This window comes from Bos javanicus, chromosome 17 (assembly GCF_032452875.1).
Source record: "Bos javanicus breed banteng chromosome 17, ARS-OSU_banteng_1.0, whole genome shotgun sequence".
Classification (NCBI taxonomy): domain Eukaryota; kingdom Metazoa; phylum Chordata; class Mammalia; order Artiodactyla; family Bovidae; genus Bos; species Bos javanicus.
This window is the reverse complement of record NC_083884.1, coordinates 69,947,399-70,007,910: the sequence shown is the minus strand read 5'-3', so window position 1 is coordinate 70,007,910 and position 60,512 is coordinate 69,947,399. Positions and strand designations below refer to the sequence as shown.

Below are 60,512 nucleotides of genomic sequence, written 5' to 3'. Positions count from 1 at the left end.
CCATCCCATATACGCACGTGGGACTGACCTTCTGAAAACAGAAGGGAATTGCTTGAGATTTACGTTGCAGGATGAATCAGACCCCGGTACTAAACCATCTCCCCAGGATCCCAAATCCTTTCCACAGCCAATGTCTGTTCACCCTGTCCCTGCCGGCTCCCTCTCCCCCACTGACCTCTCCCGGCTGCCTCATCCTCTGCTTGTGCTCCAAGCCTCCCTCAGTCCTGGATTTCCCCCTCTCATCCTAGGGTTCAATTATACAAAAAAAAAAAAAAAAAAGGTATTTATTAGCTGTTGGTTGTGCACCCCAGCATTGAGCTGGTCCTGAGCAGACAGCAGTCAGCTAGATGGCCCAGGCCCTGCTGGAGCTCAGGTCCAGAGAGCAGCCATGCACGTCAAGTATGATCAATCAGGGTGGGGATTTGTCAGCTCAAACCACCTGCCTCCCTCAGCCTCCCCAAGGGGACAAAGGCCCTTCCTTAGGTCTCTAACCAGGAGCCAGAAGCCAGATGTGGAAGGCAGAAATTGCAGCCAGGAGACTCTTGGAGACCTGTTTGTGCCAGGCTCCAAACCAAGTGCTTATATATCTTATCTGAATATGTACAGCATCCTACCTTTAGAGACCAAAGTTCAAAGAGGTTAAGTTACCTTCCCGAGGTCACACAGCTAAGAGTGCCAGGGTCAGAATTTGAAGCCAGGTAAGTCAGGCCGATCGATCACTCACCTCCCTGGGCTTGAGTCAGTCCTCCTCCTGGAGTGAGCTTCTGGTCCAAGCAGGGTAGGAAGGAGTGAGGGTGACCGACTGTTTCAGTTCCTGGGGCCGACCTGGTTTCAGCCCTGAAAGCTCCACACTGCAGCAAACACCTCAGTCCTGGGCAACCAGGACTTCCGGTAGGCAGGGACCAGTTTGACCCCACCAACCGCCTGGGGCTACTGCCTGCACCCTCATAGTGTTCCTTGTAGCAAGAGATTAGCACACCCTCAGAGTCTTTATTTTATTCATAAGGAGAGATATAAGCGAAAATAAATAAAACTGACAATAGCTAGGTGTATTTGCAGGAAATGCTGTAACTGACCCCACATTTATTAGAGAATTTTCCCTCCTTTTATTAATCAGAGAGAGATGTGATTGAGTGCAATATTATAACTTTCTGGCTCGTGGAACCCCGTAATTCTATTTCCCTGGAACCCTAAGGGCCTAGAAATGCCAATAATAATCTGATATATTATTTCATTGTTTATTATTATGAATATTGGCACTTTTAGGCCCTTTAGGGGATCCAAGGAGAACAAATCTGGCCGTTAGTAGATGCTAAGAACATAAATTACTTTATTAGCATTGATCATCTGCCTGGTTTGTTTTAAAATCAGTACAGTTCTTAACTCACGTTAACATAATTAACACTTTGATAATGAGTAGTTGCCAGATACTGAGCAACCACCCTGTGCCCAGCACTGTGCCCTGTGGGAACACGCACAATACCCTTTGCTGCCCCGAGAAGGTGATGGAGACACAGAGAAGCAGAGCCACCAGCCCAGGGTCACCCAGTCAGCCAACCATAGAGGCAGGACGCAAACCCAGGTCAGTCAGCTGCCAAGCTGGTGCTCGCAGCCCCCAGACCTTCAGCACCATTCCAGTTGGCCACCTCAGCCTCAGGACTGAAGGGCTTTTCCGTGGCCGGAAAAATAGGTCTCCAAGCGGCTCTGCAAGGGGGTCGCCTTCAGGAACCGGGCTGCTCTTGCTACACCTGGACAGCAGAGGGCGCCATGCTACCAAGTTCAGTCTCGGCGGGTTCTGCCGTTACTGGCCAGTGGGGGCGACCCGTAGGCCAGACCCGTGAAAGCCAAGCAGGGATCAAGGCTGCCCCCGGGGGAAATTCAGTGAAACTACTTGTTCCTCTCTGTCAGGGGTTGAACTGTATCCCCTGAAAAGACATGCTGGAGTCCTACCTCTCAGTTCCCTATGACTGGCATTTGGAAACAGGGTCTTTGTACATATAACAAGAAAGACGAGGTCCTCGGTGTGGACCCTAATCCAACATGGCTGGTGTCCTGATGAGACGTGGACGCGTCATGTGAACACACACGGACGCACAGGGACCGCGCCACGCGAAGACAGGCAGAGGCTGGCGTGACGCAGCTGCCAACCTAGGAACGCCAGGGGTGACGGCCACCTCCGGAAGCTAAGAGGCAATGAAGGATTCTCCCAGAGTTTCAGAGGGAACGTGGCACCGCGATTTCAGACTTCTAGCCTCCAGATCTGTGAAAGAATAAACTCCTGTTGTTTGAAGCCACCCAGTCTGTTGGGACTTTGTTAAGGCAGCCCCAGGACACGAACACACTCTCCCGGGTCAGGACTCTGCCCCTCACCTGGGTCCCTCCCTCAGGCTCGCCCCTAAGAGCCACCCTCCGCCTGTAGCCTGAGGCCATCCTCTGCTCCGAGCCCCTCCCCCACCACGGTCCCTGCATCCCCTTCACGAGAAACCAGGCAGCCGCAGGCCTCTGGGGCTTCGCACATGCTGTTCCTATGGTGTAAAGCCCCCTTCCCTTTGCAGGCCTCACACTGTTACGTGTTTTCAAAGCACGCTCTGCCTTCGGTCTCTGGGCACCCTTCTCTGACAACCCAGCCTCCAGGTTCAGGCTGGTTCAGGGCCTCCAGGCTGCACATCTCAGCTCGGCTAGCCCAGGGTCAGAGCCGTGGATCTGCCTGTCTGCCAGGCCCCTCCAGGCCAGGGCCTGGGTCTTATGGACACAGCCAGCCTCCGGTGGCCAGGCCAGGGCCTGACACACAGTCAGCTCTTAATAAATGTTGAAAGACAGAGGAAAGGGTCCAGTGATTAGGATTCCACACTTCCATGGCAGGGGGTGGGTGCAAATCTTGGGACTAAGATCCTGCAGGCTGCATGGTCGAGAAAAAGGAAAATAGGGAGGAAAATGGGAAGGAAGAGAAGAAAGGAGGTAGGGAGAAGGTGAAAAAGAGGGAGAGAAAATAGGGCAGCGGGAAGAGAAGGAGCTATTTCAGCCTTGAGGGCCTACTCCACACCTGTCCTAACTGACCTGGTCCTTATCCCTGCGGAGGCTAACACCTTAGCCAAGGTACAGGAGTGCAGGGCTGGTTTCCTTAGCAGAGAACTCACATGACCCTGGGGGGGCCCAGTCAGGGGGCAACTTGAGGCAGGGAGTCTGAAGAGGGGGTGCCCCTCGGCAGCCACAGGCACCAGAGACCCATATAAGAACCGAAAAGGGAGAGGCGGCCCCTTCCAGCTTCCCTTGCCATCACTTCTTTCAGATCAGATCACATCAGTCGCTCAGTCGTGTCTGAGTCTTTGCGACCCCGTGAATCGCAGCACGCCAGGCCTCCCTGTCCATCACCAACTCCCGGAGTTCACTCAGACTCATGTCCATCGAGTCAGTGATGCCATCCAGCCATCTCATCCTCTGTCGTCCCCTTGTCCTCCTGCCCCCAATCCCTCCCAGCACCAGAGTCTTTTCCAATGAGTCAACTCTTCGCATGAGGTGGCCAAAGTACTGGAGTTTCAGCTTTAGCATCATTCCTTCCAAAGAAATCCCAGGGCTGATCTCCTTTAGAATGGACTGGTTGGTTCTCCTTGCAGTCCAAGGGACTCTCAAGAGTCTTCTCCAACACCACAGGTCAAAAGCATCCATTCTTCGGCGCTCAGCCTTCTTCACAGTCCAACTCTCACATCCATGCATGACCACAGGAAAAACCATAGCCTTGACTAGACAAACCTTTGTTGGCAAAGTAATGTCTCTGCTTTTGAATATGCTATCTAGGTTGGTCATAAGTTTCCTTCCAAGGAATAAGCGTCTTTTAATTTCATGGCTGCAGTCACCATCTGCAGTGATTTTGGAGCCCAGAAAAATAAAGTCTGACACTGTTTCCACTGTTTCCCCATCTATTTCCCATGAAGTGATGGGACCGGATGCCATGATCTTTGTTTTCTGAATGTTGAGCTTTAAGCCAACTTTTTCACTCTCCACTTTCACCTTCATTAAGAGGCTTTTCAGTTCCTCTTCACTTTCTGCCATAAGGGTGGTGTCATCTGCATATCTGCGGTTATTGATATTTCTCCCGGCAATCTTGATTCCAGCTTGTGTTTCTTGCAGTCCAGCGTTTCTCATGATGTACTCTGCATATAGGTTAAATAAACAGGGTGACAATATACAGCCTTGACGTACTCCTTTTCCTATTTGGAACCAGTCTGTTGTGCCATGTCCAGTTCTAACTGTTGCTTCCTGACCTGCATACAAATTTCTCAGGAGGTAGGTCAGGTGGTCTGGTATTCCCATCTCTTTCAGAATTTTCCACAGTTTATTGTGATCCACACAGGTAAAGGCTTTGGCATAGTCAATAAAGCACAAATAGATGTTTTTCTGGAACTCTCTTGCTTTTTCCATGATCCAGCGGATGTTGGCAATTTGATCTCTGGTTCCTCTGCCTTTTCTAAAACCAGCTTGAACATCAGGAAGTTCACGGTTCACTTATTGCTGAAGCCTGGCTTGGAGAATTTTAAGCATTACTTTACTCGTGTGTGAGATGAGTGCAATTGTGGGGTAGTTTGAGCATTCTTTGGCATTGCCTTTCTTTGGGATTGGAATGAAAACTGACCTTTTCCAGTCTTGTGGCCACTGCTGAGTTTTCCATATTTGCTGGCATATTGAGTGCAGCACTTTCACAGCATCATCTTTCAGGATTTGGAATAGCTCAACTGGAATTCTATCACCTCCACTAGCTTTGTTCGTAGTGATGCTTTCTAAGGCCCACTTGACTTCACATTCCAGGATGTCTGGCTCTACGTGAGTAATCACACCACGGTGATTATCTGGGTCTGGTGATGATCTGGTGAAGATCTTTTTTGTACAGTTCTTCTGTGTATTCTTGCCATCTCTTCTTAATATCTTCTGCTTCTGTTAGGTCCATACCATTTCTGTCCCTTTATCAAGCCCATCTTTGCATGAAATGTTCCTTTGGTATCTCTGATTTTCTTGAAGAGATCTCTAGTCTTTCCCATTCTGTTGTTTTCCTCTATCTCTTTGCATTGATCGCTGAAGAAGGCTTTCTTATCTCTCCTTGCTATTCTTTGGACCTCTGCATTCAGATGTTTATATCTTTCCTTTTCGCCTTTGCTTTTCGCTTCTCTTCTTTTCACAGCTATTTGTAAGGCCTCCCCAGACAGCCATTTTGCTTTTTTGCATTTCTTTTCCATGGGGATGGTCTTGATCCCTGTCTCCTGTACAATGTCACGAACCTCAGTCCACAGCTCATCAGGCACTCTATCTATCAGATCTAGGCCCTTAAATCTATTTCTCACTTCCACTGTATACTCATAAGAGATTTGATTTAGGTCGTACCTGAATGGTTTAGTGGTTTTCCCCACTTTCTTCAATTTAAGTCTGAATTTGGCAAGAAGGAGTTCATGGTCTGAGCCACAGTCAGCTCCTGGTCTTGTTTTTGCTGAGTGGAGATAGAGCTTCTCCATCTTTGGCTGCAAAGAATATAATCAATCTGATTTCGGTGTTGACCATCTGGTGATGTCCATGTATAGAGTCTTCTCTTGTGTTGTTGGAAGAGGGTGTTAGTTATGACCAGTGCATTTTCTTGGCAAAACTCTCTTAGTCTTTGCCCTGCTTCATTCCGTATTCCAAGGCCAAATTTGCCTGTTCCTCCAGGTGTTTCTTGACTTCCTACGTTTGCATTCCAGTCCCCTATAATGAAAAAGACATCTTTTTTGGGTGTTAGTTCTAAAAGGTCATGTAGGTCTTCATAGAACCGTTCAACTTCAGCTTCTTCAGCATTACTCGTTGGGGCATAGACTTGGATTACTGTGATACTGAATGGTTTGCCTTGGAAACGAACAGAGATCATTCTGTCGTTTTTGAGATTGCATCCAAGTACTGCGTTTCAGATCCTTTTGTTGACCATGACGGCCACTCCATTTCTTCTGAGGGATTCCTGCCCGCAGTAGTAGATATAATGGTCATCTGAGTTAAATTCACCCATTCCAGTCCATTTCAGTTTGCTGATTCCTAGAATGTCGACATTCACTTTTGCCATCTCTTGTTTGACCACTTCCAATTTGCCCTGATTCATGGACCTGACATTCCAGGTTCCTATGCAATATTGCTGTTTACAGCATCGGACCTTGCTTCTATTACCAGTCACATCCACAGCTGGGTATTGTTTTTGCTTTGGCTCCGTCCCTTCATTCTTTCTGGAGTTATTTCTCCACTGATCTCCAGTAGCATATTGGGCACCTACTGACCTGGGGAGTTTCTCTTTCAGTATCCTATCATTTTGCCTTTTCATACTGTTCATGGGGCTCTCAAGGCAAGAATACTGAAGTGGTTTGCCATTCCCCTCTCCAGTGGACCACATTCTGTCAGTTCTCTCCACCATGACACGCCCACCTTGGGTCGCCCCACGGGCATGGCTTAGTTTCATTGAGTTAGACAAGGCCCTGGTCCTAGTGTGATTAGATTGACTAGTTTTCTGTGAGTATGGTTTCAGTGTGTCTGCCCTCTGATGCCCTCTTGCAACACCTACCATCTTACTTGGGTTTCTCTTACCTTGGGCGTGGGGTATCTCTTCACGGCTGCTCCAGCAAAGCGCAGCCAATGATCCTTACCTTGGACGAGGGGTATCTCCTCACCACCGCCCTTCCTGACCTTCAACGTAGGATAGCTCCTCTAGGCCTTTGGCAAGCTCTTATTGAGCACCTGCTGTGTACACTGTGGGAGTGCTTGTCTTAGACAAGTACCTAAGGCATCAGGTCCCGTGCACACACGAGCCCCCCGTGTCCTGGTTTTGGGCTCTGGCTTTCTTGTCCGGAGCTGGGGCAGCTGACTAGCCAGGAGTCCGCTGTCACCCCTCACCCGAGGCCAGGTGTGACCCAGCTCCAGGCGACACATCCACCTGCTGGATCTGGGCCTGGGAAGTTCTCTCCTCTCCCCTGAAGCCTCGTGCCCTCAAGGCTGTGATGAGTCACGGGCAGTTGCTCCAGACACATGGGGCGGCCACTGGAGCCTGGGACACACAGTGAGGTTCCAGGCCTCTGTCGGGGGTGAGTGGTGGCCTTCCTGGCTCAAGGAGGCTCCTGCTGGGAACACAGGAGCTGGGGGTGGGGACCCAGAGGCAGGGTGGAGAGCAGCCCCTGGGTGTGTAACGACAGGCGGTGTCACCTTTCAACATGCTGTGGGGCAAGTTTCGCTGCCCTTGTTTCACAGAGGAGGATGTGAATCCAGGCCAGTCAAGGGTCAGTGCCCTAGGCACCTGGCAAGGAATGACCTCGGCCAGGAAGAGAGGACAGGCCTGGCAGGAAGGGGTGGGGCCAGCAGCTCAGTAGAAGACAGGAGAGCCTGCAGGGAGACACACAGTGGGGCCTGCACTCAGGACCAGGGAGCCGGACCCCACACCGCCGTGGGCAGCATGAGTGGGCAGGCGGGTGACCTGAGCCCCTCGCAGGAGAGGGCGCTGGCCCAGGTGAGTGTGGCAGGGGGTGGGGGAGGGGAGAGTCCTACACGGGCCTCAGTTTCTCCTAATGCCCCAGGGGCCCCTGATTCCCTCTGAGCTCTGTACCCCCAGGTCTCTTCCCAACTCTGAGGGTCTTGGAGACCAGTGTCTACACCAGCGCTATCCGATAGAAACATAACGTGAACCACAACTGCAGGCCATCTTTGTCACTTCAAAGTGTCTAACAGCCACATTACAAAAGGGAAAAGAAACAAGTGACATCAATTTTGATAATATATTTTGCTCATTTACTTTTGGCCGGATCGTAGGGTCTTAGTTGCCGGACCAGGAACTGGGCCTTGGCGGTGAAAGCCATGTCCCAACCACTGCACTGCAGGGGAATTCCCTGTAATATATTTAACCCGATAGAGCCAAGTTGTTATCGTTGCAACAACGATATGTAATCAATATGTAATCAATTGCCACAACCTGTAATCAGTATAAAAAGGGTCGCTGAGATGTTTTTGGTACTGTCTTCAGAATCCTGCGTGTATCTCAGACTCACGGCAGATCTTGATTTAGACTGGCCATGTCTCAGACATTAGTGGCCACTCTATAGGGCCCCACAGGTGAGCGCTGCTGGGGTGGCAGGTCCCAGCCTTAGCTATGATTTGGGGGACGCAGGAGCGGGCACGCGTCCTTTCTAGCTCGTTGGGGTCTTTCCCTCGGGCTTGAACACGGCAAGTGAGGGCTCCAGGCACAGTCGCTCACCTCAGTAGCATGGAGGGAGGCCCTGAATCCTGCTGTTGAAGAATTCTACATCTGAAAGAGGGCAGATTCCAGCTAGGCTGGGAGAATACGTCCTCTTACAAGACAACTGGGGTCAAGGATTAGGTCCAGGGGCCTCTCTGGCCGTCCTGTGGTTGGGACTCGTCGCTTTCACTGCCAAGGGCCCCGGTTAGATCCCTGGTCCAGGAACGAGGGTCCCACAAGCCCCGTGGCTCAGCCAAAACAAACAAACAGAATTAGGTCCAGATCTTGGCAGAGCAGGTCACGTGAGCCTCAGATTCCTCCCTTGGGCGGGGGGATGGGTGTACTAGCGGTATGATTAGCTCAGGGCCAAACACTCTCTTGTGCTTCTTTCCTTCTTTAAATATATGTTAAACAAAATTCTTTCTTTGGCTGCACGGGTTCTTAGTTGTGGCATGCTCGGTCTTTGTTGCAGCCTGTGAGATCTCCTTCTCTGACCAGGGATCAAACCCAGGTCCCCTGCGCTGGGAGCTTGGAGTCTTAGCCACTGGACCACGAGGGAAACCCGTTCCTTGTGTTTCTGAGGACAGAGGTTATCAGCTCATTTGGGGCTGGGGGGCCCAGAGCTAGTTCTTTGACCCTCCTATTTGGAGTCGAAGGAGACTGAAATGCAGGAAGAGGAGAATGACTCAGGCCAGACGGCACTGGGACTGCTGAGTCCTGGTCCAGATCCATGAGTCCCCAGAGCTGGCTCAGAGTCAGTGACATTCACACAGAAGTGGCACCCTCAGCCCCTGGAGAGGGCTGGGGCCCAGCTAAACTGCCCCATCGCCTCCGGGGGCCTGTCTGCAGAGGGTCTTCTCAGGCTGGGTGGAGTCACCCCTCATTCAGGCCTGGATGATGGGGTGTGGATCAAACACACCATTTGCCTCTTGCTGTGTGACGCTGGGCAAATTACTCCACCTCTCTGGGCCTAGATTCCATGTCACCTACCCTCCCACCTGAATTGACCTGGGGGCTCCCTGAGGGTGGAGAGCTAGGCCCTTAGGAGGACCCACCCTGCCCCCTTGGGTGTCAGGGAAGAGTCAGCCCTATAAATCTCATTTATTCCACATTTCAGGGACTTCCCTGGCAGGTGCAGAGGTTGGGACTCTGCAATCTCACTACTGAGGGCCTGGGCTCAATCCCTGGTTGGGAACTACAATCTCATGAGCCTCATGGTGCAGCCAAAATAAAAAAGGAAAAGAAAAAAAAAATCTGCATCTCATCTTCTCTTTGGGCAACTGGTTCATCATCATTGTCCCATTTCCCAAAGGAAGGAAGGGAACTGTCGTGACTTGGCCCAGGCCTCGGCTCCCCCAGCACAGGTGGGCCCCCTTTACTCAGACACCCCGTTTCCCGCGGGCTCTGCAGGCCTGTGGCACCGGCCTGTCCCCTGCGGCCGTGGGGTACCGTGCGGCCCTGCCCACCCGGGTCTCTCCCCGCTCTGCCCTCAGTTCCGGGAGAACGTGCAGGATATCCTGGCCGTCCTGCCCAGCACCGACGACTACTTCCTGCTCCGCTGGCTCCGAGGTGAGCATGGACAGTAACATGAGATGAAAGTCAAGGGCATACGAGGTCTCTCGTGTTGTGTCACAAGTTGCTGCAAATCACAGGCACTGGAAGCAACCGCAAATATGTATTATCTGTGTACACAGTTTCTGTGTACAATTTTAGTTTCTAACTGAGTAAGTATCAACAGGTATAACCTAAAAAACAAAACTTCATTGGCATCCTCAATGATGTGTGAGAGTGGAAGAGGCTCTTGATTTACATAATTCCTGGCTCTGTGATTCCACCAGATGCAGAGGGTCTGATCTCTTCAGGGTTTTAGAGCATTAGGGAAAGATCCCTGGGCACAACATGGTCCCCAGGGCCCTGACGGTGGCCATGGATGTGGCAGGGACTCCACGTGCTATTTCTCTGGACCTTCTCTTCCTAGCTTCCTCTTGGGTAGTGCCTTCTTTCTCTACTGCCACCACCAAGGCCCACCCAGGGGCACACCCACTGCTATCAGCCCAGGGAATCAGGGAGGCAGGAGGTAAGGGGGCCGGGGGGCCCTCCCAGCCCCCGGGTAGCCACAGCCCGACCCTTCCAAGGCAGCTCCCAGCACTGGGCACCCAGAGCCTTCTTCCCTGAGCTCTTTGACTCTTCCAAGCACCTCTGAGTGGACAGTACCCCAGAGGCCAATAACCCACCGAGGGGCACAAGCTAGGATCACTGCCCCCAGGAGTCCACAACCACCACCCTATCTCCTCCTTGCAGCTCGGAGCTTTGACCTGAAGAAATCAGAGGCCATGCTGCAGAAGGTGAGGGCAACACCTGCCCGGCCCCGTTTCCTGCCCTTTGTGGCAGCTTAGCTCCCGGGCCAGGGATTGAACGCGGGCCTTCAGCCATGAAAGCCTGGACTCCTAACCACTGGACTGCCAGGAATTCCCTGTCTTTTCTTCTTTCCATCCTTCTTCCTTCCTTCTTTCTTTCCCTCTTCCCTTCCTTCCTTACTTTCTTGCAACGCCCATTTATTGCACCTCAAAGTGGAGCCTCGCTGCTTCTCGCACTGGGGAGAGTGCAGTGGTGGAAAGAGAGAGGAAAGAAACCAGATCAATAAATAGACAAGGCAATTTCTGAGAGTGGAAATTGCAGCCAAGACAGTAAGGCAGAAAGAAGTGAGGGAGGGCAGGAAGGCCTTCCTTGCCGAAGGGCGATGTGTTGGCCTCGGCACGAATGCCCAAAAGGAGGCAGCCGTGTGATGACTGGAGACAGGGCAGAGCCGTGCAAAGGCCCTGAGGTGCGGGCAAGCTGGAGTAACCCAGGCGCACAGGAGGTTGTGCCCTAGAGAGAAAGGGGAGAGATGCAGCTGAGTGGGTGGCCCAGGCCCATCCCCGGGGACCCAGCAGGCCACCTAGGGAGTCTAGGCTTTTGACTAAGGGTGACTGGCAGCTGGGGTTAGGGTTAGTCTGACCCTGCTTGTGGGGCTCCCTGGAAAGCCACGTGGAGACAGGAGCCTGGGGACCAGGAGGGATGACTCAGGGAGAGGCAGCTACGGATGCGGGCTTCACGTGGTCCTTTCTGAGTGTTTCTGTCCTCATCTGTGTCAGACCCCATCTCCTCCGTCCCCCTTGCATCCCCACCCTCAGTTCTGGGTCCATGGAGCCTGGGATGCCCTGGCGGGCCCTCAGTGGTTGCCGGCAGCGGGGCCTGGCCTGGCATCCCTGGGTCCCCGCAGACCCTTTGGCTCAGGAGGGGTCTTCAGCTGCGCCCCACCCTCCCTTGTCTCTAGCACATGAAGTTCCGGAAGCAACAAGATCTGGACAACATCCTCGCGTGGCAGCCCTCAGAGGTGAGCCCCCAGCGCCCTGCCCGCCCCAGACCCCGGCTCTCCATCAAACCGGCCCCCACCGCCCAGCCCTGCTCTCTTGTGCATCCATCCAGGTGGTCAGGCTGTACGAGCCCAGTGGCTTCTGCGGCCATGACAGGGAGGGTAGCCCCGTCTGGTACCACATCATCAGGGGCCTGGATCTCAAGGGCCTCCTCCTCTCCGTCTCCAAACAAGAGCTGCTCAGATTCAACTTCTGGAGCCTGGAGCTGCTCCTGCGAGACTGTGAGCAGCAGAGCCAGAAGGTGGGGGTCCCAGGGCCCCCCATCCCCCTGGGCCGCCGAAATCTGGCCCCCTCCAAGACAGCCCCCAGCACTGGGCACCTGCCTCCCTGAGCTCCTCGGCTCCTCCCAGCACCTCCGAGTAGACACGGTTCGGGTGACCTGCCTTCCCAGGGGCAGACGATGGGAGGGTGCCCCTCGGGACGGCCCAGTCTCCCCGCACTTGGCTTCCCGGCATGAAACCTCCACGCCAGGATGAGCCAGGCCCAGCCCTACTTCCTGTGGGCTGTGGGGGGCACAGACCCTCCTGGGGTCTCACCTCTCAGCATTCCTTTGCAGTTGGGGAAGAAAGTGGAGAAAATCTCGACTGTTTTTGATTTCGAGGGGCTGAGCCTGAGACATCTGTGGAAGCCAGGAGTGGAGCTCGTCCAGGAGGTGAGGGAGCCCTACCCAGGGGGCTGGGTGTCCCCTCGCCTGGGTCTCTGCCCCTCGCTTGCTGGTGTGGGCTGTGTGTGGGGAGGTTCTCTGACTCCACCCACAGTTTTGCGGCTCTTTTTTTTTCTTTTTTAAATATTTATGTATTTATTTATTTTGGCTGTCAGATCTTTGTGGAGCACAGACTTCTCTCTGGTTGAGGCTTGTGGGATCTTAGTTCCTTGACCAGGGATCCAACCCACGCTCCCTCCAGTGGAGGGTGGATTCCTGACCCACTGGACCATCACGGAAGACCCTGCAGGGATCCTTTCAAACCCGAAGTCTCTTAGGGCTGTGCCAAGCCACAGCCATCACCTCAGCATCACCACCGCACGTCCGGGAGGTCACAACAGCAGGGCTTGGTCCCCAGGCTGGTCAGGGTCCCCGTGGGTATCCCTTCCCCTCTTATACTCCCTCCCCGCTCACCCTCTCTTACCTGGGAGGGGGCTGGGAGCAAGTCATCTTCAGGGGTCCTGAGGAAGGAAGGGAGACCCTGATAAGGTCTGCCTCCGCCGGGGCAGCCAGCCTGCCTTTTCTTTCTGCTCAATCCAGGATAGCAGAGAACCTAAAAATTTTAACATTTCAAGAACCACCACGAGCGACTTCCCGGGCGGTCCAGTGGTTAAGGTTCCACGCTTCCAGTGCAAGGAGCACAGGTTCAATCCCTGGTTGGGAAACTAATCCCATAAACTGTGCGCCGAGGTCCAGAAAAAAAAAGAACCACCATGAAAACATAATAAATTGAGAACACCAGACTCAAAAGGCCACGTATATTCCCTTGATGTGAAATATCCAGATTAGGTAAATCCATAAGAGACAGAAAGCACGCTGGTAGTCAACCAGGGCTGCAGGGAGTGGGGAAGGGTGACTGCTATGGTTCGGGGTTCCTTCCGGCGTGGTGAGAATATTCTGCAACTAGACGGTGCTGATGGTTACACAACCTGGTGAGTACACTGAGCCACTGAACTCTACACTGTGAAAGGGTGACATTTATGGGATGTAAATTACATTCCAATTACAAAAAAAATAGCCGTGCCTTGCCACTTTGAATGTTTCTTATCCTGGAAGCATTTTGTTCCCAAAGCCACATAGAGGGGATCCTTCCAGGGACCTGACTGAGGGGGATTTTTTTGGTCTGCAGGAGGTGGGGTCATCCCCTGGAAATCTGTCAAGAATTTGCACTCATGGCTTCAGGGGGACCCAACAAACCGGACAGGGGGAGTTCCTCTTGTCTGGGAGGCTTTTGGGGTGTCTGGAGAGGCCTCAGGGGCCTTAAGGGGGCGGCATTTAGGCACCTGCATCTTGTGCATTGACCTGAGTTTGACCCTACAGTTTTTCTCAGCACTTGAGGCAAACTACCCTGAGATTTTGAAGAATTTAATTGTTGTGAAAGGTGAGTGAAGCAGTTCCGCATATGCATAAGTGGGGCTGGGGGCCGGTGCAGGGGACAGGGAGGCAACGAGGCAGGGAAAGGAGACCCCAGGAAACCCTGAAACGGTGCCTGTCTCAGCCCCCAAGCTCTTCCCGGTGGCCTTCAACCTGATCAAGCCATACATCACTGAGGAGACGCGCAGGAAGGTGCTGATCCTTGGAGGTGAGTGGGCAGCTCCTCTGCAGCTCAGAGCCTGAGCTGAGGGTGGCTCCCCCGCAGACCTGAGGGTTCCCGAACACAAGGGCACCAGGCTCGGGAACACAGCTGCTCTGGGGGACCCACTCCCTTAGGCAGCAACTGTTGAGGCCAATGTGTCCACCTGCCAGAGGGCTGAGGGGCCAGGAGGGCTCTGAGAGACCCCAGAGGCAGCCTATGTGAGGGCCCCCAATTCTGGATTGAGAGATGTGAATTTGAGGGATGACTTTGTCTGTTATGAGCTGCAGGTGGGCTGAGTCACCAGCTCTGTCTGGGTCTCAGGTTCCTCAGGCTTCCCTGTAAAATGGGGAGCATAAGAGGCAGGTTTTTCAAATCACACATGTGCTCAGCTGCTCAGTCGTGTCCAACTCTTTGCGACTCCCTGCACTATAACCTGTCAGGCTCCTCTGTCCATGGGATTCCCCAGGCAAGAATACTGGAGTGGGGTGCCACTTCCTTCTCCAGGAGATCTTCTGGACCGAGGGATTGAACCCCCGTCTCCTGCATTGGCAGGCGGATTCTTTACAACTCACCTGTGAGTTGTTCTTTACAACACCACCTGTGAGCTGCAAGTGGGCTGAGTCACCGGCTCTGAGTCTGATTCCTCAGTTTCCCCCCATAAAATGGGGAGAAAAAGACGCAGGTTTTCCAAATGACATACCTGATAAAATTTGGAAATTTAGAAAAATATAGAAATATATCAAGAAGAAAGAGTAAATCCTGTCTCTCAAGGAACTATTATTAACATGTACTATCTTTTCAAAGAAATTCATTTTAAAAAAATGGGTTCATACCACGTTATACTCTTTTAGAACCTACCTTTTTCACATACCATGTGATAAAGTTTATTTTGGTAAAGTCCAAAATTTAGGGTTTTTTGGTTTTTTTTTTTTTACCATTAGGGAAGAGTGAGGTGTGAAGATGCTTATAGATGAATCTTTGTACACATCTTAATTTTTTTCCATAAAATAATAGCCTAGAAATGAAGAGTTCTTTTCCCTTAAAGAGAATGCACGGGAAGTCTGTTTCATTTCTGTGTCCACACTGCCCCAGGGCATGCTGGGAGTTCGCCTCTGCCTCCTCCCACTTTGCTCCCATAATGCTCTCACTCCTTTGTGGACCTACCTTGGCTTGTCAGAGCAGTGTTGGGGGAGGAGGGCTGATACACCCTCCCCCCAGTTCTGAGAGTGCTGGAGCTGCAGGAGCTGAGGGCAGGGACTGACTGGAAGGCTGAGTTCAGTCTCCGAGGGAAAGAGAAGCCCAGGGTAGACAAGCCCCTGCTCAGCCTCACGCTCCAGGAGACACTGATCTGAGTCCCTGCAAAGATGGTGGTCCAGTGGTTAGACCCAGCGCTTTTATTGCCGAGGTCCCGGGTTCGATCCCTGGTCAGGGAACTAAGATCCCACAAACTACGTGCCATGGCCAAAATTAAAAAAAAAAAAAAGATGCCTCATGGGCCAACACCTGGACAGATAGGGGTGGGTACCAGGGCTGAAGGGGCAGAACTGGTCACACAGACACTGTGGACCTAGATCTTCTTGGCTTCTGTCCTGGAGGCACTGAGAGTATGTGGGAGGTAGGGGGAGGCTGTCATATGGACAGGACGGCCCTGGACTTGGCCCCACTTCCCTCTGTTGAACCCCCAACCCCCCCACAGAGCCCCACTTCTGTTCCCACAGGCAACTGGAAGCAAGAGTTGCTGAAATTCATCAGCCCCGACCAGCTGCCCGTGGAGTTCGGGGGGACCATGACCGACCCCGATGGCAACCCCAAGTGCCTGACCAAGGTCCGGTGCCCAGAGGACGGGGAGGGAGGGGAGATGGCCGTGGTGCGGTGCCCGCTCACCACCCTCGCCTGCAGATCAACTACGGGGGCGACGTGCCCCAGCATTACTTCCTGCGCAACCACGTGAGGGTGCAGTACGACCACCAGGCGACTGTGGGCCGGGGCTCCTCCCTGCAGGTGGACAACGAGATCCTGTTCCCGGGCTGCGTGCTCAGGTGGGCACGGCGCCCCCCACACACACCTGGTGTGGTCGGGAGGGGCCCGGAGCCCAGGCAGGTGGCGGTCAGTGGGGCCCTGTCCCCTGCAGGTGGCAGTTTGCGTCGGACGGAGGGGACATAGGCTTCGGGGTTTTCCTGAAGACCAAGATGGGGGAGCGGCAGCGGGCCGCGGAGATGACGGAGGTCCTGGCCAGCCAGCGCTACAACGCCCACCTGGTGCCCGAGGACGGGAGCCTCACCTGCACGGAAGCCGGCGTCTGTGAGTGTTGCCAGGGATGGCTCCTCCTGGACCTGGGCGTGGGGGGCAGGTGCACTGCGTGCATCAGGTCCCACCAGGCAGGGGCCCTGGCTCCGGGCTCTCGGGTGTGGCAGTGGCACCCAGGTCTGGTACCTGCACAGGAGGGCGAGGTCCCAGGTGGGCGTCCTCTCTGAATGTCTGTCCCGCCGACGCAGACGTCCTGAGGTTTGACAACACCTACAGCCTGATCCACCCCAAGCACATCAGCTACACCGTGGAGGTGCTGCTCCCGGACCAAACCTCCCTGGAGAAGATAGAGAAATTCTAGACAAGCCTCGCGGCTCCCTCACCCTCCTCTGTGGCCTCTAGGTCCGCAGTGAGCTCACAGCCTTCCCTAGCCAGACTGCCCTCCAAGCTCCCCAGGAATGGGGATCCTACCGAGCTGGCCCCAGCCCATCTGTCACAGTGGGTCTGCATCTTTGGAACTGCGGGACTGTGGCAGCCAGCAAAGCAACAGAAACTCTCCAGCCGTGTGATTCAAGCTCAGAGAAAACTCGCGGCCCCTTTTCTACCAACCGATACTGAGTTGGGAGTTCCGTTCTGAAATACATCGTGTTAAAACAAAAAAATGTGCAGGGCTTCCCTGATGGCTCAGTGGTAAAGAATCTGCTTGCCAAAGAGGGAGACACAGGTTTGATCCCAGACCCGGGAAGCTCCCACATGCCGCAGAGCAGCTGAATCCGTGCACCGCAGCTGCGGAGCGTGCGCTCTGGAGTTCAGGGGCCGCAACTACTGAAGCGTTAGCCCCGAGAGCCAGTGCTCCGCAAGAGAGCCCACCACAACCGGAGCCTAAGCACCGCAACCAGGGAGTGGCCTTCCGCTCGCTGCGACTGGAGGATAGCCCACGCACAGCAGTGAAGACCCAGCACAGCCAAAAGTAAATAAATAAATACTGTAAAAAAGAAAGAAAATGTGAAGTATAATATGACCGACAGAACTGGAAACAATTGCCATTTAAAAGATAATGCATTACTCATAGTTCCCAAGAGGAGAGGGCATGGATGCCACAGGGGATCACCCGGAGAAACGGTGGGTGGGCGTGGGTGGGAGGGGGGTGGTCATGAGGTAGAAGGAGGGGGAGGACCTGCGGGCAAAAGCCTTTGTTACGGTTTCCCCGGAAGGAATGGGTGAGGCGGGGTCAGCAGGCCTAGAACTGGCTATTTTGGGTGATTTCCTCAGGCTCTGGGGTCAAGGGGTTGTCCCATTTGTCTGGAACCTGGTTCTGGGCACCAGTTGCCCTGAGTTTGAGCCTGATGCAGGAGGAGGCTGGAGTGTGGGCTCCGTATTTGAAAAGCACATTCGTGGGCAAGACTCTCTCTTGTTTTTCAGTCGCTCAGTAGTGGCCAACTCTTTGCGACCGCAAGGACTGCAGCACGTCAGGCTTCCCTGTCCTTCACTATCCCTCGGAGCTTGCTCAGACTCACAAGTGAATGATGCCATCCAACTGTCTCATCCTCTATCGCCCCCTTCCCTTCCTGCCCTCAGTCTTTCCCAGCATCAAGGTCTTTGACTCTCTCTCTAGGAACTGGCTATCCCTGGGAGGGGTGGTCCCTCCAGGGTCAACAAAGCCCCAGGTGTCAAAGCATCAGAACACAGAAAATAGGAGACGTGATTAATACACTTGCCTAGCAAGCAGCTGTGCCGCTGCCCCTCTGAATGCACATTCCTTCCCCATCGAGAAAGAAGTCTTGGCTCACAGGCTCCCCTTCCTAGTGTGAGGGTATCTAAGAATTGGTTCACCTGCTCAGCCTCCATCCTCTCAGGGACTCCCCTGGTGGTCCAGTGGCTAAGACTCCAACTCCGAATGCAGGGTGCCTGGGTTCGATCCCTGGTCAGGGAACTAGATCCCTCATGCTGCAGCTGATGTCCCTGAGTCACAACCAAGACCTGATGCAGTTAAAAAAATAATAAATAAAAAAGAAAGAAATTGCATTTTCTTTCAACAGAGTTGAGTTCAGTTTATGCCAGTCTCTCTTCCCTATTTCGATAGCTAATGCTTAATAAAATCCATCTTTACCTCTTTAACTAGCGTTTGACTTTGTTCATCTTTGACACTACCCAGCCAGACACGGTTGGTACAGGAAGTGTCCACCCTTGTGGAAAGCTCTACTGAGCAGTGTGTACATCGTGGGGTGTACAAGGTGGCCTTCTGAGGAGAGGAACACCAGAGACAAACTGAGCCTTCATCTCAGAAGTCATCCTCCAGAGAGCCCCACCAGTGAGGCAGGGTAGAGAGAAATCGGACCAATGATCAATAAAAATGGGAAAGCATAGAAAGATATTTGAGAAGAAGGAAAGGGCCATTCTAAGTTGTAAACGAACAAACCATGAATAAAAAGTGTAAACTTTCAAAGTCTGATCGAGGTAACAAGTGAACTTGAGCTATTGATAGTAAATTCAGCCTGATACCCATCAGTTCAGGCTTTAATCACCTTGGGAGAAACCCCCAGATATACGCCACCCAATCCAGAGTTAATTGGCCAATAACTCAAAGCTTTGATACCAAGAAATATCTAAAACATTTTACTTTTCCATTTGGATCTATGGAGATTTAAAGTTCCAACACAACAGTGGAAAACGAATATTGAAATTTAAAGATGTCAAAGAATACAGTTGTAACCCAAGGACTACACCAAAGGAAGGTACGGAGACAAATATATGGTTGCTGTTGCGTCCTAAGTCGTGTCCAAGCCTTTTGCGACCCCATGAACTGTAGCCCGTCGGGCTCCTCTGTCCATGGGATTTCCCAGGCATGAATACTGGAGTGGATCGCCATTTCGTTTTCTAGGCGCTCGTCCCAACTCAGGGCCTGAACCTGCATCTGCTATATTGGCAGGTCTAATACCTGCCAAAGGTATTCTCTGGACACCAGAGAAGCCCAGGAAACAAGTATAAGAAAGAATCAATAAAGCAGTTTCAAGTGGGATGTCTCTAGAACAAGCTTAAATAAAACTGTAGTAACAATTTTTGGATTCACTGGGTTTCTGTATTTGCTCTTTGGGTATTTGAAGTGCTCAAAACCATCAGCTGTAATGAATTTGTAGTTTACAGGTAGGGTATAACTCCCATGGATCAGACACGGAGTAGCTCTTTGATGATTCCCCAAGTGAGGTTGTGACAGAGCTCTGGTTTGGTACAGAGTCCAGGCTCTGACCCGCCCCAGCTCACTGTTCGCTCCCCCACGAACCCGCCCACCTCCACCGCAAATTTGTGCAATAGCGTCCTGACCAGTGTTTCTTCTCTGAACATTTGCCCTGGCCAGGCCACCCTTCACACCAGGCCTCCCTTCAACCCACGCCCAAGGTTATCTTCCTGCCGTAGGAGGAATCACATCCATGTTTTCTTCGAAAAGCTTCAAAGGCCACCGCCCACTCTGATAGCTCATAGGCATAGTCCCCAGCGTGGCGTGACCTCAGTCTTTTGAGGCCCCTGCCCTTGGAGTATCCCTCTTCCCTTTTGCCTCTGGAGGCTTCTTTATGCAAACCCCTCCATCTAGAACATCTTCCTCCTCTTCCTGTCTTAGAGGCCCAACTCAAATACCACCTCCTCTGGGGGACATTCCAAGACCTCCAGAGCAGTGGTCTTGCTCAGACTTCTATTAGAACCCTCTATCTTCAGGCAGCCAGGACAGATATTGGTTAAGGATACAGGACTTGAGTGCAAATAAGGGTTCAAACCCTGGTTCTGGCTCTTACCAGCCTGTGAGGCTCAGTCTGGCACATGTGAAATGGGCACGTGGATCCAAAGATGAGCAGCAAATATGACCCATGCCTTCACGGGGCTGACAGTTAAGGGGCTGAATCAGATGTCAAACCAAGCCATGTCTACTGAGAGCAAGTCTCTGCAACAGAGGAGCAGGGGTCTGCCTGAGCATTTAGGAGATGGGAAGGAGACGGGGAGGCACGAATAGGCAGTATGGGAGGAGGAGGGAAGGGAAGTGAGCTCAAGTCAGAAGGAATGGCGTGTGCAAAGGCCCTGTAGCAGGAGGTAGCAGCAGGGGGAGACAGGTAGCTCCACACACACCCTATTTGGTCATTTGTGGTTTGGAAAGGCCAGGTCCCTCTTGTCTTTTGTAGGAGAAGAAAGACAGGCATCCAATTATGGCCCCTGATCCGCCTCTTTCCCTGGTCCCAGGTCTTTGGGAGTTGTGGGTCAGAATCCCCTTGGCCACCTCTCTCTCTCCCAGGCTCTTGTGGCCATCTCCGTTTCTAGGGTATAGATGATACTGCGGGTATGGTCATATAAGGTCCTGTCTTTCCTGGGGTCACCCTGAATTGGTTGGAAGAGCCAAGGAGACACTCCCCCAGCTGCCCTAGAGCCTAATCTCCATTTCCCAGGCAGGCCCAGGTGTGAGGCTGCCCTGCCTTGGGCATCTGAGTCAGGTGGACCTTCTCTCTCAATCCCTCCACCTAGGGTGACCCAAGCCAAGCTCTACATTCCTAGAGGAACATCCAGCGGCATTTGCCCAGCCTAGACATCCACAGAATGGGATCAGTTTAGCCGTGATGGGGGAAGACTGGGCAGGAGCTCCTGGCAGAGCTGATCTCATGCCAACAAATGGAGATGGCCTTCACCGCACGGGCTTCCCTTCAGTTAGCAGGTTACAGGTGTGAATGAGGACTGCGAGCAGGGCCCCTGAGAGATGCCAGGAATTTTAGGAGCAGCTGGGAGGTGGGAGGGATAGATTCCGCCGTGAGTGGGCTTGGAGGTGAGGGATCGGGGTCACATACCGTTACACTGCAGTCATCATAGCCCGGCTTCTGGGCCCATGGGTCAGGAGCACCAAGGAAATGAGCCAAGTTTCAGAAAGTGGGAGGAGACAGCACATTACATAAGAGGGGATCCGGCTGCCTGGCGCCCAGATGGGTAGAATGGAAGTCCTCTATGCCCAGTGATGGCTCAGGCTCGGGGCAGGACACCTGTACTGCGTGGGAAAAACAGGGACTCAACGTTGACCTGGAACCATCCTCGGCAGACAGAGGCTTAGCAGCTGGCCCTGCACCAACTGTCTAGATTCCAATCCTGGCTTTGCTGCTGGCCGAGTGTGAGACCTGGCGGGGAGGGGTTTGGTTTCAGTTTTCTCACCCATAAGTGGGAACAGTCGTAGGACCAACCTTAGAATGTGTCTGGAGAATCAGATGAGACGATGCTGGACTGTCCATACGGCAACCACTGTCCACCTGTGTTAATTGCTCGACTACCTCCACAGAGCACCCAAACCGAGAGGCTCCAGCAGGAGGCTTATTGTCTCATAGGTCTGGAGGCTAGAAGGCTGGGATCAAGGGGCCGGGAGGCTTGGTTCCCTTTGAGGACGGGGCGGGGAAGAATCTATGCTCTGCTTCTCCCCTAGCTTCTGGCGGTTTGCTGGCTGTCTTTGGTGTTCTACGGCTCATATATAGAAGCATTGCCCCAACCCCCGCCTTCATCTTCACGTGGCCTCCTCCCTGTAGGCATTGATGTACCCAAATTCCCCCTTTTCATAAGGACATTAGTCATAGTGGATTAGGGGCCCACCCCACTCCACTCTGACCTCATTTTAACTAATTACATCTGTAAGGACCCTGTTTCTTAGATGCTGGGAATTAGGATTTCAATGTATGAATTGGGGGGCGGACACAATGCAGTCCGTAACGCCACAAGTGGGGAGTTCCCTGGCAGTGCAGTGGTGAGGACTTCTCGCTTTCACTGCCACGGGCCCGGGTTCAATCTCTGACTAGGGGACTAAGACCCTGCAAGCTGTGAGACGTGACCAATAAAACCAAACCAAAACAGACAGGGGCTTCTCTGGTAGCTCAGTGGTAAAGATTCTGCCTGCCAATGCAGGAGACATGGGTTTGATCCCCCATCCGGGAAGATCCCTTATGCCTCGGAGCAACTGGGCCTGTGTTCTAGAGCCTGGGGGCAGCAATGACTGAGCCCACACGCCTGCCCCCTAGAGTCTGAGCTCAGCGTCAAGAGAAGCCCCCGCAACGAGAAACCCGCGCGCTCCAATGAAGAGTAGCCCCGCTCGCCGCAACTAGAGCAAAGCCCACGCAGCAAGGAAGACCTAGCAAAGCCAAAAAGAAATAAATACATGAATGAAAACGTAAAAACAAGCAAACAGAACACCGTATGTGGCGGGTCCAGCATTTGAAATGAGGCTGGTTGGAGTTGAAAAGTGCCACCCAAAATGAAGGCTGGACGTCAAAGACTTGATCCAAAGAAAAGAAAAGAATGCACGATCAGCTCAGTTCAGGCACTCAGTAATGTATGACTCTTTGCAACCCCATGGTCTGCAGCACACCAGGCTTCCCTGTCCATCACCAACTCCCAGAGCTTGCTCAAACTCATGCCCATCATGCTGGTGATGCCATCCAACCACCTCATCCTCTGTCGTCCCCTTCTCCTCCCGCCTTCAATCTTTCCCAGCATCAGGGTCTTTTCCAATGAGTCAGTTCTGCACATCAGGTGGCCAAAGTATTGGAGTTTCAGCATCAGTCCTTCCAATGAATATTCAGGACTGATTTCCTTTAGGATGGACTGGCTGGATCTCCTTGCAGTTCAAGGGACTCTCAAGAGTCTTCTCCAACACGGCAGTTCAAAACATCAATTCTTCAGTGCTCAGCTTTCTTTATAGTCCAACTCTCACATCCGTACATGACTACTGGGAAAACCATAACTTTGACTAGACCGACCTTTGTTGGTAGAGTAATGTCTCTGCCTTTTAAAAGCTGTCTAGATTGGTCATAGTTTTTCTTCCAAGGAGCAAGCGTCTTTTAATTTCATGGCTGCAGTCACTATCCGCAGTGATTTTGGAGCCCCCAAAAATAAAGTCTGTCACTGTTTCCATTGTTTCCCCATCTATTTGCCATGAAGTACAGTGATGGGACCCAATGCCATGATCTTAGTTTTCTGAATGTTGAGCGTTAAGCCAACTTTTTCACTCTCGTCTTTCACTTTCATCAAGAAGCTCTTTAGTTCTTTGATTTCTCTCACTATTAACTTATTGATTAAATAATGATTTCATTTATTAAGCATATCGAGTATACACCAAAATGATAATACTTCGGAGGCATTATCTTAAATAAACTGTATTATTACAATTAAAATTTTCATGTGTCTAAATTTTAATGTAATGTGTTTAAACTTTAAGTCTTTACATTTTAAAGAACTTAAAATTACCAATGTGGCTCCCATTACCTATTAAACAGCCTGAACTAATATTTACAAAGCCCTTAGGACAGGGCCTGGCCCATAGAAAACACTGGCAAAGTGTTAGTTAAATAAAGACTTCTCTTTAGAGGTGGCTTGTTACCTGTGGTATTTAAAAACTATGACTTCCCAAGGAGTGAGAAAAGTTGGGGACACGTCTCTTCTCTTGTCTGCCTTTTCTTTTATTTAGTGGAGTTTGTTGTACATTCTGGAAGCATAGGGCTCCCCACGTGGCGCAGTGGTAAAGAATCCGCTGCAATGGAGGAGATGCGGGTTCGATTCCTGGGCTGGGAAGATCCCTTGGAGGAGGAGGTGGCAACCCACTGCAGTATTCTTGCCTGGAAAATCCCCTGGACCAGGAGTCTTGTGGGCTGCAGTCCATGGGGTGGCACAGAGTTGGTGACGACTGCGCACTGAGCTCACACACCACACGGCGTATGTCACGTGGTCCTGCCTTCTCCAACTTGTTTCACGGTATTTTTTCCATGTTGCTGTAACGTCTTCATCATCATATTAAGCGCAGTGGTTTTCTGAAAAATTGTTTCCAATATTCCTATTAACCACAAACAACTTTAAGCTGGAAATCTTTTGTTAGTTAGGATTATTATTGGGTAACGTGGTAAACGATTGAAGGATTCTAATAATAGGTATTGTCCGTAGTTTCTGGAAAAGCTGAAGTGGATTTGCAGTCCTGCCAGCAACATACGAATGTCTCCGTTTCACCAACTTACAACGAAATTTATTTTCGTTTTTAAAGCGATTTTGTGTCTGTGTGTTTGTGTGTGTTTATTTTCTTTTGTTGCTGATTTGTTGGAGGAAAAAGCATGTCATTGCTTGTATACATACTCCTTTGGTGACCTGGAGGTTAAGCATTAACCACGTGATTATTGCCACTGTGCATGTTCCCTTCTGATAATTGGTGCCTTGCGTCCTTTGGCCATTTTTATCAGTTTGCCTGCCTTCTTTATAATGGCGTTTCCCAACCTTTTTTGGAACCAGGGACCAATTTCGTGGAAGCCGATTTTCCCACAGACCCCAAGGGGGTGGGGGTGGTTTCAGGGTGACTCAAGCACATGACAGTCACTGTGCACTTGATTTCTGCTCTCGTTACATCAGCTCCAGTCAGAGCATCAGGCATCAGATCCCGGAGGCTGCGGACCCCACCTCAGAGCATCAGGCGTCAGATCCCGGAGGCTGCGGACCCCTGCTTTATGAGGATGTCAATTTCTGTCCCATTTTATTTTTTCCCAAATTCACATTAGCCAATAGTGACTAAATGCCTGAATTCCATTTTTTGTTTCACAGATTTTTGTATGTTTATGTAGGCAAACCAATTGATCGCCCTTTGTGATTTCTGTCATTGTTTTTAAGTGCAGACCATCCCCTTCTAGAAACGTGGTAAGCGTCGCTTCTACTTTCTTTTAGCCTTTGGTAATTTCTTTTTCTTTTTTCCTTAAGATTTAAAATCCTTCCAGGACAGTACTGCCCAAATGAAGTATAATGCAAGCCACAAATGTGAGCCACACATGTAATTTTAACTTTTTTGGTCCTCACATTCTTACAAAGTGAAAACAGAGAAGGCAGAGAGCACAGAGGATTTGTAGGGCAGTGACTTGTGAATTTACTCTCTATGGTACCACGATGGTGAATATGTCATTATACATTGACCAACCCATAGCATGTACAACACCAAGTCACTGATTGTAATCAATGTCCCTGCTGGTGGGGGGCGTCCACGGTGGGGGAGGCTGTGGGGTGAAGGGACGGGGGTATATGAGAGCTCTCTATACTTCTTTCTGCCCAGTTTTGCTGTGAATCCAAAACTGCCCTTAAAAATAAGTTTATTAATTAAAAAATTATAGATTATTAAAAAGTGAAAAAATGGTGCAATTAATGTTAACAATATATTAACCCAATGTATCAAAAAATATTACTTCAAGATGTAATCTGTATAACAATTAATGAGCTATTTCATTTCATTTCGGCGAGTGCTGTCTTCAAGGTCTGGTGTGCATTTCACAGTTACAGCTCATCTCCATTTGCAGTAATGACAAGCCACGTTCCCAATGCCCGGCCACACATGGCTGGCGGCCACCAGCTTGGCCAGCAAAGCGCAGAACGTGGTTTGACTGCAAGTGAGGACAGAGGATAAAGGTTCCAGTGACCAGATTAACCACCCTCTTCCCCTTCACCTCCCGCCTGCTCCTCTCCCTCGAAAATTCCTGCCCAAGCAACCTGGGTTTTCTCACCGTCCCTGGTGACCTCTGCCTGGCTCTCGGATGCCGCCCTGGACACCTGTGGCAGCTGCCCAGCACCTTGGGCTTCCCAACCCTCCACCACCCGCCCGGGGCTGCCATCTGCCCACTGCCACCTCCCGGTCCCAGCCTTTGGGCTGAGGAGCTCACCCTGGGGAGGGAGGGTGCATTTTTAGCTCTCTATCCCTGCAGGTCATTGCTCTGGTGAGTCTCGACAGTAATAACTATGATTAGGACCCCATCCTGGGTTGCCGTATGCAATCCTCCGGATCTTTTTTTTTTTTTTGGCCAAACCTCAGGGCATGTGGGATCCTAGTTCCCCAACCAGGGATGGAACCGGCACCCCCTGCACTGGCAGAGCGGAGTCTTAACCACTGGACCACCAGGGAAGGCCCTCCTCCAGGCTGTCTTGAAGGCTGAAACCATTCTGTATTTACCGGAGCTCCTACGGGCTAGGGAGCACTGGCAAGCACCCAGCCTGTGGTCAAGACCAGGGGCAGGTTGGCAGAAAGGCACGCAACCACCCGGAGCGGTAAACCAAATTTATTAAGTTTGTTGGGAAGGAGATCTGCTGTGATCCCTGAAAGTTGCCCACATGTCTCTGATGCCCTCCTGTCTTGCCTGTCCCTTGGGACCCTGTGGGAGCCCCTGGGATGAGGTCGCCGGGAGGTGGGAGGAGCCTGGTGGCCCTCCCCACCCCCCGAACCCCGCCTAGAGTCTGTGCTCTGGGATCCCTCTGGAGCAGGTCACCTCCCTGCCCCGGGTAGGGTGTGCCTTAGCGACTGTGGGAAAAGTCCCTGAGTGGAGGCGCAAAGCTGGCGGGAAGGGTCAGGGAAGGAGGGGTGCTCCCCAGGCCATCGGGGTGGGACCAACATCCGACCCGCCCAGCAAAAACAGCCCAGGCGGCAGGGCGGGCAGACTCGTCCTAGACACCGGCGCTCAGGGAACCTTGAGCGGCCGAGTTGGGGACCTGAGCCCCCAGCAGCAGGAGGCGCTGACCCGGGTGAGGAACTTGGGAGCGGGGAGGCTTGGGCAGGGGGTGAGCAGCCCCCGGGGCACAGCCGCGAAAGGGGACCCTGGAGAGTGGGCGTCCAGACCTTCGGCTCCAGTGCACAGGTTGTCCAGGGAGCTGGGCACCCACCTGGCCCAGGAGCCCCCCTCTCTGGGCCTCTCTGCGACTCAGTACTGCTCTCCACCTCTGCCGGCGCCTGTCCCTTGAGGAAGGTGGAGGAGGCGGCCCTGCCTTTTGCACTGAGGCAGCCTTGGGTAGACAGCTGCCCAGGTCTCCTGCCCAGATTGCAACCTTTATTTGTTTGGTTTCTCTCTGTGGCTTTCTGAATCCCCAGGCGGCAAGCCTTCTCCCTATTGTTAATGTTTTCATTAAAGGGAAATGGGCGGGGGGATTGGTGCTATCAAGACAGCCCTATGGGACTCTTTGCGACCCCATGGACTGTAGTCTACCAGGCTCCTCCGTCCATGGATTTTCCAGGCAAGAATACAGGAGTGGGTTGCCATTTCCTTCTCCAAGAGATCTTCCCAACCCAGGGATTGAATCCCAGTCTCCCGCATTGTAGGCAGACGCTTTACTGTCTGAGCCACCAGGGAAGTCTGAGCCTCACCTGGTAGTGTCTTAACCATGAGGAGGTCTTAGTTGCTACAGCATTAATTCTATTTGCCAGGAATTCCTTGGCAATCCAGTGGTTAGGACTCACTGCTGTGCCTGGGTTCAACCCCTGGTCAGGGAACTAAGATCCCACAACCCTGTGGCATGGCCACACAAAAAAAATCAGTTTGCAGATGGCCAGAGACTGGAAGCTGTGAATTCAGGGTGGCAACGTTGGGGACAGGAGGGTATCACAACTGTTGCTGTTCAGTCGATCAGTCACGCCTGACTCTTTGCGATGCTATGGACTGTAACCCACCAGGCTCCTCTGTCCATGGGATTCTCCAGGCAAGAATACTGGGGTGGGTTGCCATTTCCTTCTCCAATCACAACTGTGGCTCACACCTTAAGCCTGTGAAAGGGCAGTTTCAGACGCTGGAGAAGGGTTTCTTTTGAGGCTCCTGGTTTGTGAGCCTCACATCTGTCACCTGCTGCAAGCCAGGCCTGAATCTAAAGCCTTTACCTTCACAAACTCCTTTGACTGGCACAAATGTATCATTATCCCCACTTCACAGACAAGGAAACTGAGGCTCAGAAAGGTTAAGCTACTTGCTTCCAAGTCCAGACCCTCATGACTCAATATCCAGGCAACGTCTCCAGAATGTTCTGGTGGGCCTGCATCAGATTCACCAGGGATGTTTATAAAAACAGAAACGGCACAACCCTCCCTCGAACCTACAGAACAAGGGTCTTGGGCAAAGAAGTCCTCAGGTTTGAGAAGGATCCAACTCTTCCTGCCATGGTGGGCTGAGGGCTGGCCCATTCCCAGGTCGCAACCTGGTCCGGGCATGTGCTGCTAACTCTGCAGGGTCCCTGGGCAGGACTGACCGGTGGACTGAGACTGGGAAGGTCTGGGACAGCGTTGGGATTGTGGGAGCACCTCTGACCATTGTATCCCCTCCCTCAGTTCCGGGATAGCCTTCAGGATCTGCTCCCCACACTGCCCAAGGCTGATGACCACTTCCTCCTGCGCTGGCTCCGAGGTGAGGCCAGCTGGGGTTGGTGGAGGCTGACAGGGTGGCAGGGAATGGGGGTGGTGCTTCAGGAAAGCAGGTGGGAGACTTTGGGGGACAGCCCTGAAGAGTGGGCTGGAATCTCAGTTCCCGTCCAAATCAGCACAGCACAAAAATCTTATGGCGCCTCAGTTTCTTCATCCATAAAGTGGGCATGAGGCCACCTCCCCAAGGGTTGTTATGAATTAAATGAGAGGGTGTAGTGCCTGGCATGGTGGGCAACAGGGTGAGGTGAGGTTAGAGGTAACGCCTAGGAAGTTCTCAGGATGACAGGCCTGGGCAGGTCTTGAGTAAATACCACTGAACTGTCTTCAGGGTTGGGTCTGTCTCCAGCTCCTTGAAGACAGGGCTTCAGGTGTCATTCTCTCAGGGATCTGACACCAGTGCCCAGTGAACGTTCAGAGAGTGGGTGTAATAAAAGGCGGAGGAGGAATTTCCTCTAGGAACTGCCCCAGTAGTGCAGAATAGTTAGAGTGACAGAAACCACCCTAGAACTTAGGGGAAAAATTCATGTCATCTCAGCATATCCCATGGAATGGCTTTTGAGCTTGAGCCAGGAGAGAAGTCAGAAGCCAGGCTGGAATCAGACAGAACAGTGATTGCTAGCAGGGTGCCCATACAAGCTGCCTCGCTCTCCTGGCCTGTGTAATACTGGTCTCTACCTTCAAGATGCTGGGAGTCAGACCTGAGGTCATGGGCGCACACAGAGCCTGCACAGAGGAAGGCCTCCCTTCTGTTCTGTTGCATTTGATTGTTGGTTGTTTTTTTTTTTTAATTAGTTTTTTTACAAACTTTATTTTTTAGAACCATTCTAAAAAGATTTACAGAAAAGTTGTGAGGATACTAGAGAAAGTTCCCATAGATGCTTCACATTAACACTTGACTTTCATATGTATGTTTGTGACCTTTAATGAGCCATTATTGCTATGTGATTAGTAATTAAGATCTGTGTTTTATTTAGATTTGCTTAGTTTTTTTCCATTTTGGGATCCTATCCAGGATGCCACATTCCATTTTCTTGTCCTGTCTCTCTAGGCACTCTCGGCTGAGGCATTTTCTATTTCATTTTTAATGTCATTTTAATGTCTTTTTCCCTACCCAAGCTAAAAAAGGAGTTTTTTTTTTTAATGTGGAGTATAATTGCTTTACAATGCGGTTAGTATCTGCTGTACAACAAAGTGATTCGGTTCTATGTATACATATATGCCCTGCCTCTTGCACTTCTCTCCCGCTCCTCTAGGTGATCACAGGGCCCTGAGCACCCACCTCCCATCCCGCCCCTCTAGGTCACGGGGCCCTAAGCACCCACGCCCCATTCCGCCCCTCTGGGCGGTCACAGGCCCTGAGCACCCACCCCCCATCCAGCCCCTCTAGGTCATCACGGGGTGCTGAGCACCCACCCCCATCCCGCCCCTCTGGGCGGTCACAGGCCCCAGGCACCCACTCCCCATCCCACCCCTTTGGTTGGTCACGGCCCCGAGCATCCACCCCCGCTCCCGCCCCTCCAGGCTGGATCCGGTGTGTTCTCTGCACCAGGAAGCTCTGCCTGTGTGTCTCCATCAGAATACCCGCAGCTGTCTGCCTGCACCTCTCTCGCCCCGCGCCCTGAAAGCCTGGGCTCTGTGCACTGGGGAGCCTGCACCCCAGTGCTGGGCGCTGTACAGGTGCTCAGTCAATACCTGCAGAACACCTGTACTGCTGGCTCAGTGGTGGAGACTCCACCTGCCAATGCAGGAGACACGGGTTCGATGCCTGGCCCGGAAGGACCCCACATGCCCAGCAGCAGCTAAGCTCCTGGGCCACAGCTGTTGAGCCTGTGCTCTAGAGTCTGGGAACCGCAGCTACTGAGCCCACGTGCTGCAACTACTGAAGCCCGCATGCCCCAGAGCCTGTGCTCCACCTCAAAGAGAAGCCCGTGGGCCCCAACTAGAGAGCGGCCCCGGCTTGCCGCACCTAGAGAAAAGCCCACGCAGCCACAAAGACCCAGCACGGCCGAAAAGAAGCAAATACAATTATACAAAAACGAAATTTTCCCATGGGGGCAGAACCAACCAGAGCCGGTGTCACTGACACTTGGGAAGAGCCCCCTCTGGCAAGGCTGCAGGCACAGCTCCTGCAATCAACACTTGCACTCTGGAAGGCTTGGCTCCATGCAGCTCTTCTTTTTAAAATTTATTTTATTGAAGTATAGTTGATTTACAAGGTTGTGTTAGTTCCTGGTGGACAGTAAGGTGATTCACTCATACACACACACACACACATATATATATTCTTTTTCCATATATATATATTTTTATATATATATATTTTTTCCATTATGGTTTATTACAGAACATGGAATATAGCTCCCTGTGCTATACAGCAGGACCTTGATGTTCATCCATTCTATATATAATAGCTCGCATCGTCTAACCCCAAACATCTCTCACTTTAGAAAATGCTTTTATTCATGTCTTTTCTTCATACTTCCCAAAACTGCTTACCAGTTCAGTTCAGTTCAGTCCAGTCGCTCAGTCGTGTCCGACTCTTTGGGACCCCATGGACCACAGCACGCCAGGCCTCCCTGTCCATCACCAACTGCCAGAGTTCACTCAAACTCATGTCCATTGAGTCGGTGATGCCACCCAACCATCTCATCCTCTGTCGTCCCCTTCTCCTCCCACCTTCAATCTTTCCCAGCATCAGGGTCTTTTCAAATCAGTCTTTTCAAGTCAGTTCTTTACATCAGGTGGCCAAAGTATTGGATTTCAGCTTCAACATCAGTCCTTCCAATGAATATTCAGGACTGATCTCCTTTACGATGGACTGGCTGGATCCCCTTGCAGTCCAAGGGACTCTCAAGAGTCTTCTCCAACACCACACTTCAAAACATCAATTTTTCAGCGCTCAGCTTTCTGTATAGTCCAACTCTGACATCCATACATGACCACTGGAAAAAACAATGCCTTGACTAGACGGACCTTTGTTGGCAAAGTAATGTCTCTGCTTTTTAATATGCTATCTAGCATATCTGCTTATCTAGCATATCTAGTATATCTGCTTTTTAATATGCTAACTGCTTACCCAATATAGCACCAATCAAAGTAGTGTTTTGTATTGTAGTTTTCGATAAAAGCAATAAAAAGATCCAAAGTGCTTGAGATATCCATGACAGCCATGGAGTCATATTTCTTAATTACTACATCAAGATGCTATTGTTTTAATGAGTTGCCCTTGTTTCAGATGTTAAACTCTCTTGACCTGTTGCTGCTGCTGCTGCTAAGTCGCTTCAGTCGTGTCCGACTCTGTGCGACCCTTTAGACGGCAACCCATCAGGCTGCCCCATCCCTGGGATTCTCCAGGCAAGAACACTGGAGTGGGGTTGCCACATGGTGTTGTAATTAAGAGAGGAATTTGCTTTGAATCAGCGCTTGTTGGTTTTTCGATTTTCTATACCACAGCTCAGTGGGTAAAGAATCCGCCTGCGATGCAGCAGAAAGAAAAGGTGTGGGTTTGATCCTTGGGTCGGCAAGATCCAATGGAGAGGGAAATGGCAACCCACTTCAGTATTCTCGCCCGAAAAGTCCCACCGACAGAAGAGCCTGGCAGGCTACAGGCCAAAGGGTCGCAGAGAGTCGGACAAGACTGAGTCACTAAACACGTGTACGCATACCGTTCACTTTTTACGAAGCCTTAATAAAAGGGCTGGCAGAGAGGAAGCTGTTCGGACTGTTGTGTCTCTACTGCAGTGAGTTTTAAGTTGTGGGTCACTTATAACTGAAAAACTGGCTAGATGTAACTTGTTTTCATGTCCAGCCTCCAGACTACTTTTATGGGAGAGGAAAATGTACATTTCTGGAACCAAAATTGCATACAAAATGAACTGGTGTGAATGAGAGGATTAGATATTAGCATGCATTTGCATCTTTAGAATTTCATCTTTGTTTTTCTGGATATAAATGAATATATAATAAAAAAGTAGAAGTCTAGGTTATACTACACTGAAATTTCCCTCTATCTCTCCCAATTTATTTTATAGTCTGTTCCTTTGAGCGTCACTGGATCAGAAGTTTCCTTAGGCATCTTCTATCATTCTCAAATAATTTTCCTAACAAAACTCTTATTGGGTGATCATTCGCCATTCTAAAATGAAGTTTTTGTATGGTAAGTGCTTGTGGACATCAAACCCCAGCTAAAGGCTGGCTAATAAAGAACAGTATGAAAATTAGGTAAATCAAAATAATTGAATCAAATTATACAATGCACTGTGGGAGAAGGCAATGGCACCCCACTCCATTACTGTTGCCTGGAAAATCTCATGGATGGAGGAGCCTGGTAGGCTGCAGTCCATGGGATCACACCGAGTCGGACACGACTGAAGCGACTTAGCAGCAGCAGCATACAATGCACTGTATACAGTGGCTACTAGAGCAGTGTTGTTGTCAAAGAGAAAATGCAGTGATCAAATTCCAAGTAGAAATATTAAGAGCAGAAGCAATGAGTAGATTTCCCTTATGCTTGGCCTCAATCCACTAGGACAAGAACAATATTTAGAAATATGAAAATTTCAGGTTAAAATAAAAAGGTTTACTTGGCTGCACCGGGTCTTAACTGTGGCATATGGGATCTTTGGTTACAGCACGTGGGATCTAGTTCCCTGACCGGGGTTGGACCTGGGCCGCCTGCACTGGGAGTGTATCCTCTTCCCCGCTGCACCACCAGGGCAGTTCGCAAACTTGCAGTGCTTTATTTTTCCAAAACTCTATGTTACTGATACATATGTGTGTAAATAAAATATTTACTTGGCTCTTCTTACTAGATTCCCACTCCTCTCACGATTTCACTTCTTGCTCAAAAGCTTGCGCTCCACTCCCACCTGGATGAGGATCTTACATCTGCACCCCTCCCTCCCGACTCTGGGCTTGTCACTTGCTCTCCTTGCGCCTCAGCTTTCTCGTCTACGGTACAGTGGGGGATAAAGAGGGCTCCCTGCAAAGGTTATGAGGGTGCGTGATGCATGGCGAGTCCCGAGCACAAGACTAGACTCTGGTCCAGAGTCCACGCTCCTAAACCTCGGTGTCTGCTCTTTGATGCCAGCCCTGGACTCGGCTCAGCCCCCAGGGAGAGGAGGACTCTGGGCTTCCCCTGTTCCGTGGAAGCTGGGCGGGGCTCTGGGGGAAAGAACGCTGAGCACACAGGGTCACATGCCTGCTGCTCCTTCGGAGGCACTGGCAGCTGCTCGGTTTATGAAAGTGCTCGCTGTGGCATCACTGACCGTCACAGTAGTGATTATGATCAATTGATGGCGATACTCCGGTCCCTAAAGCCCCACACATGGGCCATGGTGGGGCTCTGGGCATCAGTGTTGAAGGAAGGATTTGGTGGGGTGTAGCGGGGAGGCTTTTCTGGGCACCCTCTGTCCATGAACAACGCTGAGCAAGGATGAGAGATTCCAGTGCCTGGGCTGAGCCTGAGGGCCCCTAGACCTACCTGTTCCCACAGAGACTTTGGGAAGGATCCGCATCTCTGATCAGCCCAGATCCCTGGAGGCTGCTCCAGGGGTGTCCTGTGCCACCACCTCACCGGGGGTGGAGGCAGGAGAGGCACCATTTCTGTGCCTTTTTGATGAAGAACCTGGAGCTCAGAGAGGTGAAGTCTCATCAGACTCGTCCTCCCAGCCCTGCTCAGGTACTTTGCCTCCAGGGCACCATTCAGGTTGAGGTCCTGGCTCTCTGGGCTCTCCCAGCTTTTAGACCAACCTTGGTCTCCGGTCGTGCCTTGGACATCTCTAAGACCTAGAGTTTGGCAAGTCCGTGTTTAGACTCTGGTTCTGTCTGCTCATGGCTAATTGTGTGACCTTGGACAGGTGAATTCACCTCTCTGAGCCTGGGTTTCTTTACCTGGGGAGTGGCTAACGGTAGTACCTGACTCAGAGGGCAGCTTTGAGACTTAACATGAGATGTGATTGGAGAAGCAATTAGTTTCCCTGCTCACCTGCCTTCGTGTCCCTCCCATGGCCTTCAAGCCAGTCCCAGGCTCTCTGCAGGGCTCTGCGGCTGCCTGTGTCCTTGGGCCAAGGACGCCGGGGACCTTGCTGAGCCCTTGGATGGAGGAGCTGCCGGGCTGCTGAGGTCCAGAGAGGGTTGGGGGGAACCACCCAGGGGGCAGAGGGCTGGGGCAGCACCCACAGTGTACAGGGATACTACAGGGATATGCCACCTGCTCTCCCCAGGGAGGGAACTCATGAATATTCACGGCCGCTGAAGCAAGAGGGAGCCAGCCAGCACACTCCTGGGTGTCATTGGAGCGTTCCGGTTTCCCAGTGACCGCAGAGGCAGCCTGGGAGTCAGACGTGGCTCAGGCAGGGAGAGGGAAGGGGCAGCCAGACCTGGCCCCAGGTGAGTGTCTTCCTCTGCCCTGTGCACGGCCCCTGGGGGAGCAGGATGCCCTGGGATGGAGGCCTGCCTGCTGGTGGCGCCCTAGGCTGGAAGGCTCACCATCCTGGGCTTGGGGTCCCTGTGTGGATGCTGCGGAGGATGAGCCCCGTCTCCCCTTCGTTCCCTGGAGTCTGCTGGTCCAGCTGAACAGGAGGAGTGCTGGGTCTGGCCGGGAGCCAGCCGTCGGCACACACGGAGGGCGATCTGGCCTGGGTAACCCAGGAGGACAGGAATAGAGGGGTGGGGTGGGGAGGGGGGCGGTCTGCCCTGAGTGCCTGGGACTGTCCCACCACAGCAGAGGAGGGAGACTCAGGCTCTAGTCCTGTCTTTGCCACTGCTGTGCTGTGTGACCTTGATGGGGGCTCTGCCCTCTCTGAGCCTCAGCCTTCTGGAGGCACCGTTTTCCAAGGTGGAGGCTGGAAGGCTTGGGCCGTGCTGCGATTGTCCTCGGTACCCCAAGTCCTTAGGCTTCCCTGATGGTTCAGTGGTAAAGAATCTGCGGGCCAGGAGACACGGGTTCGATCCCTGGGTGGTGAAGATGCCCTGGAGGAGGAAATGGCAACCCACTCCAGTATTCTTGCCTGGAAAATGCCACGGACAGAGGAGTCTGGCAGACTACAGTCCACGGGGTCGCAAAGAGCTGGACACGACTGAGCAACTAAGCCGCCACCACCACCTCATGGCCTCAGCCCTGGGACTGTCAGCTGCCTGCAAGCCTCGGCCTTAAGTGAGGTCCAGCTGTGCACACCCTTTCCCCTCGGGCTGGGGCTGGGGCTGGGCCCGCTGCACGGTGGGCAGCAGCTGCCACGGACAGCCGGGAAGATGCACACTGCAAGCCAACAGACCACAGCTCGAATCCCAGTTGTGCCCCCTACTTTGTGACCCAGAGCCTCAGTTTCCCCACCTGCAAAACAGGGGTGATAGGGAGGCCTGCCTCCGAGGACAGCGGGGTGGACTCAGTAAGATGCTCTGGAGAAGCCCCGTCCCAGGGCCTGGCTCCTAGAGGGGCTCAGAAGTGAATCCGAGGACAGCGGGGTGGACTCAGTAAGATGCTCTGGAGAAGCCCCGTCCCAGGGCCTGGGTCCTAGAGGGGCTCAGAAGTGAACCCAGAGGGTGGCGAGGCCCAGGGCCCAGCACCTGGCAGGGCAGGGCCCTGCTGGTTTTGAGGACGCCAGAGTGGGAAATGAACGAATGCATGAGGGAAAGTCCTGATGGGGGTTGGGGGCGGGCCTGGGCGGGGCCAGGCAGAGCCTGATTGGTGGTCCTGGGAGGCTGGTCTGCCCCCTGCTGCCTGACCTCTCCCAGAGTCTCACCAGCAGCCTCCCTGAGTTCCGGAAGGTGCCCTGGTGAGTGGGCTCCTAAGACAGGGGTGGGCCCTGAGGGGAGTGAGTCAGAGGGCAACAATCCAAACCCCTCCACATTTGAAAGTCAGAAACAGATGCCCAGGCCTCCACTAAGGCTTGGGCTCGAGTCTGAGGTTCTGGCCCAGCCCAGGACTGCCCTGTGGGACCCCAAGGAACAGGAGGCCGGTGGGGGCGCTTGAGGTGGGGGGCAGATTTGCGCTTGGTTGGCAAGGGGGACCCACCCCGAGAGTGACAAGGACAGGACTTTGAGCAGGTTCCCACTCTCTTTGAGCGACAACTATGTGCCAGTCACTTTGCCTGGTCCATCTCTGGGGCGGGGCAGGGAGAGAGCTAGCACCACCAGCTTCCCCATTTTAGGATGAGAAACTGGGGCTCCAAAGGGTTCCTGTGGTTGAAACCCGGGCCTGGGGCTCCCGGGTCAGCACCTCCCTCCCCTAGGCCTCTCTGTGACCAGACCAGCGCGAGCTGACTTTCCCCACCTTGCAAGCTTTATCTATTCTTTAAATATAGTAAATACACGTTATTGCCTTTTTCTGATTAAAAAGTAATATATTCTCTTTAATAAAGAAATCCAACCCTTAGAGAAATGCCAAATATAGAAGAGCATTTGCTCATATACCCCCTCCCTAGCTATGCAGAGGATACCACTGTTAAAACCTAGACTACCCTCCAGGGGTGTCTAACTGGGTCTGTGTGTATTTACCATCACCTATATGGATTTGGTGGCATGCTGTCCCAGAACTTCTTTTTTCATGTTAGTAGGTCATGGTGTGTTTTTGAGCCAGTCCATTCAGCTCCACCTTGGTTTTCTTTTTTTTTTTTTATCTGTTAAAGCAGGTACAGATGCCTCTGTCTGGGAATGGGCTTTGGTTTGTGCAGTGAATTCCCTGCTGATGGACACTGACGTGGTTTCTTTTTTTCTGACCAAACTGCTGTGAACACCCTTACTTGGGTGACTTTCCCCAAGTCTTTCTGAAGAAGAGTTAGAACTGGGAGGGTTTCTACAGTCTTCCTTTGAAAGGAAAACCCTCCGGAAACACTCTCCTTCCCTCCCGACCCTGTCCACCTTGCCCACCTAAGAGTGGACAGAGATATGTCCTTGTCACCAGGGAAGCCAGGTTCCCTCCGGCTAGTCCTTTCCTGTGAGAGCACTTTCTAGATGATCAGCGGGGGGCTGAGGGACTGGTCAGGTAGGCCTGGAATGCCCCTTCTCTGGGAAAGGTTTGTGGGTGCCTCCGGTCACTCTCCCAGGGGTTCTCCTCCAGGCTGGCTGGCTGGCCTCTGGCCCCAGGGTCAGTGGTGACGTGCCGTGTGTGTGATCGCGGGCGGCATGGATGACCTCTCATGGCCTCCAGCACCCGGGGCCCAGTGCAGCACGGAATGGAAAGTTTGGGACCTTGGCTTTGCAGCTAAGGGGCCATGAGAAGGTCCCGGAGTCCCAGCTCTGTCCTGGACCCGCACAGCTCTGCCTGAACAGCCCCCATTTCAGCTCAGGCCTCAGCCCCCTGCTGACAGGGTCACCACAGTCAGACCTAAAACCTAGCCCCCCAAAACCAGGAAAAGTGAAAAGTGAAGTGAAGTCACTCAGTCGTGTCCGATTCTTTATGACCCCATGGACTGTAGCCTACCAGGCTCCTTCGTCCATGGGATTTTCCAGGCAAGGGCACTGGAGTGGGTTGCCATTTCCTTCTCCAGGGGACCTTCCCAACCCTGGGATCGAATCCGGGTCTCCTGCATTTCAGGCAGACGCTTTACTGTCTTGAGCCACCAGGGACTGAAAAGTAAGACCAGGCTGCTGCTGAAAAAGGCTGTGACCAAGGGAGAATTTCAGGGTGAATGGGCTGCTCCAGCTCCTGGGCTGCCTGCTACTCAGCCTGAGGTCACAGACTGGTCTCAAGGCGCACAGGTGCCCCCTGTAGACACAGTCCAGCGGTTCCCTGCTGAGAGCTGGAGCACTCATTCGGCCCCCGGACATCTAGTTAAATCTGATTTTCAGAGAAATACTGAATAATTTTTAGTATAAGTATATCCTAGGCATTATTTGGGACATACAGATAACTAAAACATTTGTTGTTCACCTGCAATTCAGACTTAACCTGGTTGACCCAGCCTGCCAGCAGCTGGAGAAGAGGCAGACATGTGGGCAGAGGCCTGTGTGAGCTGAGTCTTCTCCTTCCTCACGCTGAGCCTCAGTTTCTCCACCTGGTCCCCTACAGACCCCATGGGAACAGGAGCCAGTGTGGAGAGACAAGGAGCTCAGCCGCTCACTGGATGGCTGGGAAGGGTGGCAGGGGGGCCAGGCAGGTTGGCTGAACCTTCAGAAAGATGAGAGACTCAGGCCTCAGGGCCCTCTCTGTAGATACCCCTAGCCCAGGCCTGGGGGTACAGGGCACTAGGAAAGGGTCTTCTTTTCCTTGTTTTATTTAGACGATTTCATTATGAAGCCCAGAAAGGTCTACAAAAAAATAAAACGGATAACACCCATATACCCGCCACTCAGCTCACAAATGAAAACTGACCCAGGCAGCAGAGCCTTCCCCTGCCTCTCGCCCCAGCCTTTCTTGGCGTAGGCTTTGTCCACCGTGTCCATCTGCAGCCCAGATGCTGTCCTTATCTGGACTGCTGAGGTGGGGGTGGCCACAGAGCTGGCGAAGGCAGGTCCCAATGTTAAAAGCTGCCTCTCAAGCCAGCCTGGCCGGGGATGGTGGTGAGGGCTCCCTGGGGCCGGCCTCCTAACACGTGCGCTCTTCTGCACCCCAACCCACCCCTTGCAGGTGTCTGAGATGCCGCTGCCACAGAAGAAGCGCTGGGAGTCCATGGCCAAGGGGCTGGTGCTGGGAGCACTCTTCACCAGCTTCCTGCTACTGCTGTACTCCTATGCCGTCCCCCCGCTGTACACTGGCCTGGCTTCCACGTGAGTGGCCCTGCTGGGCGGCCAAGGGCTGGGGGTAGCGGAGGGTTGGCTCCCAGTCTGATAACAAGGGCTACCTCCTGGGTGGCCACCCTGTGCCCGGGGCAGAAGTCCCACTGAAGGCAGGGAACTCACTGTGGAACCCCAAGCCTCGGTGTCCTCATCTGTGAAGTGGGTGTGGTAACAGAGCCGGACATGGAGCATAAGAATAAAATATCACCATCTGCACGGTGGGCTCCAGCGGGGCCAGGAGGTGGGGATGCCCAGTCCAAGAGCACTCGGCTGGCACAGGCCTGGATTCAAACTGCGGTCTGCCTGCCTCCAAGCCTGGCTCCTAACCATGAGGTCATCCTGCCTCCCCATTGGGCTGATCACCTACCCAAGCCTGTGCCCTTAGTTGGAGGTATTAAGTCGAACTAGAGGAAATGCCCATTTTTGCATGCAGGGTTTCATGTGGTCCAGCCTCATACGAACTCATGATGAATGTACATCACAGTGGCCATGAATGAGACTTGTTCTTGTCCTCACAGCAACACCACAAAGAGGGTTACTGTCCCCATTTCACAGAAGAGGAAAGTAAGGCCAGATAGGCCAAACCACTGACCTAAGCCTTGCAACCTGGAACACAGGCCCATCTGGTCCCCCAGCTCCCTGACCATGGCGAGTCCCTGGGGTACCCCCCCCCCCCCCGCCACTCCCAGCCACCTGCTCTGTAGACCCGGGGTGGAGGGGCCAGCAGGCCGATTCCTGAGGCTCTGCCACCCCTCCATCCCCAGCAGGACCCCCGAGGGCGCGGCACCCTGCTCTCCAGCCCCGAGGGAGCCAGAGGCTCCCACCTCGGCCAACGGCTCGGCGGGAGGCTGCCAGCCGCGGCGGGACATCGTGTTCATGAAGACGCACAAGACGGCCAGCAGCACGCTGCTCAACATCCTGTTCCGCTTCGGCCAGAAGCACGGGCTCAAGTTCGCCTTCCCCAACGGCCGCAACGACTTCGACTACCCCGCCTTCTTCGCGCGCAGCCTGGTGCAGGACTACCGGCCCGGGGCCTGCTTCAACATCATCTGCAACCACATGCGCTTCCACTACGACGAGGTGCGGGGCCTGGTGGCGCCCAACGCCACCTTCATCACCGTGCTGCGCGACCCCGCCCGCCTCTTCGAGTCCTCCTTCCACTACTTCGGCTCCGTGGTGCCCTTCACGTGGAAGCTCTCGGGCCGCGACAAGCTGGCCGAGTTCCTGCAGGACCCCGACCGCTACTACGACCCCCGCGGCTACAACGCCCACTACCTCCGCAACCTGCTCTTCTTCGACCTGGGCTACGACAGCGACCTGGACCCCAGCAGCCCGCAGGTGCGGGAGCACATCCTGGAGGTGGAGCGCCACTTCCACCTGGTGCTGCTGCAGGAGTACTTCGACGAGTCGCTCGTGCTGCTCAAGGACCTGCTGTGCTGGGAGCTGGAGGACGTGCTCTACTTCAAGCTCAACGCCCGCCGCGCCTCGGCCGTGCCGCGCCTCTCGGGCGAGCTGTACCGGCGCGCCACGGCCTGGAACGTGCTGGACGCGCGCCTCTACCGCCACTTCAACGCCAGCTTCTGGCGCAAGGTGGAGGCCTTCGGGCGCGAGCGCATGGCCCGCGAGGTGGCCGCCCTGCGGCGCGCCAACGAGCGCATGCGCCGCATCTGCATCGACGGCGGCCGCGCGGTGGACGCGGCGGCCATCGAGGACTCGGCCATGCAGCCCTGGCAGCCGCTGGGCGCCAAGTCCATCCTGGGCTACAACCTCAAGAAGAGCATCGGGCAGCGGCATGCGCAGCTCTGCCGGCGCATGCTCACGCCGGAGATCCAGTACCTGATGGACCTGGGCGCCAACCTGTGGATCACCAAGCTCTGGAAGTTCATCCGGGACTTCCTGCGGTGGTGACGCCGGGGCCCCCGCCGAGGAGGGCCCGGCGGGGGTCCCGCCAGCCACCCCCCTGCGGCCCCTCTTGGTGCCACCCCAGTTCCTGGGGTGAGGTGGGGCTGTTCTCAGGGGTGCAACCAGCCAAGGACTGGGCCCACGGCACACAGGGCCTAACTGAGATCAGTATTTGACTAATTAGAGTTGTTTTTTTTTTTTCAATTAAATCCCCCTACCCTCCACCCAAAAAGAATGTTCTATTTTCTGGCTCCCCTTAAAGGGGAGACTTCAGAAGTAAAAGAATTTGATGTGTTTTTGTTAATCAGCCTCAGTGGTGCTGACTGGCGCGGCCCTGGTGTGTGTGTGTGGGGTGTGACTGGTGGGGATTTGGGAACCCCAAGGGAGAGCAGTCCTCTGCCTGGAAAATCCCATGGATGGAGGAGCCTGGAAGGCTGCAGTCCATGGGGTCGCTGAGGGTCGGACACGACTGAGCGACTTCACTTTCACTTTTCACTTTCATGCATTGGAGAAGGAAATGGCAACCCACTCCGGTGTTCTTGCCTGGAGAGTCCCAGGGACGGGGGAGCCTGGTGGGCTGCTGTCTCTGGGTCGCACAGAGTCAGACACGACTGAAGTGACTTAGCAGCAGCAAGGGAGTGCAGTGGGCACCTGTGGACAGAGCCCAGGGGTTCAGAGCCCAGGGGTGGGGCGGGGTTTGGTGTGTATCTGTCACATGCTGAAGCCCTTTGTGTTTGAAGGACTCCCGTGAGGTCCCAAGACCTAGAAGATCGTGTGGGTGTGTGTGGGGGAGTGTGCATGAGAGTGACAGGGAGGTGGGGAGCACTTAGCAGGCCCTGGACCCAGGCTGAGGGCTCCTCCCCCAATCTCATCAGTCTTCACAATAACCCTTTGAGATAGGCGCAGTCGCCATCCCATATACGCATGTGGGACTGACCTTCTGAAAACAGAAGGGAATTGCTTGAGATTTACCTTGCAGGATGAATCAGACCCCGGTACTAAACCATCTCCCCAGGATCCCAAATCCTTTCCACAGCCAATGTCTGTTCACCCTGTCCCTGCCGGCTCCCTCTCCCCCACTGACCTCTCCCGGCTGCCTCATCCTCTGCTTGTGCTCCAAGCCTCCCTCAGTCCTGGATTTCCCCCTCTCATCCTAGGGTTCAATTATACAAAAAAAAAAAAAAAAAGGTATTTATTAGCTGTTGGTTGTGCACCCCAGCATTGAGCTGGTCCTGAGCAGACAGCAGTCAGCTAGATGGCCCAGGCCCTGCTGGAGCTCAGGTCCAGAGAGCAGCCATGCACGTCAAGTATGATCAATCAGGGTGGGGATTTGTCAGCTCAAACCACCTGCCTCCCTCAGCCTCCCCAAGGGGACAAAGGCCCTTCCTTAGGTCTCTAACCAGGAGCCAGAAGCCAGATGTGGAAGGCAGAAATTGCAGCCAGGAGACTCTTGGAGACCTGTTTGTGCCAGGCTCCAAACCAAGTGCTTATATATCTTATCTGAATATGTACAGCATCCTACCTTTAGAGACCAAAGTTCAAAGAGGTTAAGTGACCTTCCCGAGGTCACACAGCTAAGAGTGCCAGGGTCAGAATTTGAAGCCAGGTAAGTCAGGCCGATCGATCACTCACCTCCCTGGGCTTGAGTCAGTCCTCCTCCTGGAGTGAGCTTCTGGTCCAAGCAGGGTAGGAAGGAGTGAGGGTGACCGACTGTTTCAGTTCCTGGGGCCGACCTGGTTTCAGCCCTGAAAGCTCCACACTGCAGCAAACACCTCAGTCCTGGGCAACCAGGACTTCCGGTAGGCAGGGACCAGTTTGACCCCACCAACCGCCTGGGGCTACTGCCTGCACCCTCATAGGGTTCCTTGTAGCAAGAGATTAGCACACCCTCAGAGTCTTTATTTTATTCATAAGGAGAGATATAAGCGAAAATAAATAAAACTGACAATAGCTAGGTGTATTTGCAGGAAATGCTGTAACTGACCCCACATTTATTAGAGAATTTTCCCTCCTTTTATTAATCAGAGAGAGATGTGATTGAGTGCAATATTATAACTTTCTGGCTCGTGGAACCCCGTAATTCTATTTCCCTGGAACCCTAAGGGCCTAGAAATGCCAATAATAATCTGATATATTATTTCATTGTTTATTATTATGAATATTGGCACTTTTAGGCCCTTTAGGGGATCCAAGGAGAACAAATCTGGCCGTTAGTAGATGCTAAGAACATAAATTACTTTATTAGCATTGATCATCTGCCTGGTTTGTTTTAAAATCAGTACAGTTCTTAACTCACGTTAACATAATTAACACTTTGATAATGAGTAGTTGCCAGATACTGAGCAACCACCCTGTGCCCAGCACTGTGCCCTGTGGGAACACGCACAATACCCTTTGCTGCCCCGAGAAGGTGATGGAGACACAGAGAAGCAGAGCCACCAGCCCAGGGTCACCCAGTCAGCCAACCATAGAGGCAGGACGCAAACCCAGGTCAGTCAGCTGCCAAGCTGGTGCTCGCAGCCCCCAGACCTTCAGCACCATTCCAGTTGGCCACCTCAGCCTCAGGACTGAAGGGCTTTTCCGTGGCCGGAAAAATAGGTCTCCAAGCGGCTCTGCAAGGGGGTCGCCTTCAGGAACCGGGCTGCTCTTGCTACACCTGGACAGCAGAGGGCGCCATGCTCCCAAGTTCAGTCTCGGCGGGTTCTGCCGTTACTGGCCAGTGGGGGCGACCCGTAGGCCAGACCCGTGAAAGCCAAGCAGGGATCAAGGCTGCCCCCGGGGGAAATTCAGTGAAACTACTTGTTCCTCTCTGTCAGGGGTTGAACTGTATCCCCTGAAAAGACATGCTGGAGTCCTACCTCTCAGTTCCCTATGACTGGCATTTGGAAACAGGGTCTTTGTACATATAACAAGAAAGACGAGGTCCTCGGTGTGGACCCTAATCCAACATGGCTGGTGTCCTGATGAGACGTGGACGCGTCATGTGAACACACACGGACGCACAGGGACCGCGCCACGCGAAGACAGGCAGAGGCTGGCGTGACACATCTGCCAACCTAGGAACGCCAGGGGTGACGGCCACCTCCGGAAGCTAAGAGGCAATGAAGGATTCTCCCAGAGTTTCAGAGGGAACGTGGCACCGCGATTTCAGACTTCTAGCCTCCAGATCTGTGAAAGAATAAACTCCTGTTGTTTGAAGCCACCCAGTCTGTTGGGACTTTGTTAAGGCAGCCCCAGGACACGAACACACTCTCCCGGGTCAGGACTCTGCCCCTCACCTGGGTCCCTCCCTCAGGCTCGCCCCTAAGAGCCACCCTCCGCCTGTAGCCTGAGGCCATCCTCTGCTCCGAGCCCCTCCCCCACCACGGTCCCTGCATCCCCTTCAGGAGAAACCAGGCAGCCGCAGGCCTCTGGGGCTTCGCACATGCTGTTCCTATGGTGTAAAGCCCCCTTCCCTTTGCAGGCCTCACACTGTTACGTGTTTTCAAAGCACGCTCTGCCTTCGGTCTCTGGGCACCCTTCTCTGACAACCCAGCCTCCAGGTTCAGGCTGGTTCAGGGCCTCCAGGCTGCACATCTCAGCTCGGCTAGCCCAGGGTCAGAGCCGTGGATCTGCCTGTCTGCGAGGCCCCTCCAGGCCAGGGCCTGGGTCTTATGGACACAGCCAGCCTCCGGTGGCCAGGCCAGGGCCTGACACACAGTTAGCTCTTAATAAATGTTGAAAGACAGAGGAAAGGGTCCAGTGATTAGGATTCCACACTTCCATGGCAGGGGGTGGGTGCAAATCTTGGGACTAAGATCCTGCAGGCTGCATGCTCGAGAAAAAGGAAAATAGGGAGGAAAATGGGAAGGAAGAGAAGAAAGGAGGTAGGGAGAAGGTGAAAAAGAGGGAGAGAAAATAGGGCAGCGGGAAGAGAAGGAGCTATTTCAGCCTTGAGGGCCTACTCCACACCTGTCCTAACTGACCTGGTCCTTATCCCTGCGGAGGCTAACACCTTAGCCAAGGTACAGGAGTGCAGGGCTGGTTTCCTTAGCAGAGAACTCACATGACCCTGGGGGGGCCCAGTCAGGGGGCAACTTGAGGCAGGGAGTCTGAAGAGGGGGTGCCCCTCGGCAGCCACAGGCACCAGAGACCCATATAAGAACCGAAAAGGGAGAGGCGGCCCCTTCCAGCTTCCCTTGCCATCACTTCTTTCAGATCAGATCACATCAGTCGCTCAGTCGTGTCTGAGTCTTTGCGACCCCGTGAATCGCAGCACGCCAGGCCTCCCTGTCCATCACCAACTCCCGGAGTTCACTCAGACTCATGTCCATCGAGTCAGTGATGCCATCCAGCCATCTCATCCTCTGTCGTCCCCTTGTCCTCCTGCCCCCAATCCCTCCCAGCACCAGAGTCTTTTCCAATGAGTCAACTCTTCGCATGAGGTGGCCAAAGTACTGGAGTTTCAGCTTTAGCATCATTCCTTCCAAAGAAATCCCAGGGCTGATCTCCTTTAGAATGGACTGGTTGGTTCTCCTTGCAGTCCAAGGGACTCTCAAGGGTCTTCTCCAACACCACAGGTCAAAAGCATCCATTCTTCGGCGCTCAGCCTTCTTCACAGTCCAACTCTCACATCCATGCATGACCACAGGAAACACCATAGCCTTGACTAGACGAACCTTTGTTGGCAAAGTAATGTCTCTGCTTTTGAATATGCTATCTAGGTTGGTCATAAGTTTCCTTCCAAGGAATAAGCGTCTTTTAATTTCATGGCTGCCGTCACCATCTGCAGTGATTTTGGAGCCCAGAAAAATAAAGTCTGACACTGTTTCCACTGTTTCTCCATCTATTTCCCATGAAGTGATGGGACCGGATGCCATGATCTTTGTTTTCTGAATGTTGAGCTTTAAGCCAACTTTTTCACTCTCCACTTTCACCTTCATTAAGAGGCTTTTCAGTTCCTCTTCACTTTCTGCCATAAGGGTGGTGTCATCTGCATATCTGCGGTTATTGATATTTCTCCCGGCAATCTTGATTCCAGCTTGTGTTTCTTGCAGTCCAGCGTTTCTCATGATGTACTCTGCATATAGGTTAAATAAACAGGGTGACAATATACAGCCTTGACGTACTCCTTTTCCTATTTGGAACCAGTCTGTTGTGCCATGTCCAGTTCTAACTGTTGCTTCCTGACCTGCATACAAATTTCTCAAGAGGCAGATCAGGTGGTCTGGTATTCCCATCTCTTTCAGAATTTTCCACAGTTTATTGTGATCCACACAGGTAAAGGCTTTGGCATAGTCAATAAAGCAGAAATAGATGTTTTTCTGGAACTCTCTTGCTTTTTCCATGATCCAGCGGATGTTGGCAATTTGATCTCTGGTTCCTCTGCCTTTTCTAAAACCAGCTTGAACATCAGGAAGTTCACGGTTCACTTATTGCTGAAGCCTGGCTTGGAGAATTTTAAGCATTACTTTACTCGTGTGTGAGATGAGTGCAATTGTGGGGTAGTTTGAGCATTCTTTGGCATTGCCTTTCTTTGGGATTGGAATGAAAACTGACCTTTTCCAGTCTTGTGGCCACTGCTGAGTTTTCCATATTTGCTGGCATATTGAGTGCAGCACTTTCACAGCATCATCTTTCAGGATTTGGAATAGCTCAACTGGAATTCTATCACCTCCACTAGCTTTGTTCGTAGTGATGCTTTCTAAGGCCCACTTGACTTCACATTCCAGGATGTCTGGCTCTACGTGAGTAATCACACCACGGTGATTATCTGGGTCTGGTGATGATCTGGTGAAGATCTTTTTTGTACAGTTCTTCTGTGTATTCTTGCCATCTCTTCTTAATATCTTCTGCTTCTGTTAGGTCCATACCATTTCTGTCCCTTTATCAAGCCCATCTTTGCATGAAATGTTCCTTTGGTATCTCTGATTTTCTTGAAGAGATCTCTAGTCTTTCCCATTCTGTTGTTTTCCTCTATCTCTTTGCATTGATCGCTGAAGAAGGCTTTCTTATCTCTCCTTGCTATTCTTTGGACCTCTGCATTCAGATGTTTATATCTTTCCTTTTCGCCTTTGCTTTTCGCTTCTCTTCTTTTCACAGCTATTTGTAAGGCCTCCCCAGACAGCCATTTTGCTTTTTTGCATTTCTTTTCCATGGGGATGGTCTTGATCCCTGTCTCCTGTACAATGTCACGAACCTCAGTCCACAGCTCATCAGGCACTCTATCTATCAGATCTAGGCCCTTAAATCTATTTCTCACTTCCACTGTATACTCATAAGAGATTTGATTTAGGTCGTACCTGAATGGTTTAGTGGTTTTCCCCACTTTCTTCAATTTAAGTCTGAATTTGGCAAGAAGGAGTTCATGGTCTGAGCCACAGTCAGCTCCTGGTCTTGTTTTTGCTGAGTGGAGATAGAACTTCTCCATCTTTGGCTGCAAAGAATATAATCAATCTGATTTCGGTGTTGACCATCTGGTGATGTCCATGTATAGAGTCTTCTCTTGTGTTGTTGGAAGAGGGTGTTAGTTATGACCAGTGCATTTTCTTGGCAAAACTCTCTTAGTCTTTGCCCTGCTTCATTCCGTATTCCAAGGCCAAATTTGCCTGTTCCTCCAGGTGTTTCTTGACTTCCTACGTTTGCATTCCAGTCCCCTATAATGAAAAAGACATCTTTTTTGGGTGTTAGTTCTAAAAGGTCATGTAGGTCTTCATAGAACCGTTCAACTTCAGCTTCTTCAGCATTACTGGTTGGGGCATAGACTTGGATTACTGTGATACTGAATGGTTTGCCTTGGAAACGAACAGAGATCATTCTGTCGTTTTTGAGATTGCATCCAAGTACTGCATTTCAGATCCTTTTGTTGACCATGACGGCCACTCCATTTCTTCTGAGGGATTCCTGCCCGCAGTAGTAGATATAATGGTCATCTGAGTTAAATTCACCCATTCCAGTCCATTTCAGTTTGCTGATTCCTAGAATGTCGACATTCACTTTTGCCATCTCTTGTTTGACCACTTCCATTTTGCCCTGATTCATGGACCTGACATTCCAGGTTCCTATGCAATATTGCTGTTTACAGCATCGGACCTTGCTTCTATTACCAGTCACATCCACAGCTGGGTATTGTTTTTGCTTTGGCTCTGTCCCTTCATTCTTTCTGGAGTTATTTCTCCACTGATCTCCAGTAGCATATTGGGCACCTACTGACCTGGGGAGTTTCTCTTTCAGTATCCTATCATTTTGCCTTTTCATACTGTTCATGGGGCTCTCAAGGCAAGAATACTGAAGTGGTTTGCCATTCCCCTCTCCAGTGGACCACATTCTGTCAGTTCTCTCCACCATGACACGCCCACCTTGGGTCGCCCCACGGGCATGGCTTAGTTTCATTGAGTTAGACAAGGCCCTGGTCCTAGTGTGATTAGATTGACTAGTTTTCTGTGAGTATGGTTTCAGTGTGTCTGCCCTCTGATGCCCTCTTGCAACACCTACCATCTTACTTGGGTTTCTCTTACCTTGGGCGTGGGGTATCTCTTCACGGCTGCTCCAGCAAAGCGCAGCCAATGATCCTTACCTTGGACGAGGGGTATCTCCTCACCACCGCCCTTCCTGACCTTCAACGTAGGATAGCTCCTCTAGGCCTTTGGCAAGCTCTTATTGAGCACCTGCTGTGTACACTGTGGGAGTGCTTGTCTTAGACAAGTACCTAAGGCATCAGGTCCCGTGCACACACGAGCCCCCCGTGTCCTGGTTTTGGGCTCTGGCTTTCTTGTCCGGAGCTGGGGCAGCTGACTAGCCAGGAGTCCGCTGTCACCCCTCACCCGAGGCCAGGTGTGACCCAGCTCCAGGCGACACATCCACCTGCTGGATCTGGGCCTGGGAAGTTCTCTCCTCTCCCCTGAAGCCTCGTGCCCTCAAGGCTGTGATGAGTCACGGGCAGTTGCTCCAGACACATGGGGCGGCCACTGGAGCCTGGGACACACAGTGAGGTTCCAGGCCTCTGTCGGGGGTGAGTGGTGGCCTTCCTGGCTCAAGGAGGCTCCTGCTGGGAACACAGGAGCTGGGGGTGGGGGCCCAGAGGCAGGGTGGAGAGCAGCCCCTGGGTGTGTAACGACAGGCGGTGTCACCTTTCAACATGCTGTGGGGCAAGTTTCGCTGCCCTTGTTTCACAGAGGAGGATGTGAATCCAGGCCAGTCAAGGGTCAGTGCCCTAGGCACCTGGCAAGGAATGACCTCGGCCAGGAAGAGAGGACAGGCCTGGCAGGAAGGGGTGGGGCCAGCAGCTCAGTAGAAGACAGGAGAGCCTGCAGGGAGACACACAGTGGGGCCTGCACTCGGGACCAGGGAGCCGGACCCCACACCGCCGTGGGCAGCATGAGTGGGCAGGTGGGTGACCTGAGCCCCTCGCAGGAGAGGGCGCTGGCCCAGGTGAGTGTGGCAGGGGGTGGGGGAGGGGAGAGTCCTACACGGGCCTCAGTTTCTCCTAATGCCCCAGGGGCCCCTGATTCCCTCTGAGCTCTGTACCCCCAGGTCTCTTCCCAACTCTGAGGGTCTTGGAGACCAGTGTCTACACCAGCGCTATCCGATAGAAACATAACGTGAACCACAACTGCAGGCCATCTTTGTCACTTCAAAGTGTCTAACAGCCACATTACAAAAGGGAAAAGAAACAAGTGACATCAATTTTGATAATATATTTTGCTCATTTACTTTTGGCCGGATCGTAGGGTCTTAGTTGCCGGACCAGGAACTGGGCCTCGGCGGTGAAAGCCATGTCCCAACCACTGCACTGCAGGGGAATTCCCTGTAATATATTTAACCCGATAGAGCCAAGTTGTTATCGTTGCAACAACGATATGTAATCAATATGTAATCAATTGCCACAACCTGTAATCAGTATAAAAAGGGTCGCTGAGATGTTTTTGGTACTGTCTTCAGAATCCTGCGTGTATCTCAGACTCACGGCAGATCTTGATTTAGACTGGCCATGTCTCAGACATTAGTGGCCACTCTATAGGGCCCCACAGGTGAGCGCTGCTGGGGTGGCAGGTCCCAGCCTTAGCTATGATTTGGGGGACGCAGGAGCGGGCACGCGTCCTTTCTAGCTCGTTGGGGTCTTTCCCTCGGGCTTGAACACGGCAAGTGAGGGCTCCAGGCACAGTCGCTCACCTCAGTAGCATGGAGGGAGGCCCTGAATCCTGCCGTTGAAGAATTCTACATCTGAAAGAGGGCAGATTCCAGCTAGGCTGGGAGAATACGTCCTCTTACAAGACAACTGGGGTCAAGGATTAGGTCCAGGGGCCTCTCTGGCTGTCCTGTGGTTGGGACTCGTCGCTTTCACTGCCAAGGGCCCCGGTTAGATCCCTGGTCCAGGAACGAGGGTCCCACAAGCCCCGTGGCTCAGCCAAAACAAACAAACAGAATTAGGTCCAGATCTTGGCAGAGCAGGTCACGTGAGCCTCAGATTCCTCCCTTGGGCGGGGGGATGGGTGTACTAGCGGTATGATTAGCTCAGGGCCAAACACTCTCTTGTGCTTCTTTCTTTCTTTAAATATATGTTAAACAAAATTCTTTCTTTGGCTGCACGGGTTCTTAGTTGTGGCATGCTCGGTCTTTGTTGCAGCCTGTGAGATCTCCTTCTCTGACCAGGGATCAAACCCAGGTCCCCTGCGCTGGGAGCTTGGAGTCTTAGCCACTGGACCACGAGGGAAACCCGTTCCTTGTGTTTCTGAGGACAGAGGTTATCAGCTCATTTGGGGCTGGGGGGCCCAGAGCTAGTTCTTTGACCCTCCTATTTGGAGTCGAAGGAGACTGAAATGCAGGAAGAGGAGAATGACTCAGGCCAGACGGCACTGGGACTGCTGAGTCCTGGTCCAGATCCATGAGTCCCCAGAGCTGGCTCAGAGTCAGTGACATTCACACAGAAGTGGCACCCTCAGCCCCTGGAGAGGGCTGGGGCCCAGCTAAACTGCCCCATCGCCTCCGGGGGCCTGTCTGCAGAGGGTCTTCTCAGGCTGGGTGGAGTCACCCCTCATTCAGGCCTGGATGATGGGGTGTGGATCAAACACACCATTTGCCTCTTGCTGTGTGACGCTGGGCAAATTACTCCACCTCTCTGGGCCTAGATTCCATGTCACCTACCCTCCCACCTGAATTGACCTGGGGGCTCCCTGAGGGTGGAGAGCTAGGCCCTTAGGAGGACCCACCCTGCCCCCTTGGGTGTCAGGGAAGAGTCAGCCCTATAAATCTCATTTATTCCACATTTCAGGGACTTCCCTGGCAGGTGCAGAGGTTGGGACTCTGCAATCTCACTACTGAGGGCCTGGGCTCAATCCCTGGTTGGGAACTACAATCTCATGAGCCTCATGGTGCAGCCAAAATAAAAAAGGAAAAGAAAAAAAAAATCTGCATCTCATCTTCTCTTTGGGCAACTGGTTCATCATCATTGTCCCATTTCCCAAAGGAAGGAAGGGAACTGTCGTGACTTGGTCCAGGCCTCGGCTCCCCCAGCACAGGTGGGCCCCCTTTACTCAGACACCCCGTTTCCCGCGGGCTCTGCAGGCCTGTGGCACCGGCCTGTCCCCTGCGGCCGTGGGGTACCGTGCGGCCCTGCCCACCCGGGTCTCTCCCCGCTCTGCCCTCAGTTCCGGGAGAACGTGCAGGATATCCTGGCCGTCCTGCCCAGCACCGACGACTACTTCCTGCTCCGCTGGCTCCGAGGTGAGCATGGACAGTAACATGAGATGAAAGTCAAGGGCATACGAGGTCTCTCGTGTTGTGTCACAAGTTGCTGCAAATCACAGGCACTGGAAGCAACCGCAAATATGTATTATCTGTGTACACAGTTTCTGTGTACAATTTTAGTTTCTAACTGAGTAAGTATCAACAGGTATAACCTAAAAAACAAAACTTCATTGGCATCCTCAATGATGTGTGAGAGTGGAAGAGGCTCTTGATTTACATAATTCCTGGCTCTGTGATTCCACCAGATGCAGAGGGTCTGGTCTCTTCAGGGTTTTAGAGCATTAGGGAAAGATCCCTGGGCACAACATGGTCCCCAGGGCCCTGACGGTGGCCATGGATGTGGCAGGGACTCCACGTGCTATTTCTCTGGACCTTCTCTTCCTAGCTTCCTCTTGGGTAGTGCCTTCTTTCTCTACTGCCACCACCAAGGCCCACCCAGGGGCACACCCACTGCTATCAGCCCAGGGAATCAGGGAGGCAGGAGGTAAGGGGGCCGGGGGGCCCTCCCAGCCCCCGGGTAGCCACAGCCCGACCCTTCCAAGGCAGCTCCCAGCACTGGGCACCCAGAGCCTTCTTCCCTGAGCTCTTTGACTCTTCCAAGCACCTCTGAGTGGACAGTACCCCAGAGGCCAATAACCCACCGAGGGGCACAAGCTAGGATCACTGCCCCCAGGAGTCCACAACCACCACCCTATCTCCTCCTTGCAGCTCGGAGCTTTGACCTGAAGAAATCAGAGGCCATGCTGCAGAAGGTGAGGGCAACACCTGCCCGGCCCCGTTTCCTGCCCTTTGTGGCAGCTTAGCTCCCGGGCCAGGGATTGAACGCGGGCCTTCAGCCATGAAAGCCTGGACTCCTAACCACTGGACTGCCAGGAATTCCCTGTCTTTTCTTCTTTCCATCCTTCTTCCTTCCTTCTTTCTTTCCCTCTTCCCTTCCTTCCTTACTTTCTTGCAACGCCCATTTATTGCACCTCAAAGTGGAGCCTCGCTGCTTCTCGCACTGGGGAGAGTGCAGTGGTGGAAAGAGAGAGGAAAGAAACCAGATCAATAAATAGACAAGGCAATTTCTGAGAGTGGAAATTGCAGCCAAGACAGTAAGGCAGAAAGAAGTGAGGGAGGGCAGGAAGGCCTTCCTTGCCGAAGGGCGATGTGTTGGCCTCGGCACGAATGCCCAAAAGGAGGCAGCCGTGTAATGACTGGAGACAGGGCAGAGCCGTGCAAAGGCCCTGAGGTGCGGGCAAGCTGGAGTAACCCAGGCGCACAGGAGGTTGTGCCCTAGAGAGAAAGGGGAGAGATACAGCTGAGTGGGTGGCCCAGGCCCATCCCCGGGGACCCAGCAGGCCACCTAGGGAGTCTAGGCTTTTGACTAAGGGTGACTGGCAGCTGGGGTTAGGGTTAGTCTGACCCTGCTTGTGGGGCTCCCTGGAAAGCCACGTGGAGACAGGAGCCTGGGGACCAGGAGGGATGACTCAGGGAGAGGCAGCTACGGATGCGGGCTTCACGTGGTCCTTTCTGAGTGTTTCTGTCCTCATCTGTGTCAGACCCCATCTCCTCCGTCCCCCTTGCATCCCCACCCTCAGTTCTGGGTCCATGGAGCCCGGGATGCCCTGGCGGGCCCTCAGTGGTTTCCGGCAGCAGGGCCTGGCCTGGCATCCCTGGGTCCCCGCAGACCCTTTGGCTCAGGAGGGGTCTTCAGCTGCGCCCCACCCTCCCTTGTCTCTAGCACATGAAGTTCCGGAAGCAACAAGATCTGGACAACATCCTCGCGTGGCAGCCCTCAGAGGTGAGCCCCCAGCGCCCTGCCCGCCCCAGACCCCGGCTCTCCATCAAACCGGCCCCCACCGCCCAGCCCTGCTCTCTTGTGCATCCATCCAGGTGGTCAGGCTGTACGAGCCCAGTGGCTTCTGCGGCCATGACAGGGAGGGTAGCCCCGTCTGGTACCACATCATCAGGGGCCTGGATCTCAAGGGCCTCCTCCTCTCCGTCTCCAAACAAGAGCTGCTCAGATTCAACTTCTGGAGCCTGGAGCTGCTCCTGCGAGACTGTGAGCAGCAGAGCCAGAAGGTGGGGGTCCCAGGGCCCCCCATCCCCCTGGGCCGCCGAAATCTGGCCCCCTCCAAGACAGCCCCCAGCACTGGGCACCTGCCTCCCTGAGCTCCTCGGCTCCTCCCAGCACCTCCGAGTAGACACGGTTCGGGTGACCTGCCTTCCCAGGGGCAGACGATGGGAGGGTGCCCCTGAGGACGGCCCTGTCTCCCTGCACTTGGCTTCCCGGCATGAAACCTCCACGCCAGGATGAGCCAGGCCCAGCCCTACTTCCTGTGGGCTGTGAGGGGCACAGACCCTCCTGGGGTCTCACCTCTCAGCATTCCTTTGCAGTTGGGGAAGAAAGTGGAGAAAATCTCGACTGTTTTTGATTTCGAGGGGCTGAGCCTGAGACATCTGTGGAAGCCAGGAGTGGAGCTCGTCCAGGAGGTGAGGGAGCCCTACCCAGGGGGCTGGGTGTCCCCTCGCCTGGGTCTCTGCCCCTCGCTTGCTGGTGTGGGCTGTGTGTGGGGAGGTTCTCTGACTCCACCCACAGTTTTGCGGCTCTTTTTTTTTCTTTTTTAATATTTATGTATTTATTTATTTTGGCTGTCAGATCTTTGTGGAGCACAGACTTCTCTCTGGTTGAGGCTTGTGGGATCTTAGTTCCTTGACCAGGGATCCAACCCACGCTCCCTCCAGTGGAGGGTGGATTCCTGACCCACTGGACCATCACGGAAGACCCTGCAGGGATCCTTTCAAACCCGAAGTCTCTTAGGGCTGTGCCAAGCCACAGCCATCACCTCAGCATCACCACCGCACGTCCGGGAGGTCACAACAGCAGGGCTTGGTCCCCAGGCTGGTCAGGGTCCCCGTGGGTATCCCTTCCCCTCTTATACTCCCTCCCCGCTCACCCTCTCTTAACTGGGAGGGGGCTGGGAGCAAGTCATCTTCAGGGGTCCTGAGGAAGGAAGGGAGACCCTGATAAGGTCTGCCTCCGCCGGGGCAGCTAGCCTGCCTTTTCTTTCTGCTCAATCCAGGATAGCAGAGAACCTAAAAATTTTAACATTTCAAGAACCACCACGAGCGACTTCCCGGGCGGTCCAGTGGTTAAGGTTCCACGCTTCCAGTGCAAGGAGCACAGGTTCAATCCCTGGTTGGGAAACTAATCCCATAAACTGTGCGCCGAGGTCCAGAAAAAAAAAGAACCACCATGAAAACATAATAAATTGAGAACACCAGACTCAAAAGGCCACGTATATTCCCTTGATGTGAAATATCCAGATTAGGTAAATCCATAAGAGACAGAAAGCACGCTGGTAGTCAACCAGGGCTGCAGGGAGTGGGGAAGGGTGACTGCTATGGTTCGGGGTTCCTTCCGGCGTGGTGAGAATATTCTGCAACTAGACGGTGCTGATGGTTACACAGCCTGGTGAGTACACTGAGCCACTGAACTCTACACTGTGAAAGGGTGACATTTATGGGATGTAAATTACATTCCAATTACAAAAAAAAATAGCCGTGCCTTGCCACTTTGAATGTTTCTTATCCTGGAAGCATTTTGTTCCCAAAGCCACATAGAGGGGATCCTTCCAGGGACCTGACTGAGGGGGATTTTTTTGGTCTGCAGGAGGTGGGGTCATCCCCTGGAAATCTGTCAAGAATTTGCACTCATGGCTTCGGGGGGCGTGTCTGAGACGGGGACCCAACAAACCGGACAGGGGGAGTTCCTCTTGTCTGGGAGGCTTTTGGGGTGTCTGGAGAGGCCTCAGGGGCCTTAAGGGGGCGGCATTTAGGCACCTGCATCTTGTGCATTGACCTGAGTTTGACCCTACAGTTTTTCTCAGCACTTGAGGCAAACTACCCTGAGATTTTGAAGAATTTAATTGTTGTGAAAGGTGAGTGAAGCAGTTCCGCATATGCATAAGTGGGGCTGGGGGCCGGTGCAGGGGACAGGGAGGCAACGAGGCAGGGAAAGGAGACCCCAGGAAACCCTGAAACGGTGCCTGTCTCAGCCCCCAAGCTCTTCCCGGTGGCCTTCAACCTGATCAAGCCATACATCACTGAGGAGACGCGCAGGAAGGTGCTGATCCTTGGAGGTGAGTGGGCAGCTCCTCTGCAGCTCCAGAACCTGGTCTGAGGGTGGCTCCTCCGCAGACCTGAGGGTTCCCGAACCCAAGGGCACCAGGCTCGGGAACACAGCTGCTCTGGGGGACCCACTCCCTTAGGCAGCAACTGTTGAGGCCAATGTGTCCACCTGCCAGAGGGCTGAGGGGCCAGGAGGGCTCTGAGAGACCCCAGAGGCAGCCTATGTGAGGGCCCCCAATTCTGGATTGAGAGATGTGAATTTGAGGGATGACTTTGTCTGTTATGAGCTGCAGGTGGGCTGAGTCACCAGCTCTGTCTGGGTCTCAGGTTCCTCAGGCTTCCCTGTAAAATGGGGAGCATAAGAGGCAGGTTTTTCAAATCACACATGTGCTCAGCTGCTCAGTCGTGTCCAACTCTTTGCGACTCCCTGCACTATAACCTGTCAGGCTCCTCTGTCCATGGGATTCCCCAGGCAAGAATACTGGAGTGGCGTGCCATTTCCTTCTCCAGGAGATCTTCTGGACCGAGGGATTGAACCCCCGCCTCCTGCATTGGCAGGCGGATTCTTTACAACTCACCTGTGAGTTGTTCTTTACAACACCACCTGTGAGCTGCAAGTGGGCTGAGTCACCGGCTCTGAGTCTCAGATTCCTCAGTTTCCCCCCATAAAATGGGGAGAAAAAGACGCAGGTTTTCCAAATGACATACCTGATAAAATTTGGAAATTTAGAAAAATATAGAAATATATCAAGAAGAAAGAGTAAATCCTGTCTCTCAAGGAACTATTATTAACATGTACTATCTTTTCAAAGAAATTCATTAAAAAAAAATGGGTTCATACCACGTTATACTCTTTTAGAACCTACCTTTTTCACATACCATGTGATAAAGTTTATTTTGGTAAAGTCCAAAATTTAGGTTTTTTTTTTTTGTTTTTTTTTTTACCATTAGGGAAGAGTGAGGTGTGAAGATGCTTATAGATGAATCTTTGTACACATCTTAATTTTTTTCCATAAAATAATAGCCTAGAAATGAAGAGTTCTTTTCCCTTAAAGAGAATGCACGGGAAGTCTGTCTCATTTCTGTGTCCACACTGCCCCAGGGCATGCTGGGAGTTCGCCTCTGCCTCCTCCCACTTTGCTCCCATAATGCTCTCACTCCTTTGTGGACCTACCTTGGCTTGTCAGAGCAGTGTTGGGGGAGGAGGGCTGATACACCCTCCCCCCAGTTCTGAGAGTGCTGGAGCTGCAGGAGCTGAGGGCAGGGACTGACTGGAAGGCTGAGTTCAGTCTCTGAGGGAAAGGGAAGCCCAGGGTAGACAAGCCCCTGCTCAGCCTCACGCTCCAGGAGACACTGATCTGAGTCCCTGCAAAGATGGTGGTCCAGTGGTTAGACCCAGCGCTTTTATTGCCGAGGTCCCGGGTTCGATCCCTGGTCAGGGAAGTATGATGCCACAAACTACGTGGCATGGCCAAAATAAAAAAAAAAAAAAAGATGCCTCATGGGCCAACACCTGGATGGATAGGGGTGGGTACCAGGGCTGAAGGGGCAGGAACTGGTCACACAGACACTGTGGACCTAGATCTTCTTGGCTTCTGTCCTGGAGGCGCTGAGAGTATGTGGGAGGTAGGGGGAGGCTGTCATATGGACAGGACGGCCCTGGACTTGGCCCCACTTCCCTCTGTTGAACCCCCGACCCCCCCCACAGAGCCCCACTTTTGTTCCCACAGCCAACTGGAAGCAAGAGCTGCTGAAATTCATCAGCCCCGACCAGCTGCCCATGGAGTTCGGGGGGACCATGACCGACCCCGATGGCAACCCCAAGTGCCTGACCAAGGTCCGGTGCCCAGAGGACGGGGAGGGAGGGGAGATGGCCGTGGTGCGGTGCCCGCTCACCACCCTCGCCTGCAGATCAACTACGGGGGCGACGTGCCCCAGCATTACTTCCTGCGCAACCACGTGAGGGTGCAGTACGACCACCAGGCGACCGTGGGCCGGGGCTCCTCCCTGCAGGTGGACAACGAGATCCTGTTCCCGGGCTGCGTGCTCAGGTGGGCACGGCGCCCCCCACACACACCTGGTGTGGTCGGGAGGGGCCCGGAGCCCAGGCAGGTGGCGGTCAGTGGGGCCCTGTCCCCTGCAGGTGGCAGTTTGCGTCGGACGGAGGGGACATAGGCTTCGGGGTTTTCCTGAAGACCAAGATGGGGGAGCGGCAGCGGGCCGCGGAGATGACGGAGGTGCTGGCCAGCCAGCGCTACAACGCCCACATGGTGCCCGAGGACGGGAGCCTCACCTGCACGGAAGCCGGCGTCTGTGAGTGTTGCCAGGGATGGCTCCTCCTGGACCTGGGCGTGGGGGGCAGGTGCACTGCGTGCATCAGGTCCCACCAGGCAGGGGCCCTGGCTCCGGGCTCTCGGGTGTGGCAGTGGCACCCAGGTCTAGTACCTGCACAGGAGGGCGAGGTCCCAGGTGGGCGTCCTCTCTGAATGTCTGTCCCGCCGACGCAGACGTCCTGAGGTTTGACAACACCTACAGCCTGATCCACCCCAAGCACATCAGCTACACCGTGGAGGTGCTGCTCCCGGACCAAACCTCCCTGGAGAAGATAGAGAAATTCTAGACAAGCCTCGCGGCTCCCTCACCCTCCTCTGTGGCCTCTAGGTCCGCAGTGAGCTCACAGCCTTCCCTAGCCAGACTGCCCTCCAAGCTCCCCAGGAACGGGGATCCTACCGAGCTGGCCCCAGCCCATCTGTCACAGTGGGTCTGCATCTTTGGAACTGCGGGACTGTGGCAGCCAGCAAAGCAACAGAAACTCTCCAGCCGTGTGATTCAAGCTCAGAGAAAACTCGCGGCCCCTTTTCTACCAACCGATACTGAGTTGGGAGTTCCGTTCTGAAATACATCGTGTTAAAACAAAAAAATGTGCAGGGCTTCCCTGATGGCTCAGTGGTAAAGAATCTGCTTGCCAAAGAGGGAGACACAGGTTTGATCCCAGACCCGGGAAGCTCCCACATGCCGCAGAGCAGCTGAATCCGTGCACCGCAGCTGCGGAGCGTGCGCTCTGGAGTTCAGGGGCCGCAACTACTGAAGCGTGAGCCCCGAGAGCCAGTGCTCCGCAAGAGAGCCCACCACAACCGGAGCCTAAGCACCGCAACCAGGGAGTGGCCTTCCGCTCGCTGCGACTGGAGGATAGCCCACGCACAGCAGTGAAGACCCAGCACAGCCAAAAGTAAATAAATAAATACTGTAAAAAAGAAAGAAAATGTGAAGTATAATATGACCGACAGAACTGGAAACAATTGCCATTTAAAAGATAATGCATTACTCATAGTTCCCAAGAGGAGAGGGCATGGATGCCACAGGGGATCACCCGGAGAAACGGTGGGTGGGCGTGGGTGGGAGGGGGGTGGTCATGAGGTGGAAGGAGGGGGAGGACCTGCGGGCAAAAGCCTTTGTTACGATTTCCCCGGAAGGAATGGGTGAGGCGGGGTCAGCAGGCCTAGAACTGGCTATTTTGGGTGATTTCCTCAGGCTCTGGGGTCAAGGGGTTGTCCCATTTGTCTGGAACCTGGTTCTGGGTACCAGTTGCCCTGAGTTTGAGCCTGATGCAGGAGGAGGCTGGAGTGTGGGCTCCGTATTTGAAAAGCACACTCGTGGGCAAGACTCTCTCTTGTTGTTCAGTCGCTCAGTCGTGGCCAACTCTTTGCGACCGCACGGACTGCAGCACGTCAGGCTTCCCTGTCCTTCACTATCCCTCGGAGCTTGCTCAGACTCAGGTTCAACAAGTCAATGATGCCATCCAACTGTCTCATCCTCTATCGCCCCCTTCCCTTCCTGCCCTCAGTCTTTCCCAGCATCAAGGTCTTTGACTCTCTCTCTAGGAACTGGCTATCCCTGGGAGGGGTGGTCCCTCCAGGGTCAACAAAGCCCCAGGTGTCAAAGCATCAGAACACAGAAAATAGGAGACGTGATTAATACACTTGCCTAGCAAGCAGCTGTGCCGCTGCCCCTCTGAATGCACATTCCTTCCCCATCGAGAAAGAAGTCTTGGCTCACAGGCTCCCCTTCCTAGTGTGAGGGTATCTAAGAATTGGTTCACCTGCTCAGCCTCCATCCTCTCAGGGACTCCCCTGGTGGTCCAGTGGCTAAGACTCCAACTCCGAATGCAGGGTGCCTGGGTTCGATCCCTGGTCAGGGAACTAGATCCCTCATGCTGCAGCTGATGTCCCTGAGTCACAACCAAGACCTGATGCAGTTAAAAAAATAATAAATAAAAAAGAAAGAAATTGCATTTTCTTTCAACAGAGTTGAGTTCAGTTTATGCCAGTCTCTCTTCCCTATTTCGATAGCTAATGCTTAATAAAATCCATCTTTACCTCTTTAACTAGCGTTTGACTTTGTTCATCTTTGACACTACCCAGCCAGACACGGTTGGTACAGGAAGTGTCCACCCTTGTGGAAAGCTCTACTGAGCAGTGTGTACATCGTGGGGTGTACAAGGTGGCCTTCTGAGGAGAGGAACACCAGAGACAAACTGAGCCTTCATCTCAGAAGTCATCCTCCAGAGAGCCCCACCAGTGAGGCAGGGTAGAGAGAAATCGGACCAATGATCAATAAAAATGGGAAAGCATAGAAAGATATTTGAGAAGAAGGAAAGGGCCATTCTAAGTTGTAAACGAACAAACCAT

The 60,512-nt window shown here is 53.1% G+C and overlaps 3 protein-coding genes across 6 annotated transcripts; all 3 read left to right on the top strand.

Moving 5' to 3' along the window:
• The first annotated feature begins 9,461 nt into the window (after positions 1-9,461).
• On the top strand, positions 9,462-16,636 carry LOC133229085 (putative SEC14-like protein 6). 2 transcript variants are annotated; one of them, XM_061385362.1, is made up of 12 exons: positions 9,462-9,588; positions 9,718-9,793; positions 10,526-10,569; positions 11,541-11,600; positions 11,693-11,881; positions 12,197-12,292; positions 13,664-13,724; positions 13,842-13,925; positions 15,638-15,744; positions 15,819-15,958; positions 16,051-16,220; positions 16,415-16,636. In XM_061385362.1, the coding sequence occupies exons 3-12, from the start codon at positions 10,558-10,560 to the stop codon at positions 16,525-16,527; spliced, it is 1,032 nt and encodes a 343-aa protein (XP_061241346.1). In that variant the 5' UTR covers positions 9,462-9,588; positions 9,718-9,793; positions 10,526-10,557; the 3' UTR covers positions 16,528-16,636. The 2 variants fall into 2 exon arrangements, with proteins under 2 accessions (XP_061241346.1, XP_061241345.1); XM_061385361.1 differs by lacking the exons at positions 9,462-9,588; positions 13,842-13,925 and having other exon boundaries at positions 9,726-9,793.
• An 11,622-nt stretch (positions 16,637-28,258) lies between these two features.
• LOC133229083 (galactosylceramide sulfotransferase) lies at positions 28,259-41,293 on the top strand. 3 transcript variants are annotated; one of them, XM_061385358.1, is made up of 3 exons: positions 28,259-28,351; positions 38,936-39,075; positions 39,852-41,293. In XM_061385358.1, the coding sequence occupies exons 1-3, from the start codon at positions 28,322-28,324 to the stop codon at positions 40,990-40,992; spliced, it is 1,311 nt and encodes a 436-aa protein (XP_061241342.1). In that variant the 5' UTR covers positions 28,259-28,321; the 3' UTR covers positions 40,993-41,293. The 3 variants fall into 3 exon arrangements, with proteins under 3 accessions (XP_061241342.1, XP_061241341.1, XP_061241343.1); XM_061385357.1 differs by having other exon boundaries at positions 39,849-41,293; XM_061385359.1 differs by lacking the exon at positions 28,259-28,351 and adding an exon at positions 33,733-34,758 and having other exon boundaries at positions 39,849-41,293.
• A 7,686-nt stretch (positions 41,294-48,979) lies between these two features.
• On the top strand, positions 48,980-59,203 carry LOC133229084 (putative SEC14-like protein 6). Its single transcript, XM_061385360.1, has 12 exons — positions 48,980-49,395; positions 51,612-51,687; positions 52,420-52,463; positions 53,435-53,494; positions 53,587-53,775; positions 54,091-54,186; positions 55,574-55,634; positions 55,752-55,835; positions 57,555-57,661; positions 57,736-57,875; positions 57,968-58,137; positions 58,332-59,203. Exons 1-12 carry the CDS (start codon positions 49,342-49,344, stop codon positions 58,442-58,444), a joined length of 1,194 nt encoding a protein of 397 aa, XP_061241344.1. The 5' UTR covers positions 48,980-49,341; the 3' UTR covers positions 58,445-59,203.
• The last annotated feature ends 1,309 nt before the right edge of the window (positions 59,204-60,512 follow it).

Excerpts from the sequence above, each read along its gene's own strand:
- LOC133229084 (XM_061385360.1), top strand. The coding sequence starts at position 49,342 with ATGAGTGGGCAGGTGGGTGACCTGAGCCCCTCGCAGGAGAGGGCGCTG. Across the intron at positions 51,688-52,419 it reads CCTGCTCCGCTGGCTCCGAG|CTCGGAGCTTTGACCTGAAG; the intron begins GTGAGCATGGAC and ends TCCTCCTTGCAG. Across the intron at positions 53,776-54,090 it reads GTGAGCAGCAGAGCCAGAAG|TTGGGGAAGAAAGTGGAGAA; the intron begins GTGGGGGTCCCA and ends ATTCCTTTGCAG.
- LOC133229085 (XM_061385362.1), top strand. Across the intron at positions 12,293-13,663 it reads GAGTGGAGCTCGTCCAGGAG|TTTTTCTCAGCACTTGAGGC; the intron begins GTGAGGGAGCCC and ends TTGACCCTACAG. Across the intron at positions 15,745-15,818 it reads ACCCCAAGTGCCTGACCAAG|ATCAACTACGGGGGCGACGT; the intron begins GTCCGGTGCCCA and ends CCTCGCCTGCAG.
- LOC133229083 (XM_061385357.1), top strand. The coding sequence starts at position 28,322 with ATGACCACTTCCTCCTGCGCTGGCTCCGAG. Across the intron at positions 28,352-38,935 it reads CCTCCTGCGCTGGCTCCGAG|GTGTCTGAGATGCCGCTGCC; the intron begins GTGAGGCCAGCT and ends CACCCCTTGCAG. Across the intron at positions 39,076-39,848 it reads TACACTGGCCTGGCTTCCAC|CAGGACCCCCGAGGGCGCGG; the intron begins GTGAGTGGCCCT and ends CTCCATCCCCAG.